Source organism: Miniopterus schreibersii (assembly GCF_964146895.1).
Source record: "Miniopterus schreibersii genome assembly, chromosome: 16".
NCBI lineage: Eukaryota > Metazoa > Chordata > Mammalia > Chiroptera > Miniopteridae > Miniopterus > Miniopterus schreibersii.
In genome coordinates this window covers 28035942-28105846 of record NC_138116.1, presented here as the reverse complement: position 1 = coordinate 28105846, position 69905 = coordinate 28035942, and the positions used below count along the sequence as shown (strand labels likewise).

At 53.5% G+C, this 69905-nt stretch overlaps 1 protein-coding gene across 1 annotated transcript; it reads left to right on the top strand.

Moving 5' to 3' along the window:
• The first annotated feature begins 12571 nt into the window (after positions 1–12571).
• Positions 12572–50636, top strand: RAB11FIP4 (RAB11 family interacting protein 4). The gene is made up of 13 exons (XM_081162463.1): positions 12572–12864; positions 34237–34466; positions 36621–36815; positions 37374–37508; positions 37842–37877; positions 39060–39159; positions 39418–39521; positions 40682–40822; positions 42900–42981; positions 43443–43580; positions 43656–43814; positions 44931–45074; positions 46178–50636. The coding sequence occupies exons 1-13, from the start codon at positions 12835–12837 to the stop codon at positions 46292–46294; spliced, it is 1611 nt and encodes a 536-aa protein (XP_081018589.1). The 5' UTR covers positions 12572–12834; the 3' UTR covers positions 46295–50636.
• The last annotated feature ends 19269 nt before the right edge of the window (positions 50637–69905 follow it).

The following is a 69905-nucleotide window of genomic DNA, read 5'->3' as shown; positions in this document are numbered from 1 at the left end:
ACCACGTGGCTGCCACAGAGGCAGAGGGGCCCTTCCAGGCTCATGTGACTTCCTGACCTTCTCAGAGGTCACACTACCACTACTACTGCCAAAGTGGTTGTAACCTCCCTGGGGCATCAGAGACCAAAAGCAGTTTCCCAAACCTGGAAAGCCCTCCTGGCATCCTCCAGCACCTGCCTCGTGAGTGCAGGGCACAGACCCAGCACCCAAGGCCAGACACCAGCCTCTTCCAGCCGGTCTACCCTCTTGGCTCACTCATTTCTGGAAGGGCGATTGGTGCTCTGCTACTCGATACCTCAGAGGCCTGGAGGTACTCACAGTGAGAGGCACAGGGTGCCCTCACACCATTAAGACAAAGGCCAGAGTTCAAAAAACAAATAGGGAAGCAGAAGGAGCCCAACTATCGGGCCCAGAAAACCACAGTTGGGGAATAAGCTTATCTTTGGGCTTCTACAGGCCTGGCAGAGGGGAAGGGGTGATCCAGAGCTTTCATGATCCAACGGAGGGAAGCAGGTACATAGCTGATGGGCTGGGGTGGGGTTGGATAGGGGCTAACACTTCTTCAGCTCCTACTATGCACCACCCACTCTGCTAGATGTTTGCAATGTGTTTTTGGGTGGTCTTTATAACAGTCTTGTGTGGTAGGTACTCTTATCTCCATTTCACAGATGTGAACATTGAGGTTCAGAGAGGTAAATGAACTTTTAGGATTCTTACCCCTGAACCTGACAGGAGTTTATGGGGAGGGTCATTATAGAGGAGACAGTCGGCCACATAGTAGATGAGTTTTCTATATAATTTTTATTTCTTAAAATCAATTTTATTGTGTTTAAATATAGACACTCTCCATATTTCTTTTAACCCATGATAAAAGCTGAAGCAAATGTTTTAAAATCATGTGTGAAAAAAGTATGTCTGTGGGAGATGGGAGTTTTTAAAAAGGGCCCAGTATTGTAATATTTGCACAATAACTCATTGCCAGAGTAGTAATAACAGCATATATATATTGAGGTCCTGGGAGCCAAGCCCTTTAGAGACCTTACCCCATTCGGCCCCCACCCCGAATGAGAGATACTCATGAGATAGATACTATTATTACCTCCACTTTACAGTTAATGGAGCTGAGGCTCAGCTGTTAAACAGGTTGCCCAGGGTCACCAGCTAAGTGGTGGAGCCCAGCCTCAAAAGTCAGGTCTTCAGAGGGGAGAGAGGTAGCCGTGTCCTCAGTACTGCCACATGCAGGTCTTGACAGGAGCCAATGAGCCAGGCTGGAGGTGCTGGGTGACAGTCTGATGTTGACAGAAGCAGTTACCCAAGCTCTCGGTGCCAGGTGCGACGATGAGAGCCACCACTCTGTTACTGTCCAGTTGGCAGGCCCTTTGCCTGGTGCCTAAGTTGGCAGTGAGCGCTGCAGGCTAGGTGTGGCCTTGTATCCAGAAGTAGGCAGCCTGGTCCGGTGGTGAAGTGCCTGGGCTTAAGCCCTCAAATGCTGAGTCACGAAGCAGGAGAGTCAGTTCCCCAGACCGTCCTTGGCTGAGTGTGCCACCCTGGGGCCAGGACAAGGAGGGTGGAGGTATGTCCACCTGGAGGAGCTCAGCCTGTGGAGGGGACAGACACATAAGGAACCACTGTGCAGCCCTGGCCAGTGTGGCTCAGTGGTAGAGCAGTGGCCCACACACCGAAGGGTCTCGGGTTCGATTCCTGGTCAAGGGCTCGTACCTGGGTTGCAGGTTCATTCCCAGGTGCATGCAGGAGGCAACCAATCGATTTGTCTCTCTCACAGGGATGTTTCCCTACCCCTCTCCCTCCCTTCCTTGCACTCTCTCTAAAATAATCAATGGAAAAAATATCCTCGGGTGAGAATTAATAAAACATTTTTTTTTAAATAAAGAACAACTGTGCAGCCAAGTGGCTCAGTGGGTTGGAGCACCGTCCCATACACCAAAAGGCGGTGGATTCAATTCCCAGTCAGGGCACAGACCTAGGTTACGGGTTCGATCTACGTATGGTCGGGGCGCATACAGGGCGCAACTGATGGATGTTTCTCACATCACTGTTTCTCTATCTCTCTCCCTTCCTCTCTAAAAATCAATAAACATATCCCCAGGTGAGGATTTAAAAAAGGAAGAAAGAAAGAACCACTGTAGTGCTGTGTTGAATGTTCCAGCTGCCCTGGCTCCGGGGAACCTGGGGAGGGAGCAGCTGATTGTGCCCCGGGTGGGGCCAGCACTGGGAGCTGGCCATGCACGCGGAGTCGTGATAATCACCAAAAAAGTGCCCTTCGCTGCTCATCTCGTCCTCACACCTACCTCAGGGTGAGTCCCAGTCCCCTGAGGAGGCTCAGCTGTGCCCTCACCCAGCACTGTGTGTGGAGCACCGCAGCCCCTCCTGCCCCAGAAGACAAGGTCCTTTCCCTCAGGGATCTGTTCTGAAGGGAGAAGGTGCACTGTAAACAGGAAAATCAGCAGCGATGTAAATACGGAGGAGAGAAGGGCTCTGAAGGAAGAAAGGCGAGTGGATCTGGGAGCGTGATGGGGGAGGGATGGAGCCCCGGGAAGGTGGGGACCGGGCAAAAAGCAAGAAAGTGGAAAGGCTCTGAGGTGGGAAAGTGCCTGGCTGGCTTGAGAGGTGGCAAGAAGGCCACGGCGGCTGGTGAGTGATGGAGAGCGGGGACTGGCAGGAGGATGGGGCAGAGGTGCCTGAGAGCCGGGGGAGGAGTCTGGGGCTCACCCAGGGGGTCATGAGGCCGCCTGAAGGTGATCAGTTGGAAAGTGACAAGACCCGCTGGGTGTTTTGAAGCGATCCCTCGGGTGTGCGCCTGTGTGAATCAAGGTGATCGGTTAGGCGGCTGGCTGTGTGTTCGCCTCGGGAAGGGATGGTGGCAGCTTGGTCAAGGACGGTGACAGGCAGGATGGTGACAGGCAGGTGGGGAGAGGAAGTGGGTTGGAGCTGACAGGACTTGCCTATGGGTAGAGGCAAGAGAGTCATAGAGGATAGTCCAGGTTCTCACCTGAGGGCCTGGGTGAATGTTGGGGCCATCTGCTGAGCTGGGGGGTGGGGACCAGGGGAGGTAGCGGGTTTGGAGAGGTATTTGGCAGTTCTGTTATGGATATGCTGCCCGAGAGGCCTGCTGGAGGCTGAGGTGAAGACACCCACATGCTGTGGTGTGCCAGGTCCAGACGGGCCGTAGTCGGAGGCCCTCATCCTCCTGTCCGCAGAAAGTGCCCCTGCAGCTAACCCTCCCCAGGGGACAGGAGCTGCCTGGCCCAAGGTCACAGACCTTCCTTGGGGCAGCCTTATCCCACGACTGGTCCATGTGGTGGTACAGAGTTTTGCCCCCTTGCCTCTTTTTGGGGCAACTCTGAAAGGCCATCCTGTCTCCAGAGGGCCTGTGGGATCAGCTAAGGCCTCCGACACTGCCTCAGTTTCTCTCTCTCTCTCTGCACCATCCTGCCTGCCTCATGCTGTCTTGGGGTTGATCCCTAAGACACTCCCCAATAAACTTCCTCCACCAGAGACTGGAGACGATAGTCTGGGGGTCAGGGGAGAGGTCCAGGTTGGGAGGCATCGGCGTGTGATGGGATTTAAAGCTATGAGCTTGCCCTGGCTGGTTTGGCTCAGTGGTTAGAGCGTCGGCCCGGGGACTGAAGGGGCCCAGGTTCGATTCGGGCCAGGGGCACGTACCTGGGTTGCAGGCTCGATCCCCGGCTCCGGAGGCGTGTGCAGGAGGCAGCCAGTCAATGTGCTCCTCTCACATCAATGCCGCTTACGTCTGGCAACACTGCGAGCTGAGGGAGGGCGCCGGAGGCAGCACCAGCCTGAGAAATCGCTCTTGGGGAGGTGGAAGGAAAACAGGAGGGTGACGTCCCAGGAGCCCAGCTAAGCAAGTGTCTCAAGGAGAGACTCACTGGGTGGAGGGCCAGGATGGGGGTTCAGGTGGGATGAGGACCCATGATGCTCTAGTTTACTCTTTTCCACCCCGTGGGATTTGGGGAGCGATTTCAAAGCTAGGGTATGATCTGGTAAGGAGATGAGCTAATGGAGGAGAAATTGAGGAACCTGATGGGGGCAGGGGGGCAGAAGGAAGGCAGTTAAGGCACCTACACAGCAGGGCCTGCAGACCTGGGGGAGGGGACAGGAGGCAGGTCTCTTCTGGTCACTTCTATTAAACACAGCCTTCAGCTGCTGGTGAGCAGGGGGGGAAAGCAAAGCTGGAGATGAGATGGGGAGAAAGGAGAAGGAACTGAGCCTGAGGGCTCCCAGCTGGCAAAGGAAGCGCCGTGATTAAAACCCAGCCCCAGGCGAACTGGAAACCCTCGGCTCTGAGCCTCTGAGCGTCACTGGGTGGGTGGGGGGGGGGCACAAGGAAGAGGCATTTCAACAGAGGGAATGGCAAAGGTGTCCAGTCCGCTATGTTCAGCAAGTAATAGAAATATGACTGAGCTATTGCTATGCTACCTACTCTTCATGCATTATTTCATTTAACCCCCCTCCCCAATAACCCTAGAACACAGTCAGTCCTCATTTTTGGCAGATTCTGTATCTGCAAATTTGCCTACTTGTGAAAATGTATCATCTCACCCACCCACACCCACCCCCCATCAATACTGACAGCGGTTTCACGATCATTTGCGGACACCGAGTGTTGACAATGTGGGTTGGCCCCTGAGGTTGAACAAGATGTCCCTCCCCCTCGTTTCCGCTCATACTGTAAATGTGTCTTTTTAGTTTTTCACATTCAGGGGGGTTTGTGGGTGATTCTGCTGTTTTAAGTGACCCTCAAGCGTGGTGCTGAAGTGCTGCCTAGTGTTGCTAAGGTAAGACGGCTGTGCTGTGCCTTATGGAGAAAATGCGTGTTAGATAAACTTCGTTCAGGCATCAGTGACAGGGCTGTCGGCTGAGTTCAATGTCAATGAATCAACAACATGCATTAAATGAGGTGTCTTTAAACAAACAGACCTAAAGCAAGGCTGCGTATTGATTGGCTGATGAAAATGTTGTAATCAGAGGCTTGTAGGAACCTAACCCCTAGGAGCACTTGTTCCATTTTCACTGATTCAGTGTTCACGTAGCTGCTGCAAATAACAAGAGTTGACTATGTGCAGGCTCCGGGAGGTAATGGCAGAGCTGTGCTTGAACCTGGGCTGGCTGGGCACGGGAGCACTTCACTCCCATGAATGTGGCCTTGTGGTCTAGCGGGGCGGCTGGGGCCTGGCCTGGCCTGGCCTGGAAGAAAGGTTTCTTTTTTAGGGCACCCTGAGAGCAGCCCTGCCTCCCCCTGCACCGGCCTCCTCTGGGCCTGGGGCCTCTCGGTGTCTACCTGAACACAGCAGCTCCTTCAGTCCGCCTGGGCTGCGGCCTTAGATCCCCGCTGGTCTGTGGTTTTCCCTAAGTGGGAGGAACACTGGCTCAGTGTTCTGGGGCCAGGCGCCTTTGGTTTCCCTTTGCCGAGCCCTGCCCTGGAAGCGGAGCCACAAAGGAGGTGTGTGTGTGTGTCTGAGACTGGAGCCCAGCTCCAGTCTCCAAATGAGCCCATCCCATCTGCTGGTGTGGCTGCCTATTTATTCATGGACAGCCTGGCCCACCCTGGGTGGGTCCAAGCGAGCTGCTGGCCCTGGGCCCTGCGAGAACCTCCTTCAGGACCAGGCTGCTGTCTCCCCAAGCCCCCCCGCACTGCCTTCTCACAGTGCAGAGCTCGCAGCCCTGCTTCAGTCTTTATGGGGTGGCTTGTTTGTTGTGGGTTTAGGGTGTTTTTAAATTCCAGTGTCACTAAGATAATTTAGGACACAATTGCGGGGGGACTGTGTTTGTTTTCAAAGTGGAATTACAAGCCCTTCAGGACATGTCCTTCTGACCTGACATATGATGTAAAGTTGTCTTTATCCACTACCATCCTTGTCTAAAAGTTATTCTCCTCTCAGGAGGGAGATAGATTCCTGAGATTAATGACCCTCACCCTGGTGTGACCCTGGGTAGGTCGTAATTATAGTCTGGGAACCAGGATATGGGGAGACCTCACAGGACGTGAGGGGGGGCATGACCATAGGGAGTGGGCTCAGAGGGCCTCATGGGCCACATCCATTTGGAGAGCCCCTAGGGCAGGCGGTGGGCAGGCTGCATTCCAGAGCAGCTCTGCAGAGGGCTTGGGGTGACCCAGCAGAGAGTACAGCCCAACTGCCAAGCTGTGGGGTTGAAGAGCCTGGGCTTGGAGTTGGAAGAGCTGGGTACAGGACCCTACAACCCTCCCTGACCCATTGTATATAGAAACCACAGCTTGAGTGTACAGCTGTTAGGGCAACTGAGACAGGATTTGGACCCCAGCATCTCAAGGGTAGGGTCTCGCTGATTAGTTTACATATCTAGCACACACATGTGTACACATGTGCTAATGACTAGAAGAGCATCAGTTTACTGCATAGCCCTAAGTGTCCAGTGGTGCTGTGGGGAGAAAGCTTTACATGGTAGGTCACATCTGAGTGGGATTTTGAAGGATGAATAGGAGTTTGCTTAGTGGACAGAGAGGGTAAAATGTTTGATACTAAAATAGCATCCCCAGTCTACTCCCAACCCCTCCCCCTTTCTGGGGTCTGTGTGGATCCTTTGCCATTAACAAGCTTTGTGACTATGGGTAAGTCATCTCCTCTCTCCAGGCCTCAGTTTCCCAATTGTAAAATAGGATCTTTTCCAGCTTTAATGCACTGATATTATGTCTATATAGGCCTAGATGATAATAATTTCTAAAAAGTTCTCATATTTGCAAAATACTTTCCAAAAGCCTTTGGTATTTTCTTTTCTTTTTTCTTTTGCCCTGAGTGGGAACTGAACCTTTTTGGTATACAGGACGATACTCCAACCAACCGAGCCACCCAGCCAGGGCTAACATTATCTCTTTGAATGCTGACCCCAGTCTTACAGAGTTGGTCAGACTCTCCATTTGACTGAAGAGAAAACTGAGGCTTGACAAGGCGAAGTGACTGGCCCTTTGCCAGTAAGTGGCAGAGTCAGACCTCAAGTCCAGGACCCTGAGTTTGGGGTTCTCTTCACTGTTCCCCATGACCTCTCACACATCTCACAGCCTAAAGTCCCTCTGTGGGTTTCACATAAATGGTCCTTGACGATCATGCACCTTGCCCACACCCTGGGTCACATGTTATTGCTGAGAGAGGGAAGGAGGAGAGTGCTGAGTTGTCAGGCCCCTGCCTCTCTAAGGGAAAGAGGAAAACAGGAGGGCTGGGCCCTGTGATGGGCAGGAGGCAGGACCTTGAGGACCACTGCTTTACCATCCACTCCTAAAAATCCGAGACAGGGGCTGCCTGGTCTGGGAGGAGGTGGGAGGGTGGGGAAGGTGTTTGCAGGAGAGGAGAGTTGTTTGTGCTCTCTCGGTTTTGCAGTCACCTCATTTTATGGAGAGTAAAGGAAAGAGGAGAGTTTCCTTCTTGCCCTCACCCAGTTCAAGTCAAAAGACTGGTCTGACTTCCCCCTTCCCTGCCACCTCCTCCTTTTCGATGATTGAATGAGTCAGAGGAAACACAGGTTTTCTCACCATTTTCCCTCTGGTTGGGTTTGCATGAGTAAGAAAATCCATTGTTCATGTGTGCACAGGTTGACAAAAATAGAGCCTGGCCTCTCTGAACACCCAGTCTGGGGCCAGAGTCAGTAAGACCTGGTCCTACCCTATCTGCACAGCATCCAGCCAGACACTACGAGGGAACCCAGCCCCGGGGCAGCCGGCAGAAGGCATCCTGGCCAAAGGACAGTCACCAACACCAAGGTGTTTGCCAATGCAAAGAGGCTCCAATTTTTAAGGTGTGTACCTGGGTCCAAGATCTGCTCCTGGACTATCCTGGGGTTGTAGAATGGGAAGGGATCTTAGCAATACGCTGTCTATCCCACAGCTTTCCAGAGGAAGGAATGGTCCCAGGTACCCTCCTCTTGACAGGCCCAGTGCAGGCCCCTGGACAAGCTCCTGCTGGAGTGGAAGGTTCTGGGATCCAGGCGTTCTCCTGGTGTTTCTAAGTGGAAGATTGGGAACAATTTCCCTCAGGGTCGAGAGGCCTCTGCGATCCCAGGGTCCTGCCTATTGCCTTAGTACCTGCTTCCCTTTTTGAAGCCACAGCTTAAGTCATCAAAGGTTGAATCTGTCATCTGCAGTGGAAAGCAGACACTTAACGTTCAGGGCTGATCCTTTCTGACTGTGGAGTCAAGGGTCCACTAAAAGGGAGGTGCGAAGACAGTTTTTGTGGCCAACTCTGAGCCAGCTACCTGAAGGGCTTTCCCACACAAAGAGCAGCAGCTGGGGAAACTGTGGCTGGGCAACAGTAATGTCCAGTGTGTGACAGGGTCAAACTGATGTTGATAGTCCTGGTTGATGACTGATGTCCGTCTTGGAGGTCACCAGGCAGAGAGTCGTGAGGCTCAGCCCTAATCCTGGCCCTGCCACTAACTGTGCAACTATGAGGAGAGAAACCATTTCCCACCTCTGAGGCTCATTTCCCTGTATGGGAAAGGATGGTTATACCAGCCCAGTGATTTGAAACACCTTTAAAGCCACAGAACCCTTTGTTTACATGAAATCTTATGTAAATACTTTGTTCACATGCAGTCTACATGCAAAGCAGACAGAAGTGGGAGCTATTACTCATCTGGAGCATCTCCCCCCTTTTACAGGCTCCCCACGGAACCCTGAGGAACCCAGCTTGAGAACCACTGGACTTAATGCTTTTTTTTTTCAGTGCTGGTATTACTTATGCAGTTGTTTTCTGTTTGTTCAGTTGGCTAATGTTGGTTGGCATCAGTTGCTTGGCTAATACTTTAGTAACGATCAGAGAACTCTTTCTGTTATAACGATGCCATATATACTTAGCCCATCCTTCCATAAGGCCCCAAACATGTACAGATCACTGCTTCCTTACACCACCTGATGTTGAGCTAACTCCTGCACGAGATAGCAGAAGGAAAATAGACATAGGTAGCTGTGGTACAGAGAGAACTTACTATTCTCTTCCCTCACCTGGATCACCCAAGTGACCACATGTTTTCCGCCCCATGAGTTTCTAGAGGATAGTAACTCCTGCTTGTCAACATTCTCTCTGCTTCTCTCTGGCTCCGGCGCAATGGGAGTATTCCCATATGGACAATGGCAGGCGTCAGTTTTATGACATAAAAAGAATTAATCAAAGTGACTTGCCCTCTGAAAATTATTCTTGGATATGTTCCCTGGGAGAGGGTTTCTATTTTGAATGGGATGGTTCTTTCTCTTGAAAAGGCAAGGCAGACCCCTTAGAGGACTCACAGTGCTGGGCAAGCACTGTGAAGGAGTCCACTCCCGGCCACTCCCCAGCCCCTGCCTGTCTCACCCTATCAGTAAAGCATCCCAGTCAGGGTGGAAAAGAGAGGAACCTGCACTGGTAGTCAGGAGCCTGAGTTTCAGTTCTTGCTGGTCTGATATCTCATTGTGTAACTTGGGACAAATTCCCAGCCCTCTCTGATCCTCTGTTTTTCCATCCATAAAATGGGTGAAGAGTTCATTAGATATTTATCCAGAGAGTCTGAATAGGTTAAAATGGTTTGATTCTATGACATCTAGAACACATCTATGCTAAGGGACCAGGGTAGCTAATTCGAGAGCCTGCTTGCCCCTAGCCTCATGGGTGGGGCTGTGCTTGGGAGGCAGGACTATATTTCCTAATAACTCTCTCCTAGCCCCCATTTGAACAGAGGACACGGAGTCCTTTGGGAGCCCTGGCCTGGAGCCCTCAGATCCCACATTTTATTTCAGGCACAGTCAGCCTCCCCCACTCCCCGAAAACAACAACAACAATAAAAAAAGATCATTGTTTCCCTGAATCCTGTGAAAGATGTCAGGGCTTCTCCGGAAAGCCAGTGTCCTAAATTCTCCCACAAGCTGCTTCAGGTGCTAATCCTCACCTCAGTTCTTCCCAGCCTCTTGCCATATGGTAATTGATAATGGCTACTGTTTATTGAGCATCTATTATGTGCCAGGTCCTGTTCTAAGTATTTTATGGGTTCTGATTCTTTTGATCCTCACAATAATCCTAAAATATATACTACTACTATCCCCAGTTTACAGATGACAAAATTGAGACACTGGGAATTAAACTTGCCTGGGGTTCATCCAGCTACAAGGGGGTGAAGCCAACATATGATCTTTGGCTTTTGGCTCCAAAATTCATATAAGTAATCACTGAGCCAGACTGGGATTCATTCATGCTGCTGGTAATAACAAGGAGCTACTAGTCATTGAGTGCCTGCAGCACAAGAGGCATTGCACTAGACACTTATTCTATCATTTCATGTAAGCCTCACAACTGCAAGAGGAAAGATCTTATTTCCATTTTATAGAAACTGAGGCTCTGAAACTTTAAATGACTTCCCCACTGTAAATTGCAGAACTGGGCAGACTTCAAACTCAGAAGTGTTCAATGCTAGCATCTGTGCCCTTCCTCTCTGTCATGCCAATTTTCACAACAAATACCTGGAGATGCTCCCCACCCCATTGCTTTTGGGAAAAATAAAGAGGGACCACTAGCACCTCCCCCTCCATAGGGCTCTTGAAAGTGTAAATCAGGCTTTCCCTGGTGGGAGCAGTGAGGGGGCAGGGACAAGTCTGACTTTCTCCATTAACCTTCGTTAGGACAATGCCAGGACCCAAAGAAACAATGGTCATCTTAGGTTTCTCTACTCTCCTCCAGTTCTGGGTGATTCTGTCATGGGACCTGCTTTCTGGAGCCCTGTAGTCCTTAGCGGCAACTTGAGACTCAAAAGGGAAGAGGGGAAACTGAGACAGAACCCCTGGACTCAGCCACCCCCTTAAACCTCACCGAGGCCACTGAGCTAAGGTCTCAGGATGGAGCCGGGAAGGCATATAGAGCAGGCCCAGGGTGCATGGGCCCATTCTTGTACCACACCTTTGATGAGTGCCTAAAATTAAGTGTACACAACTCATGAGGTGGACTGTGCCATTTCCATTTTGCAGATGAAGACACTGAGTCTGAGACAGATTATATAACTTGTCCCAGGACACACAGCTGGCAAATAGGACTCAAAGCCAGTGCTCTTTATGAAACACCACAGCGCTCCTGTGTGTTAGGGACTCTGGGGCTGGACACAGTCTGTGGCCTCCGTACAGAGATCTCTGAACTGCAAAGCAGAAGCAGTGGCTATGGAGTTTCCACCTCACCCCTACCGCTCCTGCTCCCCTCACACACAGCCCTTGCCAGGAGGCCCGCCTCTGGCTAATGCTGTTCTTTTTGGAGAGCCCCCAGCAAGTCTGGGAGCCCCCATGGGATGCTCTACCTTAGAGACAGACCCTGGTTAACAAAGGGGCAACTGGGAATTTATTTGCAGGAGAAATGTTGGGGAGAAGGAAGTTGAGAGCCAGGAGCCAGAGTGAAAGGGACAGAAAGCTGGAAAGCTGTGTGTGTGTGTGTGTGTGTGTGTGTGTGTGTGTGTGTGTGCTGGTGCTGCTGACAGCACCCAGCTGGTGACTCCTTGACCATAACAAAGTGCTACCTTGTTGGTCAATGAGAAGCCAGGGAAGGCAAAGGTGGCTTCGCGTCAGCCTGGGCCAGACAAATAGGAAGGGAACTCTGTTCTCCCCGGCGCCGGTCCACAATGCAGCATCAAGTCAGAAGGAAACCACCTTTGCGGTATTTGCTGCTTTGCATCTTTGCCTTCTTTTAATTCAGAGCACAATGAGGAGTTATGAGGGGGGCACATTTTTGATGTCAGTTATACTTACTAGGATTCAACAGAAAGGGTCCTTCCCTTTTTGTGTTTTAGCTCTTTTAAAAAAAAATTGTTATTTATTGATCTTAGGGAGGGAGACAGACAGAGAGAGAGAAGCGTGGGTTTGCCGTTCCACTTATTTATGCATCACTGGCTGCTGCCTGTATGTGCTCTGACCAGGACGACCCGCAACCTCGGTGCCTGGGGAGGACGCTGTAACCGACTGAGCTACCCGGCCAGGGCTCCAGTTCTTGCTGCCACTTGGTTCTTTGTATTCCTGGGCTGTTCATAAAGACAGCTTGGACTTTAACACGAAAAAAAAATGGGAAGGCTGTGGAATTTCCACCTCACCGCTACTGACTTAGAATGAGAGAACTTAGGAGCCAGCAGACGCAGGCGGCCGTGGCGGCAGAAGTTGCGGCTGGCAGGTCTTCGTTCGGGTTCGCAGACGTGAGCCCGGGAGCTCCGGCCGGAATCTCGCGGCGCGGCGACCTCGAGCAGGGCGAGCCAAGCGGACGGCGGCGGCCACGGGGCCCGCCCGGTGGGCGCGCTGGCGAGCCCCGGCCTCGAGCAAACCCCCGGCCGCGGGCGGCGGTAACCTGGCCGAGCAGGTTCCGGGGGCCCAGGCGAGCTCCGCCCACCGAGCGCCCCCTGGGCGGGGCGTCGCCGGGGCCCGCCGCGCGGCCATTGGTCGGCACCGCCCAGCCACCTGCCCCTACCTTGGGGGGCGTGGCTACCTGGGCCCGCCCCCGGAGGCGCGGGTCCTCGAGCGGCGCTTCCTCTTCTTCAGGCCCCGCCCCCGGCTCCAGGCCCCGCCCCGTCGATCCCGGGTCGCGGGCGCCTCGTGATGTCACGGCAGCTTTGATACAAAGAACCCTCGGGCCCACGCGGGTCTCCCGGCAACCGGCGCGGGTGGGGGCGGGGCCGGCGTCTTCAACCGGTGCGGAACCGAGCGCAGTGCCGCGGCGCGGCGGGGGCTGCTCCCGCTCTCCGCGCGCTGCCCGCCACGTCCCTGCCCGCCCCGCCGCCCCGCCGTCCGCCCGCTCCTGCTCCTCCGCAGCGCACCGACCCGCGGCCAGATCGGGGATGCGCACCCCGCCGGCCGCCGGGGGCCAGGTAAGCGGCGGCCGAAGGGCTCGGGCTCGTGGGGCTCCGGCGACGCGCACCTGGCCCTGCCCGCGCGCGGCCCCTGGGCCGGGGAAGTTGCCCGAGCGCGGAACTTCGCCCGCTGCCCTGGCGCCAGCTCGCGCCCCGGGAGTGCCCGCCCTCGCGGCCTTGGCCGGGGGGGTCGGGTTACCTGCACCCGGGCTCGCTCGGCCGCGGCGGAGAAGCCGGAGCGGCTGCCGCCCGCTCGGGCCCTGTGCCTGCAGCCAGGTGCGAGGGTGGGCAGGACGAGCTCCGGGGCGCGGGCAGAGGTGGCCGCTGCATTCTTAGGCGCAGTTTCGCAAAGTTGTTTTAGGGGCACGTAGTTGCCTGGGAAAGGGGCTTGTTTGTCCCGACGCCTCCTTTGGGACCCTCTCCTCCCACCGCCGCTCCCAGCGCGCCTGCCCTCCCGGGACGCCGTTGCCGCAGCTCTGCGCTCGCCCCCGCCGAGCCCTGAAGCCGGCTGCGCGCGAGGGAAGTTTTCCCGCAGCTCTTGGCGGCCGCACGGAGCCTGTTCCACCGCTCCTCTCATCTCTCCGAGGGGCTCTGCCGGGCTCGAGGGAGGGCCAGCCTAGTTCGGGGTTTGGGGACAAGGGCCTTGCCCCTTCCCAGCCGAGATGCTGCCGAGGCCGAAGGTGCTCGTGACTCCCACCCTTTCGCTCCCCAAGAGTCAGCGGGTCTCTCCCAGCGGTTGTTGCCGCTTCTCTGCGTATGACAAGCGTCCTGGTGGAGCAGCCTCTTGGAGAACCGTGTCTGTGCTGTGGGAACTTGGTCCCTATTCAGCCTCGGACTTTTTTTCCCTTGTCATCCCTGCTCGCCCACCAGTGTACCTCTTTCCCCATTTCCCCTTCTCCCTAGCCTTGCTCTTCCACAGATGGCTGGATGTGACACATCACTGGGCCCCGAGGGACCTGTCAGTGTTCCTTGACGAACTTATTTCTAGGTCACCTTCCTGCACTCAGCCTCTGCGTCCTGGTGTAGCAAACCCCTGGGCTGGTGGTGTCTGGTGATCACCACATCCCTGTCCACCCTTCCTGGTGGCAGCTGCTAATTGCTTGGGCTCCTGGGAAGGGGGTGGGGCGGGCCATCCTCTGGGGCATCCCTAGGTCCTTCCTCTGGTGAAATGTGTTTACAGTGATGTCAGGTTATGGAAAAAGGAATCTCAGATGGGGGCAGGGTTACCAGTTGTGTGCCTTTCAGACCTCTGCAGTAGGGATCTCTGCCTCCCTCCCTTTCTACCTCTCTATAACCATCTAACTCAGCCTTGGTGGAGTCCTGTGAGAGACACTGCCCTTGACTAGGGTCTTGTCACTTGCCCAGCACTGGCTTACCCAAGCTACAAAGCTGGCACTCATGAAATGCTAATTATGTATCCAGGGGCTACTATACACAGCCGTTTCCCTGCCCTTAAGATGTTTGTAGGCAAGTGGGAGACTTAAAACTTGGGTCGAATTGCTTGAGCAAGTTGATCTGGGTTGTCTTCTGAGGTCCCTGTCAGGTCCCCCGGTGTGTGCCCTGGAGGAATGAGGGAAGCCCGTGAAGAACTTGGAACTTGAGTAGCTTGGGCAAATGCCTACTGGGGGACAGCTTTGTAATTTTGGGGACCCAGGGCTTTGGTGGAGGGGGTGGGTTGGATGACTAAGGCCAGCATGAGAGATAAGATTGTGCCTAGGGGCGGGACTAAATTAGCCAGGCCAGGTGAGCAGGCTGGGTGGTATGACCTTTGTCCCAAGGAAGATCAGTAGAGACTCCCTGGAGTCCATTGGGGAGGCTTTGGGCTGCAGCTTGAGAACTTCCTGGTGGATATTCCTTTGCCCCCCCACTCTCCCTCCCACTTTCCCTCTCTTCAGAGCATTTGTGCCCTTCCCTAAAGCACACTGGCCCCTTCATAGTTCTCTCCCCTCCTGGTGAAACCAGCTGCCCCCACACCCAAAAAGCTCTCTCTTTGGCTGTTCACCTGGGACCCTCACAGTTCTTCGTGTAACTCCACCCCCCACCCAACCCTCCCACCAAAGTGGCTAGAAACTTCCTTTCCAATGGCTGCACTTCCTCCTCTGATGTGGCCTGTTATGCCGAGAGATATTTCACAATTGAGCCTGCTTTGAAGGGGCTTCACAATTTCACTTCACTTTATATTAATTTTAGGTGTGAGTCAGAGGAGGTGGAGGGGGTGTAAGAGGCTCCCAATAAAGTAGCAGGTGAGCAATTCCTGGAAGGCAGGCATCTCAGGGACTTGGACAGGGGAGGCATAGCCTGAACTAGCCCTCTGTCCCACGGGACAGGGCTCATTGGGTTTTGAAAAGGAAGCACGTTTATCTAGTCTGCCTGCTGCCTGGTATTGAGAGTGGGGCATGGTGCCTTGGCCTGGCCAGGTGTGCGGATTCTGGGGTTGGGCTCTGTTTTCCTCCAGGTCTACTCCGCTGGCCCTGGACTCAGTAACTGGGCATTAAGTCACCGGCCTCTCAAATGAGGAGGACCGCTCAGGTCTTCCTACTGCCTGGTCTCCAAGCTGGATTAAAGGGTGGTTCTGCCCCACCAGCTGGGCACCACGAGACAGGCATGTTGGTTTAGCCAGCCCACCTTGTATCCTGCTGGACACTGTGTGATCCTCTGTCCTGGGTGTGGTATGGCAGTCTCCTCCATCAGACGGCAGGGGAGCAGGTAGAGTAGAAATCAGGGGGCACCTGATACGGCCAAGCCACAACCTAGATTCCCAGGAGGAGAGCGGGAGGACAGTACAGTTGGTTCTAGCACCTCATTAGCACAAAGTGTATTTCCTTGCTCTGCCCACTTCAGATCATTGCTGTTGAAGGTTTGGGCATTAAGGCATTTCTTGGGAGAGCTGTCTGTGTGTGGTCATTGCTGCGTGGACTTTCCTGACCTCAGCCTGGGTCAGAGCAGATAAGCCTGTCCATGTGAGTGTGGAAACAGTTCTTGCCAGAGTGTTATTTCCACCACATAAGTGGATACCAGCAAAAACCACCCAGGCGATGGGCACTAAGCTGGCAGAGCGCCGTTGGGGTGATCTCCCTGTTCCCACTGGTCAGTCCTGTCGGGTGCCGCAAGTTCAGCACTTGAGACCCACAGAGCAGCCGGCAGCCGGCAGCCTGTGCTTGTCAGGCTCTGGCTGGCCTCCCCTCAGGTCCCGTGTCCTTGTCTCCTTCTTGAGCTCCTGACCCTCCTGAGCCCCAGGGTGCCCAGGCCTCTCTTTACTTCCTCCACTCATGGGCAGTTGGCACAGTTCTGTGCCTTGGTCTCCTAAGGAGTCTCTGTCCAGCCCAGGTCCCGTGTGCGCGTGCATGTGTGTGTGTGTGTGTACAGGAAGGAGAAAGTAGGCACCCAGACCGTGCGCACTCTCAGAGTGTCACAGGAGGTCTGAAGCAGCAGTGTGCTGGTCCAGAGCTGTGGCGTCGGGTGACCTCTGGCCCCAGCTCCACCTAGTAGACCGGTACTGGTGACGCCGACGTTTCTAACCCCCCTTCTTGACTTCCTTCAAGAAATGGGAAGTCTTCTGACTGTGGGGCATATTTTTAATTGACCCAGCCCGCTTCATCTTCCCAGTGAAGTGGATTCTTTCCTGCAGTGTAAACATGGTTCAAATGAAAACAAAAGCTCTGTAGCTGCTCTTAGGACCATCTAGGGCTCTGCTCCGGGGAGCTTTTCTTTTTTAAGGGGTCAAGAAGAGGAAGACCTAAGCAGAAGGCGAGTGTAGAGCGTGGGTGGGGGTTCTCTGATCCTTGAGTTGTTTTGTCACCCTCAATTCTGCAAGCCTATTACCATAGAAACGGAAGCCACCTTTCAGATGGCCTGTGCTGTCTGCAGTGGACACAGAGGTCTGCTCCTCACTGCAGACTTCCTTTCCACTCCCTCTTGGGATAGGAGAGAAAGGAGGAGCAGGTTTGTCCTTCCTGATCACTGGTTTCCCTGGGAGAAATACCTACCTTAAAACACAGGTGCCTTCACCTCATGTTCAGTGCCTGTTAAAGTAGGAAGAAAAAAAAAATTGGAGTCAGAAAATACATGGATCTAGATCCTGGCTCTGCTGCTTGCTAGTCGTGGGCCTTTGGGCAAGCTGCCTCGCCTTTCTGAACCTCAGTTTCCCCATCTGTAGAATGGGATTGATAATGGTATCTACCTCAAAGGGTGATAATGAAGATAAAATGAGCCACTGTGACCTAAACGGCCCAGAGTGGGTTTGGCACTTGCTCAGTTGGCAGCCGATGGGTGGTTAGGTAGCTGGAGAGGCAGGATAGTGTAGTGCTCAAGAGCTTAGACTCGGGTCAGGCGTCGGGGTTCAGATGCTGGCTCAGCCAGGTGCTATTTTTGGAATCTTTGGCAAATTATTTAACCTCTCTGTGCCTCGATTTCCTCATCTGTGAAGTGAGGATGACACTAGTATGTCCCTCAAGGTTGTTATGTGAATCAAGTATGTAAATGTATGAAAAGCACTTAAAACATATGAGTGAGCTGTGCAGGTGCAGGTGCAGGTTTAGTTCCTGCAAGCTTCTGCTGGTTTGATTCTTAGCACCTAACAGAATTTCTTGCAGGGACGATGTCAACACTGAAACAGGAGGGTGGCATGGCAAAAACTTCATTACCTGGGGGCGAGTACAGGAGGAATAAAACTCCACTTCTCAGCGTCTGTGTTTTTAAATCAACTCAGCCTCTACAGGTGCCGACTGGGGGGCCAGAGTGAAGTGACTGGTACCCGTGTGGCAATGTGTGACTGAGATGCAAAGCAAGTCTGAGGTGACAGCCATCTCCCCGGAGCTTGGTGTGGGGCTACACCTGGTCCTTCCTCCCAGAGGCTGCCTGCTCTGCCAGGCCATGGCTTGTCCACCAAGGAGAGGGGCCTGCACCTCTGCCCACCTGCCCTTCACCTCTAGCCAGGGCCTGCCTACCTGTCCACCTATGCCCAGCTGGAAAGCCAGCTTGAAGCAGTGCTGCCCACCTGCCCGCCTGCCAGCCCACAGTACCTGCCTTATTAAAGCACTGCGGCTCTGGCTGGCTGCACGCCCCAGGAGACATGGAGGGGAGCCAGACAGAAAGGTGCAGACTGTGCAGCCACCCGCCACATTGGGTGACTGCCCCTGGTAGTTTTCCAAGGAGCAAACCTACCTGTTCATCTAGCTTGGCTGCTCAGAGGTCTGCAGCTCAGCTAGCTTCACCTCAGTGGTGGGTAGTGGTCAGGACAACCTCTACCTAAGTCACCTTGAATTGATGGTCTCTTGGCAAAATGAGGGCTCTTGTTGACAAGGCAGGCCTGGCTAGCACATTGTTGTGTGATTATCTGCAAGACTGCATCAGTTACTAGCAAAGAAGGGTCTTGCAGCAGCAGGGCTGTGTGTATGTGTGTGTACATGTGCATGCGTGGAGTTGTCATCCACCCTTCAGTACACACACACCATCTAGGGAACTGTGACTGAATCCCCATCCCCCACTTATACTCACATTGTATTTTATAGATTCTAAGACACTTTTTTTTTCACATTTTAACATCTTAAATTGGAATGTGTTGTGCATTCACTGGTGTGTTATAATTTAATTGACAGTGCCTGTTCTTTCTTGGTGTACTCGAAATAACAGTGCATCTTAAAATCAAAGGCATCTTGGATTTAATGAAACTCAAAAACTAGGTAACCTCTAGAGAACTTACATAATTTGCCCAGTTTTTTCAAGGAAGGGAGTAGAGCCACCTTGTAGTGGTGGTAGGATTTATGAAAGGACACTATGGTGTGGTTCAAGGGAATGAGCTTGAACACCAAGCAGACCAGGGCTCAGATTCCGGCTTTACAACTCACCAGCTGTGTGACCTTGGGAAAGTAGAGCAACCACTCTGAGTCTCAGGTTTCTTCTTCCACTGAACATGAATCATGGCTCCATAGTCAGCATGATTGTGTACAAGGAACCTTTCCCTGTTTCTCTCTTCCTGGGTATCAGCTAAAGTCACATTGCTCCATTTGCTGGGTTAAAGGGAAAGTGAAGGCAGGGAGTGGCTCACTGGCCTTCCCAAGGTAGCAGAAACTGTGGTGTTATGTACCGGGGCTTTCTGACTCAGTTTACAATCCTTGAACATATCTTTCCTTCCTTCCATCCTCCTACCATTTTGCCTGAGTTTTCATTTTCACATGTGTTTCCTTTTAGCAATTTTCTTTCAAATCTCTCCCCTCTTCCTTTCTGTAAAATCTTCCCACATGTAGCCTGTTTGAAGCTCCTTGTGGTGGGAAAGGGGAGGGGGCTGTGCCCGTGGCCAGGGTGGCACAGGCCCCAGCAGCCTCAGCTGACAGTAGTCAGTGGTCACGTGTGCTGTGGTCCCTGCGACTTTCAGTTCAGGTGTAAGTCCTGCTCCCATGGCCTGCAGGGCTCAACCTAAGAGACTGCTCCAGTGCCAATAGTGTTTGGTATTCCCTGTACCCCCTTTGTGTTAAAATCGGACCTTGTTTAGATCCCAGCTCCGCTTTGGCTCTGTGACCTTATGCAAGTTACTTAACCTCTCTGAATCCCAGTTTTCTCATCTGAATGGTGACTGATGCACAGAAACATCTGGCACATGATAGCTGCTTAACAGATGTGTTTTTCACTGGTCTTCCCCAAATGTTTAAGACTCCTGTGTTTCTTTAGCTAGGCACCAAGGACTCTGGGAGTGCCAGTTGACAATGTTGCTCCAAATAGATGGAGGAGTTCTGAGCAGGAAACAGCTCAGGTGAAAACAGGGACCTGTGTGAGCATGAAGTGTCGGGCAGGATGGCTGGGCTGCAGGGGGAGGGAATGGGGTGAGCAGTCAGTACCTGGGGACCTGTGAGGATGAGACTGATGAGGTGGCTGCTCACTAAGGTAGGAGCAGGACTGGGGGACCTGTGGGCTGAGTTGGAGGTCCAGGAGACAGCCACATGGGGATGTCTAGCTGAAAGATGCTGCCTGAAGGGAGACTTTCAGGCAGGCTGTGGTCTTAAACCTTGTTTTCATCAGAGGTCCCTCTCTGCGTCACTCCCTCTTGAGATCCTGATGTAAGCCAGTAGCCCACCTTCCTCAGGTTTGTGCACGGTGTCGGGTCTGCAGCCCCCTCCTTGATGAGGTGGTGTTTGGTTTCTGGCATGAGGATGCACCTCAGTCCTTCCCAAGTACCAAGGTGTGTAATGAATGAATCCAGCACTAAGAAACGGGCGGCGGGTGGGACAGGCTTTGCTTACAAAGAGCCGTGGGTCCTCTGGGACCCCGAGGAGGCAAGGCTGCCACACAGCCCCTGGCTGGGGACAGAGAACCATGGGTTAGCTGTGCCAAGGCTGGGTGGAAGGTTCCTTCTCTCCTTAAAATGATACATGAGGGGAGGGGGAGGCCCCAACCTGGCCTGTGCCACCTCCCCCAGTGTCCCAGGAAGAATCACAGGAGCAGAGAAAGGACATACTGGGGAGAGTGTGCCCAGAGATGGTTGCAGGGCTCAAGAAGCTCAGTTCTGGGCTGCGGGGCCGGGGGTGGGAGGTGGAGTATCCATTTGGGGCTTGTTTAGGGTCAGGCATTTGTGGCAAAGGGAGGAATTGTTTCAGACATAGGAACAGCATGTGCCAAGGCGTGGGGGTGGCGATAAGTCAGACAGGACCTTGGGGTGTGAGGGAGGGGGTGGCAGTATCGTGGCCTGAGGGCTGTGTGCTGGCTGAGCCGCCAGGGCCTGGTTCTGTGGCCCGTGGGAGCCCATAGGCTCCCGGAAGGGGTTTGATAGACTTTCACTAGCCTCAGGCTCTCCAGGGGCCTCCTACCTTCTGAGCCCCAAGCTGTGGCTCATGGTCAGACCTTGTGCTCTCTCACCTGTCCCCACTGCGGGAGAGCCTGGGAAGGGACCTGAGCTGGTTCAGCCTGCCCTGGCCTGTGGCCCCAAAGCTGAGCTCTGGCCAGCTAGGCTCTGGCCAGCCCCGGTGCAAGGCAGCAGCCCCTGGGACGCACAGCCTGGGTAGCTGGACCTGGCCAAGGCTGAAGGACAAAAAGGGACACCTGGACTGAGCCTGCAGGAGCACTGCTGGGGCTCTGGGCTGATGGGTGGTGCTGGGAGATTGTAAAAACAGGGCTCCGGGAGCGGGGGGGGGGGGGGGGCGAGGAGGAGGAGAGGTGCCCTGCCCTGTCATTGGCCCTCCTGATCCTGATCTGTCTGCTCCCTGAGGGCAGGTCACGGGGAGCTTGGCCATTAGATGCAGGTGAACATTGGCACTCTGCTTGGTCTGCAATGCCGGAGGGTTTCTGTGGCAAAGGGTGGGGCGGGTACCTGCCCTGGCTTTAGACTATTGGGCAGGGGCAGCACTGCCCGGGTGTGCCCTGAAGCAGGCAGTGGCCTCTCCCTGGAAAGTCCATGTCCCCTTGTTGGAGGGTGCCCCGCTGAAGGAATGCTGCTCGGTTCACCTGGTGGACGGCTGAGAGCAGTGAGCGGGCCCGAGCCACTGCTTTCCCGGCCGGGCCTTCCCTTGAAGCTCCTCTTATCACCGTGATAAACCACGGAGCCCCCAAAGCAAGCCCCGCAGGCTCTTACTGTGGGAGTAATTAAGCACTCACTTCAAAAGCCACATCTTTAAAAGCTATAATTTGTAACCCAAAATAGCTGCCAGGAGATGTTCAGAGAGCCAGGGAACCCTTGATGTGCTCCTTTCAACTGGAGCCTGTTAATTGGCTTTTGACATTGGAGTTGCCCCACCTGGCTGGGTGGGAACCGGAGCTTCCCGCGGGTCCTTGGGAGATCTTTTTCCAGAATTGAGATGGGGTGATTGACGTTAGGGGTTCACGACTCGGGTTCACATGGTCCTACCTTTTTGTATGATGACAAAGGGGCATAGAGAGAAAAGCCACAGCGTAACTTCAGGGGAAAGCGGATTAAACTCCGGACACCATGCCCTTGTCTGTCAGGAGGAGACAGCATGTACTTGCTGGGACTTGGGGGAAGAAAACCAGACCCCCCAGTAAAGCACACAGCAGATGCTGGCCCCGCGGCCTGTGCTCCGAGTGCTACCTTCCTTTCCTTTCTCAGGTGCGGCTCCACCGCCACCGATGTAGACAGAAGGTCTGTGTATGCATCTGGTAGGTGGATGCGGGGAACTCAGCTAACAGGAAGCACCTCCCGACCTGCAGCGTCTGTTGGCTGACATGCCTGGAATTCTTGGGGCTGGCTGCTAGGTTTGGTTTCCAGATGTGGAAGCAATTTAAGTTCTGTTTTCATAATCCCCAACAGTTTGTCTCAAAGTCCACGTTCTCATTTGAAAATCAGGACTGTTGGCTCTGTTTGGGGGGAAGGGCATAGACGGCTTCAGGGGACCTCTCTGAATCCTTTTTGTTCAGGAGGTAGGTTCAGTGGGGCACTCAGATCTGGGACCCAAGGCTTTGTTGGGACAGTCACCCCCACCAAAGGCTTGGTCCCTATGGGAGCAGAAGTTGACCCTGGGGCTGCCTCCCCTGTGGGTTTTCCTTGGAGATGGGTCACTTAAGCCAAACTCAGCTACAGTATCCACCTGGCCGCTCCGTCACCATCACTGACTCTGGAAGGACAGCCTGGGGGGAGGGGACTTCAGTTCTGGATGTGTCAGAGGGAGGCTAGTGTCACAGCTGAGCAAGGTGCCCACGTGTCCCAGGAGTGGGAAGGGCCCTCCTTCCCAAAGTGACCACAACAGAGGGAAGACATCTGCTCTGTATTTCAAGTAGCCAGAAATACTGCCTGGCATGGAGCAACTGGTAATATCTTGCTCAATTACTGAGCGCTGCTGGTCACAGAGGTGGCCTGACCCAGGACCGGAGGCTCTGTGGTTCGAGCTTGTGGTTCCAGGGCTAACTGCTGGTCTCCTCTCTTGTAAACCAATCACCGTTTAGGTAAAATAACTTTGACATTTGTATTATAACTACACTAAATACAGTTCTGGGCAAATAAAAATTGTCTTTGCAGCTTTAAATGGCTCTGGCTGAACTGCACATACACTTATTTAAAAGGAAAACATACCTATATACAGAGAGAACACAAGAAATGGGAATAATTTCCTGAGATTCATATATAAGTAGTGTTTACGAACATCATCCTGAAAATCATAGATTCAGCAAGCTTCAGTTTCAGCAAACTATAGTCTCTTTAGAAGCAGCAGTACCTCCAAATGACCATGAAAGAGAAGTCAGTATTTCTTTCTTTCTTTCTTTTTTAAATATATCTTGATTGATTTCAGAGAGAGGAAGGGAGAGAGAGAGAGAGAAACATCATTGATGAGAGTCATTGATCGGCTGCCTCCTGCACGCCCCCCTGCTGGGGATCAAGCTGCAACCTGGTGCCCTGACCAGGAATCGAACCACGATCTCCTGGATCCTAGGCCAATGCTTAGCTGCTGAGCCACACCAGCCAGGCCGTCAGTATTTCTTTTGAGAAGGGACCAAACCAAACAGGAACCCCAAGTCTCTTACTGAGGTTCTGGGGATCCAGTAGTTCTCTGGAGGTTTAGTTGAATTGACCTAAAGGAATTTTCTTAATTATCGGGGGGAGGGGGGAAGGGGCTGAAAACTCCAGCCCGAGCTGAGGGGTTTCATGCAGGCTTCTTGGAAGGAGAAGGGAAGTGTATTTGTTCTCTAGGTCACTGCAGCAAAGGACCGCAGACTGGGTGGCTTGAACTACTGAAATTATGATGATGATGATGATGATTATTATTCACAAGTCTGGAGTCTACCATCCAAGATCAAGGTGTCGGCAGGGTTGGTTTCTTCTGAGGCCTCTCTTCTTGGCTTGCAAATGGTTGTCCTCTCCCTGTCTTTAGATGGTCTTTTGCGTGTGCGTGTCCGTGTGTGTCCGTGTCCCCTAATCTTGCTGGTCATATTGGATTAGGGCCCATCCTAATGTCTTCATTTTAATTTAATTCTTTCTTTAAAGACCTTCTCTGCAAATATGGTCACATTTAAGGCGCTGGGGGTTGGGACTTCAACCTATAAATTTGTGAGAAGCAGAGAGCTGCTCTGGAACTGTCGTCCTCGGGGAGAAGGAAGAGGGGGTTGAGCAGAGCCTGGACCCCAGGAAACCTGAGGGGTGCGGCTCTACCTTTGGGCAAAGGTTCACCATTGGTGGGGGGCCCCCTGGGGATCTCTCTGCTCCAAATGCTGTATTTGCAAAAGTTTCTAAGGAATGTTATGACTTGTGTGTAGTTCACTTTCTGGAGACGCTCACTCTTACAGCTTGAGCCACATGTCCCCCGCATCCGGGTGAACTTGAGCTGATCATTTGGGACCTAGACCTTCCCATGGCCTTATTTACCCACCCTCGGAGGTCATGGTGGTTCCCCAGCCTCCCTGCTGCTGTTGAGTCTCCGTCTAGGATGGGGGTAAGGACGGCTTCGCTTCTTCATGTTCCTTTTAAAGAGAGCTAAACTTGTCAGGGATTTTACACTTTTCCTTAACGAGTTCAGCAAGTTTGGGGCAAGTATCTTTCCTGTTTTATGTACATAAGATTTATTTCTAACATACTGAAAAAATAAGACCTGTAAGAATTGCTTATGGGAAGCCATTGGGGATGGGGCCTGGCCACTTACAAAGTTTTGTGGAAAGCAGTGCTCTGCAGTGGTTCACAGCGTCCCTCCCCAGATGCCTTGGCTCCAGAGCCCACTATAGCCCTTCCGATGGCCATGACTCCATCAGCCACCCAAACCAGCCCCTGCAACCAAGTCAGGCCGTCACGGAGCTGGTCGAGGAGGAAACCACACCATTCATTAAGGATTTACAGGTCCCTGGTGCTCTCCAGTGCTGTAACCATATTTGCTTTATTTCTGCATATAACTTTTTTTCCGGAGCCATTTGAAAGAAAATTAGGCAAAAAAAAAAAAAGAAAGAAAGAAAATTAGGCAAGATATTATCAAAACTAAGGATGTTTCTCCTTTGTAACTACATACCATTAATAATACATGTAACAAACTCAAGCATAATTCCCTAATATCACCTAATCCATCTCTCGGCTTCCCTATTTGTCCCCAAAAGGTCTTGAACCAAGGATGACATGCAGTTTTTATGTCTCTTGATTAATCTAGAACAGTGGTTTTCACAGTGTAGTCCCGGGACGAGCAACATCCGAGAACTTTTGAGAAATGCTCTTAAAAAAAAGTATTTCAACCTATAGAAATGCACATTTTCAGACCTTACCCCAGACCTACTGAATCAGAAACTGATTCAACCTGAGTTTTAACAATTCCCCTGATTCCCATATGATTCTGGTGAAAAATTCCCCCTTTCTTTTTTATGACACTCTCCTCTTTAAAAGACCAGGCCAGTTGTCGTGTGAGGGTCCCACAAACTTTGACTATTTTCCCTGTGATGTGTGACTTGTTCCTCCATCTCCTGTTTTCCCGTTCAGTGGAAGTTAGATCCTAAGGCCTGATGAGAATCGAGTGTTGTTAAAACTACACTATACTGTGATGTTGTGTTTTTCGTATTGTATCTGTCAGTAGGCTAGTGTCTGGTTGTTTCCAGGCAGTGGTGTTAGGTTTCATAACTGCATTAAAGTGATGGTAGCCTTTTCTCCATGGTAGAGGTATGGCAGGGTGATTGGTTGGTATTTTGCAGTAATCTGTAGGGCGATTCTTTGGTATAGTACCCAATTCCTCATCAACCATTGATCTGTTTTATTCTATATTTATTGGATGTAATGTTTTGTGTCAGGTCAAGTTGGTGTTGTTCAGATCTCTGTCTCCCTCCTAATTCTCTTGTTGGCCTGTGCCATTGATTACTGAGAGAGGTGAATTAAAATCTCCAACTTCTAGTTCTAATTTTTGCTTTATATTTTTTGAAATGATGTTACTAGGTGCCTAAATGTTTATGAGTATTACATCTTGTTAAATTAATTTTTATCATTTCTTAATGCTCCTCTAGCTCTTACCCTGAAGTGTACTTTGTCTGATATTAATATAGCCCCTCCAGCTTTTGGTTGGGCTTTACATGCTGTATCTTTTTTCGTTCTTTCACTTTCCACCTGTCTGTGTACTTATGCTTAAATTATGTCTCTTGTAAGTGGCATGTAGTTGTTTTTGTAATCTAATCTGACAACATATGTCTATTAATAGGATGGTTTATTCCGTTTTCATTTAATGCAGTACTGATATGGCCGTGTTTGTTGTTTTTTATTTGTCCCAATTGAATCTTTTTTCCTCTTTTTTTTTTTCCTTTTATCCTGGATCCTTTTGGATGATTTAAGTATTTTTTATTCTGTTTTTTTTCTCCATTAGATTTTTAGTAAGACATTTTGTTTTCTTAACCACTAAGTTTTTAAGTACTCAACTGCGTTATTGGAATGGAAATGGTGTGGTGGGAATACAGGGCGCGGGTGTCTCCTGGTGGGACAGATGGCAGCACTGTGAGGTCCAGGGTCTGAGCCATAACCTAATGGGCTTGAAAAGCAGATCTCGTTGGCTCTTCCCACACCCCTGGGACTCCTGCCGCTCCTGCCTGCAGATTGTCCCTAGATGGATGCACACAGCCAGAATGCCAGCTGATTCATTTACAGTGAGAACTGCGCTCTGGCAGCGAGCTTGGACAGCCCTTCTCTCCCTGTTGTCAGGAGACTCTTGGGAATTTTGCCCTGATTGGAAGGGTGGTAGGTGAACTTGGACACAAGGGAGCTGGGTGGACATTGAGTGGTCTCATACTCTGGTGCCAGCTGAGCCAGGCCCCAGACTTTGGGGCAGGCTGTAGGTGCGGGTCAGCCAGACAGAACACCTCTGGTCTGGGCCTGCTTCAGACCCTCCCAGCCCCTTACTGGGGACACATTAGTCCCTGAATACTTCCCGTCCTTCTGCTCTGCTGCCCTTCAGGAAATTCGCCCACCTCTGTTCTTAGGTTAGCTGCCCAGGGCTACCTGACATCCCTCGTTTCGGAGTTTTCTGGGAGCTGCATCATGCCCCCCCCCCTTCCCTGTACTCCTGTGACTTTACCTTATCAGCAGCGTGTGTGTTTGGGGGACGGTGTGAGATCGGGAGAGAGACAGCTCAAGAGTTGCCATTAAAACCCTGAAAAAAGGCAGTGTGGGCTCCCACACCCCTTCCGCTGTGGTGTGTGCATAGCGGACGTGTTATCTCGCCGCCTGTGCTTGTGTCAGTGGCGTGGGAGTTCTTGAGAAACACCAGCGTGGCTCTCTCCTCCTTCATTCAGTCCCAGCCGGGGGCGCTGCCTCCAGTGGGGGCCAGGCCCAGGGCCGAACCAGGTCTGCCTAAGAGCTCAGTCTCCCCTCTGTAAAAACAGGCTGATGTGAGAATCAAACCCTCTTAGTATTTCCCTCTTGAGACTAATGAGCTCCTGAGAAAACGCTAGTTGTCACTGTTGTCCCCATCCTGGGACCTGCAGTCCACTTTGTGATGAAAGTAGAGTAGCAGTTGAGCATCCACACTGCGATCAGCTCCTGGAGGCTGTTGGGGCAGGAGCACAAGCCCAGTTGAGCGTGGTCTTGAGCCATCGGTGGTATACTCCCCCTTGTGAGGGTTCAGGAGGTGATCTGGGGGGCCCTGGCTGGAGGAGAGAGCTGAAAGTGGCCTTGACTGCCACCCCCACCAGGAGGGAGGTTGGCTAGAGGGGGTGGCTCCTGGCCACGCTCTGATCTGGCCATGGGGATGGGACCATGGCAGTCTCTCCTGTCTTGCTGACCTTAACCTCCCCCCACACCCCTACCCCAAAGCACCAGGAAGCTTGGGTTCAAGAGTTTTGCTTTCAGTGTGAGGTCAGTCCCCATGGCTGGCCTAGACAGGCGATTAACTCTAAAGTCTTGGTACCCTGGCACTCCCAGGTTTGTCCTTGCCCTTGTGTCTGAGCCAAGCCTGAGGCACCAGTCTGCCTGTGTGGATGCTCAAGTGCCCCTTTTCCCCCACCCTCACCCCTTGACTGGCACCTGGGCAGCCCTCTCTTGAATCAGGATCTTTTATCAGCCACTGATGAGAAGCACCCCCCACCTGCAGAGCATGGCCTTCAGGGCGGGACTTGGCAGCCACAAACAGGAGCTGGGTACAGCCTGGTTTGCTTACTAATCTCTGCCACTACCATCTTTGCATGACGGGAATGGCCAAGCCACAGTGGTGTATAGAGCATCCCAGCCCCGGTATCCCCATCTCCTCCCTGTGGACCTGTGGGCATCGGCATCCGCAAGTTAGTTCCTTAAACTGGACCTCTGCTACCCATGGGAGAGACCCAGCAAGACCCTGACCAGCCTGTCACTGTTCCTGGCTGGGAGTGTGATGAGGGGTTTTGTCCCCAGCCCGGCCCCCAAGCCTGCTCTTCCTCACCCCGCAGGCTGGTTGATCACCCCCATACCTTCCCTGCAGTGCGGTTCCACACGTGCGCACTGGTGCCTGGCTGCGAGGGAAGCTGGGATGTGCCGCCCAAGCTATTTTTACCCAGCCTTGTCCCCACAGAGCTGTTCTTTGGCTCTGAGTTATTGCTTGAGAGCCAGGGCTGGGGGTGGATGAGCCAGAGCCTTGGAGCCTCCCAACTCCCTTGCCCAAGCAGCATCTCATCCTGACACTCATGAACATCAGAGACACCTTCCTAGTGGGCAGAAGACCCTAGTGGGGAGAAAAGAGGCACCTGGCATGTTTGGAGGGCAGGCTTTGCAGCTTGTGAAAGTCTGGCTTTCGGAGGCTGAACCCAGCCTATCTTCTCCCAGTGTGCCAGCAGGTTAGAGGGACAGGGTCCCGGGGACTAGGTGGTGGCCATTAGGTGAGGAGGCACCCTGGGGTGTTTTCTCCTCAATGCAGTGAAGACAATAATAGCTCAGATTTATTGAGTACTTCGTGTGTGTGTGTGTGTGTGTGTGTGTGCCTGCGCGCGCTCGTGCTTAAAACATGTACCAACTCATTTAGTCCTAATAATAGCTAACTCCATTCTATAGATGGGAAAACTGAGGCATTGGGAAGTTCAGTAAAACTAAGATCATAGAGCTTATAAGTGGTGGAACTGGGATTTGAACCCAGCCAGTCCACCTCCAGAGCTTGCTCCTAACACCACCCCTGCCCCTCTCTTCTTTGCCGTGTTCCAGCATCTGTGAGGTGTGAGGCATCGTTCTAGATTCTCTATGGCAATCCTGCCAGGTGGGTACCTCTATCCCTGTTTTGAGATGAGGCTCAGAAATGAACAACTTCTCCAGGGTCACACAGCTAACCAGTGACCAGGTGAGGATAGGCACCCAGACCTCAGGGTGGCCGTGTTGGGCTCTTCCCTGTTCGCTATGCTGCAGCACAGTTTAGTTCCACAAATCCTGGCTGATCGCCGACTGTGTGCTTTCTGCAGTGCTCACCACTGGCACTCAGATTTGGAGATCCCCATGGTTACCCCTTTAGGGTCTCCCTTCCCCCAGGGAATGTGGAAATGGGATCATCTGGCACCGGTGCCCTCTGTACATTAGCTTCCAGGAAAATTCCGAATAATTGTGTGTGGCCTGGAGGTGGGATTCCACTGGGTCCAGGTGGGTGAGGGAAGGAGCAAATGAGTCATTGAGTCTGGGCCCAGAGCCAAGAGCATGGATAGTGGAGCATTGTTGCCGCTCTGAGGGTTGGATGGTCCCCCCCGGGTACTGGTACTTGGCCTTCACTAGCCATTGAATTTAGCCCATGCCAGCTTCCTATAGAGGCAGGGGTGACTCTGGGGCCTACTAGCTGCTGAACACTGCTCTTGAGACTGGAGAGGGGACCCAGTGTGCCTCCAGGGTCCTACTTCCAGCTGGGGCCAGCTCCATCCAGCCCCAGCTGGAGACAGGGTGGGGATGTGGAGGGGACGCTGGTGGTGCAGACCTCCCCTGCCAGAGCAGCCTGTTTCCCCAACCTTGGGCCTCAGAACTCCAAAAACTGCTGGTCTTGGATGATTTCCCAGGCCCAGCCTGTCGAGGAGGGTGTACCTCCCAGCCCCATCTGAACAGGACCTCATTGACTGACCAGCCAGGACAGCTTGGTTTCTGCAGCACACAGCCCCTGACAAGGCCAGATCCAGATTTAACGTTCCCCCAGCTGCTGACTCTGAGGGGCTTGTGAAAATTATCAAGTGTGTGGCCCTGACAGTAGCCTCTGAGGTTTAGGTGACTGTCCTCATTCTCTAGGTAAGGAGGCAGGGGTTCACAGGTCACTTGCCCAAGGTCACACAGCTTGTGAACGGCCGGGCCACTCAAACCCAGTGTGCCAGGCTCCAGAGCCATGCGTGCTCTCAGCCACATTCACAAGGGTGCCCTGGGCTGCATCTGTTTTGCCTCCTTTACTTCTGGGATCCCTCCGCAGAGTGGGAGGAAGTGACCTGGACATATGTCGACCACACCTGTGTGGCCCACAGTGACTGGCCCTGTGCCCTCGGGAACAGGGAGCTCTGTGCCCAGGGTTGGCTGTGGGTCCCAAGGGAGAGCGCTAGGAAAAGAGGCCACACACAGATGTTGCCTGGTGCTACCCCCTGAGGATAGTATCCCTTCCCTAAAGCTCCCACTCCTAAAAAGACATACCCTTTCTGTGAAAAACCTGCTCCCCAGTCCCCTGGTCCTGCCACCCCTCCAGAGCAGGCCTCAGGTCCAGACCCTGCCCTGGGTGCCCTCTCGCACCTGAGGAGCACACCGCTGTAGAGGCAGATCTGGACATAGACCATGTGGCCTGGATGAGTGGGCAACTCTCTGGGCCTCGAGGTTCTCAGTATGGGAAGGCCATGAGCATGAGGTGCCCTGTGGAGTGGCATTGTCCTTTTCCCCCCACTGTCCCCACTCTCGTGGGAATGACCCCCACCCCCATCCCAGGGGCTGCCGCAGCCCAGGTTCCCTCTGCCTTGGGTTTCTCCAGGAACTCTCTGGAATCTTGCAGCTTCAGTAGAATTTGTGTCACCACCCCCGGGCGGATCAGTCTTTAGCTCCTGCACATTCCCCAGAGATCTCCCTCTTCCTGGAAGCACACCCAACCTGGCCCCACCTGCCCAGGCGGCCTGGCTGGAGGGTAGTCGCTCTCGGGCAGCCTGAGCATCTTCCCAGTCCTCCTAGAAACCCTGTGAGGACAGTATTTTCATTATGGGCGCGTTCTTCCTTTCCTTCTGTAACTTTATCTAAAAAACATAAAAGAAAGAAACAGGCTTCGAAGGGTTTCTGTGTGACTCTGGGTTCTCCCGGCCAATGAGGGGTGGCTCAGGGTGGGGCTGAGAGGCTGCCTTCCAGCACCTTCCAGCAGCTGCCTCCCTGCCTGAGGTGTGGGCATTGGAGCAGGCTGCCCCCAACCCCAGCAGCACCCCTAGCAGGCCCAGTGCTGCACTCACGCCCTTCCCCAGAGGGCCCAGGGGAGTGGGAGCTGGGCCAGGACTGAACCCCTCAGGGAGGAGCACGAGCAACAGGGACACTTTTGTCCAGGACAGATGCCAACGTGCTACGCTCCAGACTAAGTGAAGTGCTGTTAGTTAATTTTCTTATAGCTGTCTTTATGTTATTTGAATTGAGGGGAAACTACTAGAAATGGTTTTGAAGTTATAATTAAAATTTCCACTTGCCTTGGGCAAACAATTGTGGGGTGAATGAAAAGGTATTAATATAGGGAGCAGCTGACTTTAAGAGAAAAGGCTGGCATGAAAGGGAGACAGAGAAGACAGGAGGGGTGGGTGGGGGGCCTGGCCCTGGCAAGGGAAGCCTGGGTCTCTGTGCTGCCCACTGGAGCCTCATCTTCTGTGTGTCAGATGGAGACAGTGAATCCTTAATCTCTGCTCTGTGCACCTTCCAGAGCTCTCCAGGGTTGTAGTGAGAAATGAGTGGCGAGTGTGTGAGAGACAGGCGGACAGGGCTCCTTGTCAAGTGTGCAGGTCCGGGCAGATGTGGACTCTGCTCAGTCACAGCGTAAAAATACACCTCAGGAGGTGGCGGTCTCATTGGGAGGGAGGGACCCCTGTGGGGCATCTGATCCTTTTGATCCTTCTTGCTGCCCCAACTGTAGTTGAGACAAGCCACTTGAGGCCACTCTGGTTGGGACCTTGGGCAAGCTGCCAGGAGTTGGGTGGGTGCTGTGGGATGTCCGGTGAGAGGGGTCTTTTGGCCCCCACCTGCCTACCATGAGTTGGATGTCTCTGGGCAGTGTGCTGGCAGAAACTTGGCCTCTGGGTCTTGGTGTCCAGTGAGGCAAATACGGCCAGAGGCCAAGCCAGACACTCAAGCATGGAGGCTGGTCTTAATTGGCACCCTGCCTACCTTCTGGAGCAGTGTGGGCGGCACTCTCCTCGAGACCCCTGCTAATGGGTACTGTGGGGAGAGAGTGGGTATTGGTGACTCACAGTCCAGTCCCATTCCTGCCACTACTTCCCACAAGGCCCCAGGCAAGCCGCTTCACCTGTGCAGAGGGGGAGAGGAGACCCAATTCACAGGGCTGTGAAGACCGGAAAAAACGCCCATTTGCAAAGTGGCTGAGGGCTCCTGTGAGCCACACAGAGCTGGGGTTTCTAGCAGTGCCAGCTTCCCCTGCCGTGGGCCTGGGAAGGTGAAAAGCTTGCAGGCAAAGAAACAGCATGCACGTTGCCCCTCCAGGGGCCCCAGCTCCCCTCGGAGGGCTCCCTCCCCCTGCCTGCTTTCCCTTCGGGTATCCACCCTTGGCCAAGAGAGTTTCCTGGCGGGGGCAGAATTGAGCAGCACATGGAAGTTGCAGCATTAGGTGGGGTGCCTGGGCTTCATAATTAGCAATCTGTTTCTGTTATATGTGCTCTCCTCATTGTCACCAGGAGGTTTGAAAATCCATGAGGAGTGGGTTGCATCAGCGATAAGGGGAACCAAGCATGTGGCCAGAGGCAGGTGGGGACTCCAGAGGAAGGCCAGAGGACTTTTGTCTGAGCCTTAATGTCCTCATTAGTAAAATGGAGATAAGAGTCACTGTCCTGAAGAGTTGTCACGAAGCCCAAGTGGGATAATATGTCAACTCTCAGCATGTCTCCGGAAACTGGTGGCTGCTCAGTAAATGTTCGTTTCCCTGTTTGTCCTGGGATGCAGCTTCAGGCTTGCAGACGAAGAGCTTGCTGAGGGTACAGGATCTGATAAAGCTGGGAGCCACGTGGGATTGAATTGGTGACATCTAGGTGGAAAGAGTTATGTGAGCACTAGGGGTGATTTTAATTACACAGCCCCTCAGCCTCCAGTCAGGGGGCCTGGCTGCCTGATGCCCACTTGACTGGTCCATCTGGTGCTCAGCTGGAGTCATGGCACTGGCATGAGCCAAGCTCATTAATTATCATCTCTTCTTAGCCCAGGATCTCTTGGTAAGGAGAGAACCCCAGGAGGGCTGCCTGCTCACCACTGGCTGCACACATCTGGGCGGGCACAGCCAAGCCTGTCATTGTCCTCTTTCCTCAGATGTCCCTGATCCTGATCTTGTCTGAGACGCTTGGAGGCTTTCCACTGTTACCCTTCTTGCAGTTCCAGGGCTGGAGGGAGCACCTTTAATGAGGGGCCCTGCCAGCCCCAGCTGAGGAGCCCACACTAGAACCTTGGGAACAGGCTGACATCTTGGATGGGAGCAGGTAGAAGCAGTGCCACCTGGGAGGTACCTACCTCCTCAGAGACAAAGCGATCCCAAGAAATGGCTTGCAGAGAGCTGTCCCCCAGACCAGGGTAAACTCTGAATAAAGCCAGACCTCTTCTCCTAGAAGAAGATTTGAACAGAAGTTTCAGGCAAATCTTCACTGTACACCAACATTGTGCCAGGCAGCGTGCTAGGCACTGGGGAGCAGCCCAGAGCTCAGAATTGAAAGATCTGCTGCTCCCCTGCATGGCTGTGGCAGGGCCAAGGAGACCGTGCCTCCCAGGCTGGCATCACATCCTGGGGCTGGAGTTTACTCATCGAAGTCCACTGTGACACTGTGGCCCTGTAAGATTTCACTGCCGTTCCCAATTTACAGAGAGGACTGAGGTTCTGAGAGGTTATGGGAAGTGCCCAGAGTCTGGAGGGTGGATCCGTGTCTTGCTGCACACACGTCCCTACTGTGCTGCAGCAAACTGCTAGGTCAGGGCCGTGTGGCTGTGCTCCGAACTCCATCACTAAGAAGCCTTCTCCCAAGTCATTGGCTTCCTGTGCAGACTTGGTGATGGGGATCCTGATGAGCTACCCGGTGCCCTGAACCATATGGCTGGCCTGGCTGTGGGCCTCGAAGGGTGGCTGTCCCTGGGGGTTCTGACCCCTCACTGGGCTCTCGTGAGACGGGCAGTGTGAGAGGCCCCGAGACGAATCACCTGGCAGGCATTCTCACACTTGGGGTCTCAGGGTCCCTGCACTCTGTTCCCCACCTGGGCTTCATAATTAGTAACATGTCCTTGCCAGTCCTTGCCATCTGATGACCAGAGCTGAGCCCTGGGGAGCCAGCCTCACTCATTCTGCGTGTCTCTGTCTTTCCCAGGGCAGCGAGGTGCCAGGCTCCACCTTTGCTGATGGCGAGCTGCTCCCCAGGGAGCCTGGCTTCTTTCCTGAGGATGAGGAGGAGGCTATGACACTGGCCCCGCCCGAGGGTCCCCCAGAGTCCGACATGGACAGCCCCATGGAGAGCACCCAGAGCCTGGAGGGGTCGGTTGGAAGCCCTGCCGAGGAGAAGGACGGGGGTCTCGGGGGCCTGTTCCTGCCAGAGGACAAGTGAGTTAAAACTGTCTGCGACCCCATGTGTGACCCCTGGGCCCAGAGGTGTGGTTCTCAGGAGGGGTCTCCTGGAAGTAAACACGAGGTGCACTCAGGATTCGCATCACAGGCCTAAGTTTCATGGGTGTTCTAAACAGCAAAAATTCTAAGCAGCCTAAATGCTCAACAGTAGGGCTAGTTCTAGAATTTTAGGCAACCTTGCAAAGTCAAGCTGAATTGACTGTTTAATGATATGGGATATCTGATCTCAATTATTTTTTAAAAGGCAGGTTACAAAGATATCAGTGAGGTATGATCTTAGTTTTGTTAAAAAATTATATATATATAAAAAATAGTTATATATATATAAATGCCTAGGAAAAATTATTCCAGAAAATCAGCAGTTCTTTCAGGATGGTGAGATTATTGATTGTTTTAATTACCTCCCATATTTGCTATATATTCTGTATTTTCTTTATTGCTCGTGTGTTCTCATAATCAGAAATGTTATTTTAAAGTGATATTAAGACCTAGTGACTTCACAGTGGTCCCTGGCATTCTTTTAGTTGGTGTCACCTTTTAGTTGGTGTCAGCAGAGGGAGGCCCTCTCCTCCCAGCCCTCTCTCTGTCCCTGGAGGGATGATGCAGCTGAGGGGGCTGTGACAGTTGGGAGTTGGCATCCTATATATCAGGAGAAGGTAAGGTCACAGCTGACCTTGAGATTTGGAGAGGCAGGGGAGGGGTTCCCATATCAATCAAACCATAGGAAACTGTCGATTTTTAATAATTTTTAACCTTTAAAAAAAGGCAGTTTCATACGGTTCAACCTAATACAGTTCCACAGTGCAGGAGTTCTCAAACTCGGGGCTCTGGGAGCTCTTGAGACGGGCCTGTGGAGTTTATCCACGTGCTGCCTGGGAGAAGCGCGCAGCTGTACCTGTGACCAGCCACCCAAGGACAGACACCTGGTCACCACCTGGTCACCTGTTGGCCTTTTGGCTAATCATTTGCCACTTGATGGTTCCCATTGATTCCTGGGGCCACCAGTCACCAGGAGGCAGCCAGCAGCAGGTGCCAAGTTTAGTAAAATCTATAGATGCAGCAAGGAGTGTGATTAACTCAACCCGAGGTGCTACGGAACCTGACGGCAGATAAGCAGATGCAACTGAGTGGAGGTACTGGGAGACTTCATCTTCAGCACCTTGTCATCAACACTGCGATTCTTAGATAGAGCCTGGGGTTCCTCTGGGGCACAGCTTGGGAACCATTGCCTTAACCCATTACACACTCGTTTCAGGTCTGTGAGTGTGGAGGCTCAGGAGGTTGGAGAAACCCTAACTTATGCGTAATACCCAAGGATTACTGCAGAATGACTCACGGGCAGATATATCTTGGCAGGTGATGAGCTGGACTTCCCTGTGTTCTTAGGTTATAGACAGGGCACCACCAGCTCTGATACTGTCACCGGCCACACCATGGGTCACCTATGGGAGGCGCAGGATCTCTGACCCGTGTTCCTTGGAGTTAGGCTTCTTTGGACTAGAAATCCCCTCTGTAAACTGGGAGAAGCATCTCATCTGGTAGCTCACTGTTATTTGTTTTAAAACTTTGTTTCATTATTAAAGAAGTACAAGCCAATTAAATAGAACTTGGGAAAGTGAGAGTGGAGGGAATTTCCTCACCCCAAGCCAAGCTCCGTTACCACTTCAATTGTTTTATTTCCAACTTTTCCTTATGCTGTGTAGACCTTTATCATGCTCAATCTTACTGTATCTAGAATTTTATGTCCAACTTTAACATCTAGTATTTTTCCACATTGCCAATATTTTTATAAACCTTTCAACAATGATCAGATAGTCCATAGTTTAATATTTTAATGTATTATAATTTAATAAGTATAACTTAAGGTAGCTGGAGGTGAGCCATTAGGCTATAAGCAAGGTTTGCTGCCCTAGAGGAGCAGGGGTTTGAATATCTCTCGGACAGAAACAGTTTCTGTGGTGAGATACTTCCCTTAAGATAAGGTCCCAAAAGTGTTCTTACCAGGTCACAAGGTACACACTTAATCAGGCCCCCGGCCTCTGTAGGACCAGTGGACCTCCTGGTAGGACTGGTAGCTTTCCCCACCCCAGGCTGTGGCCCCATTAATGGGCAGCCCTTCTCTAACACCAGGTCCCAGGGCCACACGCCATCCATGACGACGTCAGACCTCTCCACACACTCCACCACCTCGCTCATCAGCAACGAGGAGCAGTTTGAAGACTACGGAGAGGGGGATGACGTGGACTGTGCCCCCAGCAGCCCCTGCCCTGACGACGAGACCAGGACCAACGTCTACTCGGACCTGGGGTCTTCAGTGTCTTCCAGGTGGGCCCCTTGGTCTGGAATGGTGTTTGGGGTTCAGGAAAAGTGGCAGAACCATCCTAGCCTCATCCCCGAAGGGTTCAGTGGGCAGAGTCCTGAGCTACATGGGTTCTGCTCCTGGGGTTTGGGGGTGCTGCATTTGTCCCTGATTGGGGGTCTGGAATTTCTCCTCCCTCCTCCCATCTTAGGGAAGAAATAGAATTAACCATCCTGGGAGGCTGCAGGCCCGGGGGTCTTTGTTGTCTTGTTTTCTAGAACCTCGGTATTGAAAGATTCTTCCAGGTGGCATACCTTATACCTTCCCACACCCGAGTCATTACTTCCTCAGACATTAGCTCTCAGTTGCCTTATCTGTGAAGTAGGTACAACTCATTGGCTTCTTCTCTTTGAGAGTTTTGGAGGAGGGGAGATCCGGTGCTGTCCTCCCACTCCCCACCCTCAAGCACACACACACAAGGTCCCCAGGTATTGGGGAACGCAGTAAAATAAGCTCAGCAGGATGGGGTGGGCACCAGACTGGATGGCCATTAAGAAGAAATCACCTTCTCTCTCACGAATCAGTGCTGGGCAGACACCTAGGAAAATGCGGCACGCGTACAACAGCGAATTGCTGGATGTCTACTGCTCTCAGTGCTGCAAGAAAATCAACCTGCTGAATGACTTGGAAGCCCGACTAAAAAACCTGAAGGCCAACAGGTGAGGCCCCCACCCAGCATGGGGGTGGGTGACCAGGTGGGGGCAGGTCACCAGGTGGGGGCAGGACGCCAGGGTGAGGGCCAGGAGGGGAAGCAGCAGGGAGGTGAGAGCACTCAGAATGGGGTTGATCCTTGGGGTCTGTGTTTTTTGCAACAGGAAAATCAGGGTGCTGCTTCTCAGGACCAAGCTGATTAGTAAAATCCCACCGGTGGGCTAGAAAAAGGCTTGGCCCGCACTGTGGTATCTTGTAGCCAGGACAGAGGAAGGGGAGACCAGAGCCCCGCCGTTAAATGACCGTCTCTCCCCCCTCTCTCTTTCTTTCTTTCTCTGTAGCCCCAACCGAAAGATTTCTAGCACAGCCTTTGGACGGTAAGGTCCCCCTCAGGGGAGGACAGGTTGAAGCTGTCCCTGCTGCCAGGGTGGCCAGCTCCATGCCAGCAGTCTAGACCCAGGCGGTGCCCTGCGCCCTGTATGTGGCTGAATGAGCAGAGGGGAAAGCCGCGTGCCAGGCAGTGCAGGCAGAGCCACCAGAAAAAGAAAGGCCAGCCTCCTGTCCGTCCCCATGATGACTGCCTTGTCCCTTCTGGCAGTCATCAGCATCTGCAAACCCTCAGCTGCCTCAGCCTCAGACGGGCACACGAGGGGGGCCCTGGAGACACAGCCCACTTCTCAGCTTTCAGTGCCCTGCCCTGTGCTCTGGAGCTGGCAGCTGTACCAACAGAGACCCTGGGCTTCCTGCCAGGAGAGGTAGGCGTGGTAGCTGCTCAGAGTTAAATCCCACATAGCTGACTTCCTGGGACTACCAGGATCCCACTCTGGTTCTCCTGCAAACTGGCCTCAGGTCCACTCTTAGGGCTCTGGGAGTTGCCGGTGAACACCCAGGCTGTGGCCCAGGAGCTGGGCTGAGACAGCCTCTTAGTGGGACCCTGGCTGCTGCCTATCAGGGAGTGGGAAGTGGGAGCCCCTGGGGAATGGCAGCTTGGTTTTGCCTCAGGCAAGAGCTACAGCATCTTCCTGTTTCCATGTTTCCCATCTCACGCCCCAACCCACTGCCCAGCACAATCTGGGTGGGTCTTCCTCCTTTTGCCTTTCCCCAGGGTCCCCAGAGATATAGCAGGAGCTGGCCTGGTGGAGGGCACTGAATTCTGCTTACTGGGTGGCCTCCAGGGCCCAGACCTTCTGCTGGGACCATGGAGCCAGGCTGCCTTCACTGGGCGGTTTTCCAGCTGGAAGGGGTGGGGGGCTCTGGTCACTTGGTAGCTACACCTGTGTGAAAAGGGTTCTGAAGCATCAGGAAAGAGCCATGATGGGTTGGCCATGTCTTCCAGGGCTCAGGGGTGTAGCAGCCCATCTGCCATCCTCTGTGCTGGATGATCTTGTGAGTTCAGAGGTCAGGCAGCTCTTCTCCCCTGGGTGGGTAAGGACAGCCTCCTTAGAGGGGGTTCTCCCCCTCACCGGGGATACTGGGTGCTCACACAGCCCATGACCTGAGTCTGAGCCCCAATCCCCAGAGGGCCTCTGCAGCCAGACACACCTCCCTCCACCCCGCAGGCAGCTCATGCACAGCAGCAACTTCAGCAGCAGCAATGGCAGCACTGAGGATCTGTTCCGGGACAGCATTGACTCCTGTGACAATGACATCACGGAAAAGGTGGGCCCTGCGTGGAGGAGTGACTTAGTGTGTACATGCTCCCTGGGGGTGGCAGGGATGCCTTCTGGGGGCTTGGGAGACCTGTCCCTTCCCAGGATCCCATGGGCACATCCATCCCCACCCCTCTCCCCACTCCCACAAAGCATGACTATGCTCTTCACACACAGTTGGAGGGCCTAGCCATCAGTCCCATGGTTCTAGGTTCTCAGTCCTGGGGACTCAATGGTCTTATCCATTCACCTCTGCCCCCTATTGTAGGTGAGCTTCCTGGAGAAAAAGGTGACAGAACTGGAGAATGACAGCCTGACCAATGGGGACCTGAAGAGCAAGCTGAAGCAGGAGAACACCCAGCTGGTGCACAGGTCAGGGGCTGTGGCCTAACTTTGGGGGCGTTGGCTGTGACTCTGGGGAACGGAGGGCTCTCCCTGTTGCTAAGGTCTATAAGAGGAGCTAGAGGAGGTAACCTGCATGCCAGCTCTGAGGGTCCATGACACATCATGGCTCTACCCTTGCTACATGGGTCTGCCCATGCAGGGTGCCCAGGAGGACAGGTCTTTGGGGACAGGAAGATAGGTAGGAACCTGACCTTGACCCTCCAGTTCTGCAGCCCCAGAGCATGTCTAAGGCAGAAGTTTGGGGATCCACTCCCCTGTCTCTGTCCTACAATGATAAGAGCCTGACCTGCCTTCCTGGGGACCAGCCTTGCACAGGGAGAGGCCTGCACTGAGTTAGTATGCTGCCTGTGGGAAAAGTCCCGGCGTTGCTGTTCCCTCCTCCCCATGGAGGTCCACTGAACACGATGTTCCCCAACACTGACTGTAATACGTTAGTGCACATAGCGTTTAGTCGTCCTCACAGGATAGGTTAAACTTGTTAAACTGATCCCCGCCCAGGTACTGATCCTCAACCTGTAGGGCCCAAAGATGGGCCATTTGAACCACCCCCAGAAGGCCAGCCTCATGGAGGGACTCTTGCCAGTGAAATGTGCCCCAGATTGATGTACCACCTAGGCCACCAGTAGTGGGGTTATAACATCCATAATAGGGCCTGGCCCTTTCCCAGGTCTGGCATGCTCAGGGCCACTAGCCAGGAGTCAGGATGCCCAAAAGCTGGATTATTGACTAAAGGGGCACTGGCCAGGAAGGGAGAGAGCAAAAAGAGGAGGTGAGACCTGAGAGCTGTTTCATTCAGCTGTGGCGAGGCCTGTCATCCCTCCCGCCCTCCCTCTGCCTGCCCCTGGAGTCCCACCTTCTCAGGCACAGCCTCGCCCCACTCTGGGGCCTGCCTCTCCGTGGCATGCATGGCTGACACACCTCTCCTTGGGTGCCATAGTTTCCCTGACTCACCTGTCAGCAAAGTTGCTGGCCCTCAGGCCTGACAAACAGGCCACTACCTCCCACAGTAGAGGAGTTAGTGACTTGGCATCCAGGGCTCCCCATGGCTACAGCCTGGGTTGGGGTCAGAAGACACCGGCTATGGGACCTGGCCCTGGACTGGATGGGTTCTGCTCCCCTCTCCCCAGGGTGCACGAGCTGGAGGAGATGGTGAAGGATCAGGAGACAACGGCCGAGCAGGCCCTGGAGGAGGAGGCACGGCGACACCGCGAGGCCTACAGCAAGCTGGAGAGGGAGAAGAGCACCGAGATCGAGCTGTTGCACACCAGGTGGGCCCCGTAGGGTCGCCCGCCCTGGGGGACTGCGCCTTCCCACAGAGCCTTCTGCCTTCTGCCACTCTCTCATACTTCTGGGACAGACTGTGGGGCAGGCGCTGCTGTCCCCATTTTATAGATGGGAGAACTGAGCCAGAGGGAAAGCCTTGTGTCCTGATAATTCTACTTTTGATACCTGAACATGTGGACATGTTCTCTAGCAGGTGTGTAAAAGAATGTTCACATCAGGTAAAACTGGAAACTACATCATGTTTATCAACCAGAGAATGGATAAAAACCCCAAAACCAACAGTGTTGCCCTGATTCCTGGGCTGGGACTAATGCCCAGGCTTGGAGCTCCCCCTGCTGTCAGATCCCTCACTCACCCTGGGCCCCATGGGCCAAGGGAAGTGGAAAAGTTGGGCCATTGTAAGGGCCCCTGGGCCTCTGGTATAGGCATTAGAACCCGAGGCAGGCAGGGAGAGGAGTATTGACCTGGGATTCTGGGTTGGTGACCCATCAGTTCCATGAGCTTGGAACATACTGTGTCACTTCCCTGAGCCTCAGTTTCCCCAGCTGTCATCCCTCCCTGCCTGCCCCACAGAGTGCCTGTGAGCCTGTGCACATCAGAACACTGCTAACTGAGGGCTATGATGATGCCCCAGGGCTGCCTTCACCACTGACCCAGGCCGGGGAGGCCACCTGGGCCCCTGGCAGAGAGGACAGCTACCCCCGCACCCCTCAGTCCCCCTCAGGCCTCAGCGCCTGAGCTGAGCCTTCTCAGTGTCTGCTAGGCCCCTGGGGTGGAAGGTGGGTTGGGAGGTAGGCTCTCACCTTGCACTCGTGGCCAGCAGCAGGTGCTTCCCTGCCTGCGGAGGTCAGGCAGGACCAAAAGGAACTTGTGCACTTGGGGTCCCTCTACACTTTGGCAAGGAGACCTCCTGACTCCCCTGTGCCTGAGACCGGTTTATTAACTTTATCGACCTGGGGTTCATCTAAGTTTTCACTCATGTTCTAGAAGCTGTTGTTTGCATGTTTCTGAAGGCTGATCCCTCGTTAAGCGTCACTGTTCTGTCTGCTTCTGACAGCTGGCCAGGTGGGCTGGCCTGAGAGGTGTCTGGGAGCAGGTGGTGGAAGAAGACAGTGAGTGTGGGCTAAAGGCCAAAGCGCAGAAAGATGACCCTCTTGGGAACTGTCTTCTAACCCATGCCCCTTGCACAACTCCAGGGGGTGCTGTTCACATAGAATATGCAGACCGTGCTCCCAGAGTCATTCGGTGTGCTTTGTTCCTCACATCCACCATCTCAAGTTCCCCATGAGGTGGCCTCAACAGAGTGCATGTCTGAATTCCTGTCTAGCCTGGCCTGGGAGCCTCTCCTGGGGACCCTGGAGGGACATGGAGGCCAGGAGGCAATTTCTGCAGGAACAAGGAGGTGAAGTGGGAAGGAGAAGGAAGGCTCTGCCAGAATCCGTGTCAGAAATGACCCTGCACAGTTCTGGTGCCACTGACATCCCAACTCACCTGCTCCTGTTCTTCGGACATTTAAAACCTACCTGGTCACCTGGGCTGTCTTTTCATGGGGTCACAGTAGGACAGTCCCTGGTGAATGCTAACGTAGAGGATTATGACTATTGGAGCCAATCCCTGTGGGTGTCAGAGGCAGCTGTAGTGAGCTCTCAGAGGGAAGAGCCCTGGGTGAGCCCTGGGGGGAGAAAGGAAAACATACGGCCAGTGCCTTCAAATTGCAGATCCCAACAGCAGGGCCCTGTCACGGCCGCCACTGGATGACTTCTCTCCCTTGGGAGAAAACATGCCCCCTCCTTTGTTTCAGGCCTAAGGATGCCTGTAAAGAGAATCTTATGTTCTTACAAATGGAGTGTCTCCTTTTATCAAGAAAAATAAGAATAATTCGGTGTCCTTACCATTCTGCCGTGGATGGGAAGCTCAAGGCTGTCATCATCTGGAATAATTATTTTTATTCTCTCTCTCACTTTCTGGTATCTTTCCTCCTCCAGGGAGTGGAGGATCGCTGCAGATTGTCAAACCGTCAGGTGACCTCCATTTCTGACATTTTTGTCCCCCTTTCCCCAGGGTGCAGCAACTAGAGGAAGAAAATACAGAGCTTAGAACAACAGTGACTCGGCTCAAGTCGCAGACAGAGAAACTGGATGAGGTGAGCAGCCGGCCCGGGCCTCTCTCAGGCTCGGGTCTGAGACAGATCCACAGAGCGGCAGTGTTGGCCATCAGAGGTTTTTAGTTTCTAGTTTCTGAAATTCTAATAAAATTGCCCTAGGAAAAAAGGCAATAAAATATAAATAATAATTCATCTTTCTATATTTCTGATTTTCCAAATTTTCTATAGTGAATATATTTCCTTATAGAATAGGGGAAAATAATAAAAAAGAGAAAAGGTTAGCTTCTAGACGTTCGGGCTGCCACCTTCTAGCCAAGGTTCATCTGGCATCAATGAAGGACTTCAGAGGCCGGAGGTTTTCCCAGCCTTGTTTCTAGAATCCTAGGGGATCCGGACATTTCTCTAAGCTGTGACTCGGAAGGCTCCGCCTGGGGGGCTGGCCTGGCCGCCCAGTGGGCCCCTCCGGGGACTTCCCACCGACCTGGTCTCCCTGGCCCCAGGAGCGGCAGCGCATGTCCGACCGGCTGGAGGACACCAGCCTGCGGCTTAAGGATGAGACGGACCTGTACAAGCGCGTGATGGACAAGCTGCGGCAGAACCGCCTTGAGTTCCAGAAGGAGCGGGAGGCGACGCAGGAGGTGGGTCCCAGGCCAGAGGGCTCCGGGGTTCCCCCCGGGCCCCTGCTCCCGCCAACCGGCCTCTCCCCCACGCAGCTCATCGAGGACCTGCGGAAGGAGCTGGAGCACCTGCAGATGTACAAGCTGGACTGCGAGCGGCCGGGCAGGGGCCGCAGCTCGTCCTCCGGCCTGGGCGAGTTCAACGCCAGGGCCCGCGAGGTGGAGCTGGAGCACGAGATCAAGCGGCTTAAGCAGGTGGGATCCAGTGTCCAAGGCCCCACGGGTGGGCTTCCTGTGAGGGGACCGAGAGCTGTAGCACCACCCTTCCACACACGCTGTCTGCTCCACGCAACAACCTGGCTGTCAGGGCTGCTCGCCCTCTTCTCACAGCTCAGGCAAGGTGGCTTATGTCTAGGCTATGGCTGATGGAAATTTCTGGGTCTTTCCTTGGCATCCATAGAAAGAAATAGACACCACTCTTCTGTCCTGGGCATGTGGGGTGGAGAATGAGACTCTCCCCAGCTGAAAATTAGTGCCTCCCTGTGTGGGGTCTCCTAGCAGACCCCTAGCCCAACGTTCCATTTCATATGGCTTCTGGGAACACTCCTATAATTGAGACCAATGAGGAGTGGGGGACATGGTATCATGAGGGGCAGTGACCTAGCTTATCCTGGCCCTGGGGGCAGGAGAGCGATATATAAATTACACCCCTGAGTTGGCTCCACCAAGGCAGCGATGCTGGTGTTCACTCTCCCACAGCAATCCTAAAACCCACTCTTCTCATCCACAAGGGGGCGCCCAAGGTACCAGGTGTGAGCTGTTAGGAGCCTTTAGGCAAAAGCTAGAGCATGGGGCAGGTGAACAGAGTCGGCAGGGCACTGTGGGTGGCGTGCTGGGGAGTGAGGACGCACCTGGAAAGAGCTCCCATGAGCAGGATTCCTGACCCGGCTACAGGAGGAGCCAAGGAGATGAGCCACCCTGCCAGCCCAGAGACACTAGAACATCGCTTTTCCTCACCAAGGGCCAGTGTTGGAGGAGCCACCGGGTGGGCAGTGTCCCCACACAAGGCCTCAGGGGCTCCATTCTGGCTCACCCACCCCCAGGGAGGAAGGGGTGGCCAGAAACAATGCTCCTGCCTGGAGACTTGGCTCCACTGAGCAGGGCTGTGACTTCTAAGAACCCTATGACCCCCAGGACCCAGTCCCCGTCCCCCAACCTGGCAGAGGCCACATCATCTATTAGTGTCCTGACATGACGCACGCCTGACGAGAGGGCACTGATGGGAGCCAGGAGATAGTGGATGCAGACAAGTGGGTTTTGGTGGGTTCTGGATGCTTCCAGGAGCTGATATGGCCTGTGTCCCACTCACAGGAGAATCATAAGCTGCGGGATCAAAATGATGACTTGAATGGACAGATCTTGAGCCTCAGCCTCTACGAAGCAAAGAACCTCTTTGCCACCCAGACCAAAGCCCAGTCTCTGGCTGCGGAAATAGACACAGCCTCGCGTGATGAGGTAACATGCCCATTGGCTCTTGCTCTCACTTTGGGGCCTGGTCCTCCTCTGAGTCCTGCCCCATCCCCACCTGCCACGATGTCAAGCCCCAGGCTGCCCAGAGCAGGAAAAGCAGACCATGGCCTGGCCCCCAAGAGTCCCCGTCTGCAACTACCCTAAGCGACAGGGTGGAGCTGTAGGAAGTTAAGTCCGCTCTGATTTCCTGCATGTGGTGGGAGGAGCTCCGGTTTGGGATCTGGGTGGAATTTGAGCCTTAGCCAGAAGTGTGCCAAAATGGCCAGTTGATTTCATTAATGTGTAGCCTAGGGGAGTCTGTAACTCCCCTCCTTTAAGCCAGGAGGGGGGGACATAGCATTTCTTGAGTACCTGCTGGCAGTATGTCTTCACTTAACCTTCAGGGGCTGTCTGAACAGATTGGGGGCCAGGACACACAATCACCAAGTCTGTGGCGGGAGAGGGACCCAGGCCTCTAGCACCAGAGCCTGCTCTCTGCCCCACTGGGGCATGGTTATAAAAGTTCATGTCTCCAAAATACTCCCATTACATTTTAACATGAATCTAAGACAGTCACTAAACCCCTTACCTTGTGTTTGGGACACAGAATTTAGCTGACCCCTAACCTCTGGAGCACCCAGGTGAACCGGAGAGATGCAGCATTTCAGTGACATCCTAAAGAACTGTCAGGAGTTGACCTGGAGAGGGGCAGTGGCAGGGCCAGGGGTGGCAAGGGGGCCATTCCAGGCAGAGGAGACAGCCTTACAAGTCTTAGGGCCATGAGACTTTGGATGTCTGTCTTGATTTTAAATGCCTGTGGCCAGTGTTCTCAACTGTTACCAAAAGCTTAACCCACACCTGGCTCTCTCCACATACCAGTTAAATCAGAATCTCTGGGTGTGGGGCCTGGGCATCTGCATAATTCACACTCCTCGAGTGTGAGCCGAGCCAGGCTTTAGGCTCATGTCCTGACATCCGAGTGCTGAGGTTGGCATTGGGGCCACCTTACCTGGAGTCTCCCGAGCTCTGTCTTTGGGCACTGGCTCATTGTGAGCCCAGGCACCTGGCTCCGGCCAGGCCAGCCTCTGACCATCTCTCATTACCATCAGCTCATGGAAGCCCTCAAGGAGCAGGAGGAAATCAACTTCCGGCTACGGCAGTACATGGACAAGATCATCCTCGCCATCCTGGACCACAACCCCTCCATCCTTGAGATCAAACACTGAGACAAGGGAACTGGCTGCAGAACGGCCTTGGGACCCCATGACCCCAGGACGAAAGGGCAGACCCTGCCTGAGGATGCAACCCCGGCCAGGCCTCAGACACACACTGTAAATGTATCTCTGGCCACCATGTAATGTGTACTGGTGTGGATGTGGGGACGCCGTGTGCACAGCAGCGGGTGAGCGTGGGGCCATGTGTGGGGTGAGCGCCGTTAGCTTTTCGTGCACTTTGTGGTCCCTTTGCAGGGGCAGGGGGTCCTGGAGGTTGTGGGGGGCAAGGTCTGCAATCAGGAGTTACTGTAATAACAAGAACTGGAAGCTTGTGTTTCAAATACTGGATAAAGTGATTCTACCTCTGGGGATGAAGTTTAAGAAACACTCTAGGGAGACCGGCTCCCTCTCCCCACCCCGTTCGTTCTGGAAGCAGGAGCAAAATTGTGACCTTTTCCAGGAGTTCAAATGCCCAACAGCTGTGGCCACCCTTTGAAGTCCAGGTGCTCGAGCTCAGAGAGAAGGAAGGGACATTTAGGGGGAACGTGAGGCGGGACCCCCACCAGTCCCCTCCCCGGCCGGCAGCCCCCAGGATGCTTTTGCGCCATGTGTCCAAAGGACTTGGGCTCACCGCGGAGCCACCTTCACTCTGAGTTCTTGGCATTTTTGGAGTCCTCTGTGCACTTCCCCTTCCCTGCTTACCTACCTCTCCCTTCCTGTTTTTGCTTTGTTTTTAAGGCCATGAAAAATTAGCAGTATTCACTTGTCTGTAAAGTGAAGGGATTAAAAGGGAGGAAGAGGCTGAGGGACGGGGGTGGTGGTGGTGCTGAAGGTAAGTGTGGGCATCGGGCAACCAAAGACCTGGTTTTCAGGGAGGAGCAAGCTCACCTCTCCTCAGTTACCTTCTGCTGGGTGCACTTTAAAAGAGAAGCCAGGATGGGCCGTCCAGCTCTTCTGCGGGCTGGGAGGGCGCCTTGGTCACCACCCTGTTCGCACAGCCTGGTGACAGCAGGCCTCAGGTTTGGGTGTTCAGAGCCAGGGTCCTGGGTTTGCTCAGCTAGTAGGGAGACCCCTGCGTTCCAGCTTTTAGAAACACACCTGCGTTTGGGCCTCAGCCAGTGGGAAACTAATGCTGTCCAGGTGGGAGACACATTTGGGGAAGTTTCAGGGAAGCCTTAGTCTTCCATCCCCGTGACACGTGTTGGAGTTCACACTCTGGGTTTTTAATGGGGTCTTTTGTTTTGGCAGCTGGGAATAGATATGGTACTTTCCTTTGAGTTTTTTCAGTGGTTCTCAATTTTGTGTGGCTGATTCATGCCCTTAATCCAAATATATATAAACACGTATGGTCTTTATTATTTTCCCCTGCAGTTTGCTTTCGTTAGCACTTCTAGTATAAAAGGGAAGGTTTGGGCACGTTGAGGAGGGAGCGGAGGGGAGTGTGCAGAGAAGACAGGAGTAGAGAGTGAAGAGGGCTCCTGGGGGCTTGGGTGTGTTCCCTGCTCACAAAGGCAGGGCTGTGGCCAAGACCGGCCTTCGTTCCAGTCCAGTCAGCTTTTGTTTTTGTTGGATTTTGTGATTTCTTCTTAAGCATATGTTCGGGATTTGTTTCATGCCGCAAATCATGGGGCTGCATTGGATTGATCCAGGAGTTCAGGGCCACCCACACCAGGAAGACCAGGGCAGGGGTCCGTCTTCTGGGAATTTCTCAACCCCTTAGGACACTGGTCTCCTTGGGCTCCCCTGAGGATGTGAGAAGTGGCAGTGGAAAGAAGGCATAAGGAGTGGGTCTCTTGAGAATTTGCTAATAGGAAGGAGTGGCGACGAATTGAAGGAAAGGAAAGAGGAATCATGGGTTTGGTGTGGGTTTTACATGGGAAAGAGTCCCGCAGAGAGGCCAGCCAGATCCTGACCTGGTCTGTTGGGGGCCCCGGGGATGTTGGATACTAAGAGGTTAGCAGATCCCTTGCCCCTAGGATGGGAGGCCAGATGCCCTCAGGAGCTGGTGAATCCAGCTGTTCTCACTAGCCTGGGGGTTAGCAAACTTGAGTGGGCGCGTGTGCCTGATGCTCACAGTCAGCAGGTGGCATGAGTTGGGATGTGGGAGTGGGATTAGAACAGAGTAGGGGAGGAAGCTGATGGGCGGCCTCAGAAACAGCAGTCACCTGCTCTCACAGCTGAGCAGGAGGGAACACTGGCTCTGTGAGGTTTGCCTCTGGTCTGTTTTCACCTGGGCGGATGAGGGTTGCCCAGCTCCTCCCCTGTTAGTAGCCAAACCGACACCCGGCCCACAGCCAGGAGGCTCCAGGCGCTACTACACCGGCGAGTCTGACTCCTGGCCCAGCCGCGTCCTGGTAGTCAGGAAGACACCGCGTGGGCCCTTCTGTTACAATGAGGGACTAAGTAACCGACAGAGGCCTCCAGGGACATGTGGGGGCTGTGGATCAGGGAGAAATTAGCCCCCTTCTTGTGCTCTGGGTAGAGGGTGTTTAATGCATTAGCAAATTTAAACCTAAAAGCTAATTTTAGATGTGATTGTAACAGTTTTTGGATGGTCACCATGCCAAGGAAATGACTGTGTTGTCCTGACAGATCTACAGTGACTCTTAGAAGGCTGAGTGGGTTTTAGATTGAGGAGAAGGGCCATTCAGTGCTGTCATCCTCCCAACCTTTCTTCCTCTGGGACTAGGACAGCCCCTCTAGGGCTGTGATTCAGGCTGGGGAGACTGAGGCATGCCTGCTGAGGAGCCTCAAGCTAGGGTGCCATGCCCTCCCCGGTCACTTCGAGCAAGCCCTTCCCTTCACTGACCCTGGGGACCTCCAGGTCCTGGCCTCCTGCTCTGTGTGTGTATGAAAAGGCAAAGAGCAGGAGAGGCGGGACCATGGACCGGCCCACCTGCATGGCAGGGCAGCTCGGAGGCCCTTCTGCCACACTCTGCTCTCCACCTGGAAAAATAGGCTACTTTCTAGAAAGGTGTGTTTCTGAAAGCGTAAACCCTGGCGAAGCATGATGCCACATGACTTTGATGCTCCGACCCTGTGCTGTTATTACCATTGCAACTGTAACGGAGGGATGTCTGCTCCGAGCCACCAGGACGGGCTGCCTGGGAATGGCATCCCAGGGCCACCCCTGCAGGATCCAAGTGTTGTCATCCCAGGAGCCCGAGCCTCCTGCTGGACCCTCTGCTCTGCTGTGCTGCACAGCTGTGTTTTGTGTGCATGGTTTGGGGTCATTGTCCTTGTGCCTTTTTCTTCCCCGTCTCCACTGTACAGGACTTTCCACGTTGCCACTGCCCCTTTTCTACACCCTCTCGTTTGCCCGGCCCTTCCCGAGCCCTGTAAATGTGTACATAGTGTTCCTCCCACTTTGTGTCCAGGTGCCTCCCCCACGTAGGGCCTGCTCCCACCAGGCCTCCCGGCGCGCTCCCCACGAGGATCAGGCTCTGCTGCCCCTCCCCTCCCTCAGTCATGCAAACGCGGTCACTTTGTACAGAACTTTCCATTGTGGTCTTAAGCTTAGGGGGCTTGGGCCCACTTGGTCCCTCATCTAGCCTGCTGCTAGTTTAGACGCCGTGCCCACCAGGAAAGGGTGACTGTGTAAAGCAGCCTCCCACAAACCTCTCCCTGTGTTGGTGTCGATATTTATAGAAAGCAGAGTGTACCTCCCGCACCTGGGCTTCAGCCCCGCAGGGGTGTCCCGGGTCTGCCAGCTCCGTGGGCCCGTTGGAGATGCACCTCCAGCCCCAGAGGAAGCTCCGGCTGTGTGGCGCCCGGCACTTGGCATCGGGCCTGGGTTCAAGCTGCTGCCATCTGGTGTCTAGAACAGCTTCGGACAGGTGGGCAGAAGGTGCGGAGGCTTCTTGCTGCCGCCTGTGTCTGCCGTTAACAACTGCCAAGCTCTTCCTCGCCTGCTGAAGGTGCTCACACCGGGTGCCATTAAATACCCGACAGACGCCGGGACCACCATCAGACCGTGCGCTGCTGCGGACTCGCTCGCAGCCCGCTGGCTCCCTTCATCCCGCTTCCCTGGCTGGGTCTCCGGGGAGCCCAAATGGAGTAAGCTGTGCTTGTGGCCTCAGGCCCCAGGGTTGGTTAGCTGGTTTTGACTCTCCGTGGAGTTCCACCTGAGCCTTTTGCCCCAGGAGCCTCCATCTGGAAGCAGGCTTAGCTTTCGGGCTCAGGTGAGACCTCTGCCTCCAGGCCCCAGGGTGGGGGGAGGCCCCAAGGCTGTGTCCCAGGGTCCCGAGCTCTCCACCTCCCGCCTGCTTCCAGCCAAAAAGGGGCAGGCTCTCAGGGGAGGGCTCCTTTGGGAACCACTGTACAGACTGAGGTGTAAATAAACAGTTTGCTTTTCTTGCCTGACTTGATGGTGAGTTTCTGTGGTGGGGGAGGGAGGGTGGAAGAGGTGAGGCCTGGTTTTGGGGCTCCTGGGATAGAGCAGGCCTCACCCTGTGTGCAGGGTGGCTGGTGCTGTCCTCTGGGGGCTGCGGGTCACCTGCAGACTCTGGTTTTAGCCTGCTGTCCTAGGAGATGCGGTGTGGACCCCAGGGCTCCTGTAACACCACCATTCCAACCCCGGGGCTGTGAGTTTGAAAAGTTTGTCCTCACTGCAGCCATGTTCCCTCTCCCAGCAGGGGCCTCCCAGGGGTCTCAGCTCACTCCGGTCATTCTAATGAGGTCCCAGGGCCATCTCCCTCCATGCCAACCACTGTGACTCCCCTGGGTCACAGGCCAAGTCCTCCGCTCAGCCTGGTTTCACACTGACCTGCCAAGCCCCAAAGTATCAAGGTGGCCCGAGGTTAAGTGACCCAGGCCCCCAGATTTCTACTCTCGCCTTACCCCTCCCTCTAGTTCTTACAGGGTTCCAGGTGTCAAAGGGGTTCATAGATCACCCAGGCCCAGCTTCTGGAGATGAATCTGCCCTCCTGCTGGCCAGACCTTTAGGACAGGCAGGACCAGAGTCCCGCACTTCTCCAGCAAGGCCTCGTGCCATGGGTCTGGCAGGGCAGCAGACGGCTCGCTGCTCATTGGACTTACATGGCCTGCTGGGCTCTAGGACAGTCGTCTCCCAACACTGGGGGTTGTGTGTTCTCCCAGACCTTACTCCCTCCATCCTAATGTGCCTTCTTTCCTTTCCAGCTAGGGTTGCCAGATTTTGCAAATAAAAATACAGGGGTCCCAATTAAATTTGAATCTCAGAAATCATTTTTTTAGTTTAAGTATGTCCCTTGCAATACTAAAACATTGCTCACTGTATATCTGAAATTCAGATTTAACTGGGCACTTTTTTTTTTCCAATCAGGCAACCCTGTTCCCAACCCTTTCTAGGGCCCCCCTACTACCAGTGAGGTGCCTCCAGTTCCTGGGTGCTTGCCTTGCACCCCAGCTTCAGAAACAGGTTCTTTCTTACTTGGACATTACTTTCTCTGAGATTGTCTGCCGTTACTACCCCAGCCATCCAGAAGCAACTGCTTGCATTTCCAAGAGCTGTAGCCCCCTGCAGCCTGCCTTGGGATGTGTGTAAGAAATATTGAGCCCCAAAAAGGATTTGACATGGAGGTGAACTCGGTATAGTCAAAGAAGTGGAGGGGGAGCACAGTGGTGTCCTGGGGACCAGGGTGGGGACAGGGGCATTGCTAAAGTACCCCAGTATTAACTTCTGATGAGCCATTAACCATTTTCTAAGCACTGACTGTTCACTGAAAGCTTCCTGGACTTGAAACCAGAGGCCTAGGTTTGGGCCCCCACTCCCTGCCTTCCTACTATAGACAGAGCAAGCTATTCATCTCTGGGTCAGTTGCCTCGACTATAAAGCAAAGGAAATGATGGTTCCTTCAGTGAAGCTGTGACTAGGAGAACTGAGTAGCATGTGCCCAGGCCCCAGATGGGGATCTAGTAAGTGCCCACAGAATCAAAATCTGGATTTTACTTAAAAAATATTTTTATTGATTTTTAGAGAGAGGAAGAGAGAGAGAAATACACTGACTGGCTGCCTCCTGCATGGGATCAAGCCCACAACCCAGGCACGTGTCCTGACTGGGAATCGAACCAGCAACCTTTCTGTGCACAGGTTGACACCCAACCAACTGAGCCACACCAGCCAGGACACAAAATTTGGATTTTAGGAGGTAAGACTCATCTTTCCCAAAAGACTCTTATCAAAGTGTCTCCTCTATTGTATTAGTTTTTTAGCACTGTCATAAAAACAAACTGGATAGCTTAAAACAAATTTATTCTCTCACAGTTCTGGAGGCCAGAAGTCCGAAATCAAGGTATCAGCAGGGTTGGTTCTTTCTGGAGGCTTTAGGGAGCATTGGTTCCGGGCCCCTCTCAGCTTCTAGTATTTGCCAGCAGCCCTTGGTGTCCTTAGCTTGTGGCCACACCTTCACATGGCCATCTTCCCTCTGTGTATCTCTGTGTCCAAATTCTGATTTCTTATAAGGACAGCAGACATTGGATTAGGACTCACCCTAATTCAGTATGACCTCAACTGGATCACATCTGCAAACACCCTATTTTTAAATAAGGCTACATTCACAGGCACCGGGGCTTAGGACTTCAACATATCTTAATGGGGGACACAACTCAACTAAGTTTACTATTCTGGAGAGAGGTGGGCGCACTCACTGCTGTGTGCACAGGCCGTGCCTTCTGCACAGACACATTCCCACTCACCAGCCTAGGAGAACGTGTCCTGACCACTATGACAGGTGATGTCATCCCCACGGCTCCTAGAGGTCACAGTTCCGGCAAAGTGTTTCATTGTCAGGTCCTGACAACTCACTGGGCCCTCAAATTTAGGTGCTTTTAGGGTCCTCCATGACCAGGTCAGCCTCCTGAATTGATCAAAAATGTCTGGGCCCCATATCACTCCACCAACCAACTTAATCTGCTGAGCGGCACTGTGTGTGCTAAGCTCTGCCCAGCCCTGGGAACTGGTACAAAAAGACAGCAGAGGCTTCTGTCCTCAGGGAGGGGCAGAGGCACCAAGTGAAAAGCCCGGAGGGCTGTGGGAGCTGGGCGCAAGGGGATGAGGCTGGTTGGGGGTCAGGGCCACCTTCCCCAAGGAAGGGGTGTTTCAGCAAACCCTGGAGGATTGGAGCATTCAGGAGCTACACCTGCAGGAGGCTTGTAGAAAGCACAGCCTTTTCGAGATACTGTGTCTGGGGGATGGGACCGGTGAGGCAGCACAGAGCCCAGGCTGGGGCTACGGGTGGCTCTCACTCATCCATTAAGCAAATGTTTTATCTGCACCTAATAGACGCCCCGTGTAGGGCTAGGTGCTGAGCTTGTGCCGCTGAGCAAAGCAGACCCACTCCCACACTCGTGACACTGGGAGCTTCTGGAATGCTGGATGGGAGACTCTCAATCCTGGCTGCACATGCAAATCACCTGGGGGAGTTTTAAAGCACGTGGATAGAGGCAGACCTCGGAGCCATTGCAGGTTTGGGTCCAGGCCGTGGCAATCAAGCCAGCGTCGCAGTCAAGTGCACTGTAATCTTTTTGATGGTGGCAGGTCCTGCCTTCCTTTGTAAAAACACATCTGGGAAGCACAAAAGGAGGTGCGCCCGTGTGTATGGGGGCCCAGCCCAGCGATGTGGATTGGGGCAGTAGGGTGGGGCTGGACACCGGTTTTTATTGTTTTCTGTTTCTTTTCAAAGTCCCCAGGTGATTGCAGGGGTGAGAATACCGATGCATCCTCACTCCTGAAACCATTTGAGGAGTCGGAGACCAGCTGAGGACGGCAGGAGGCGGAGATTGCCAGGTGAGGGGGTTGGGGAGGGCGCCGGAGCAGGAGCAGAGGTGGAAAGGTAAGAGCATTAGCAGAAGAGCAGGACCCCGCGACAGAAGGGCCTTACGCCTGGAGCCACCAGCTCAGAGCAGCAGGGGCACTGGGCAGGCTGCTGAGGGACAAGCGAGAGACGAAGGCAGCCTGGACTCAGGTAAGACCCGGTTTTATTGTTGTTTTTTGCTGTGTGACACGGGGAGTTGGAATCACTAGGTTTTGGGGGTCACTTGAGCAGGGGAGCCAGACTTCTCAGAGCCCTCCTGAGAGGGTCTACCCCAGCCAGCCGGTCTCCAGAAAATGACTCAACTACAGCCAAGAGTAGAAAAAGCCCTTCCTGCAGCTCCTCACTTTCAGGTCTCAGGGGCAGCCTTTGTCGGGTCCAGAGGCCCGTGGTCAGCAAGGGGGTGCTCGCTGAGGGTCAAGGCAGGTTCCCTTCCAGCCATTCCGTCTGAAGGTCTGCACTCTGATTTTCGAGCCCTGGGCCAGTGGGAAGTGTCCTGATGCCCCCCCCCCCTCAGCCCCTCTTCCCTGCGTGGCCCGCAGGAGGCTGCACTGAGGTAGGTGGTTCAGGTTAGCTTACCTGCTTAGGACTTGCTGTGTGCCAGGCAGGGTTCTAAGTGCCCGCCATGTTTTGCGTCACTTAATCCTCACAACAACCATGAGGTGGGTGGTAGGAATATCCCCATTTTATAGAATAGGAAACTCAGCCACCACAGGTGACTTAACAAGCCGCAAGTCACCCAGGACTCACAGGTGGCTGGTGTGGGGAAGCATCATCCCAGAGCAGGACCTGCCCAAGAAGCGGGCTGCTCAGGCTGCGGGGAGGTGCCTGCAGGCTGGGAAGGCTTCAGGGAGGAGGCACCACGTGCAGAGGGGCTGTACAGAGGACCTGGCCGGGGCACAGTGGGAGCAGTAGTGCAGATGTGGGAACTCGCACACCCTGTTTGCTCTGCTGAGGGGCAGGAGCAGAGGCCCAGGAAGGACGGTGGTTCCACTGTGCGTCAGCCTCGCTGGCTGGGCTGCACTTTAAGGTGGGCTAAGGGGCCAATAGAGCTCCAAGCCCATGGGGCAAGGGTGTGGGCTCTAGGCCCCAGGAAGTCCAGAGCCAGCCTCAAGCCAGCCCTGCCTAGAACTGACCAGGTGGTCAGGAAGTTTCCCTCTGTCTCCTGCTAGCCCTGGCTGGGCCCTGGCTTTCCCTCCAAGCTCTGACTGTATTCTTGGGTTCTGATTGGGGCTACATGACATTGGTGTGGCCTCTGGGTTTGAAAAGAATGCTGGTGCTCCTGAAAGGCCCAAACCCAGAGAGCAAAGGTGCTGAGGTCTGAAACCACTTTACAGCCTGTTTGATGGATGGCACTAAACCCTGGGTCCCCTGAGACCCTCCTCCCCTGCGTTCTAGCCCAGCTGGCCCCGTCTGCTCCCACTTGGTGTTCCCAGCTTGTCTAGCCTGGCGGGCTACCCCAGACCAGAAGCTGGGCTCTGCTGGGCCCTGGCAGTGTCTGGGCCAGACCCCCAGTGCTTTGGCCTGCAACTGTGGGATGGGGGTGTGGTGAATATCAACTCTGGAGGCTGTCAGGGCTGGAAGGAGACCTGTCCCACTAGAGAGCCCTCGAGATGAGTCACTGTTTTTTGAGGTAGAGATGAAGACAAAGGAGACCCACCTTATCCTCTGTAGGACCCAGCCCCAGGGCTGAGTATCAGTCAGTGTCCACACTCAAAGTCACAGTCAACAAATGACAGCTCTGGGAGAGTCTCCAGCCACCATCAACTTATTCTCTCCCTATATGCAGGCCACTGCCTATTGAGAGGAGGTGTTACTTCCCCTCCCCTTGAATTTGGCCCCGTGATTATTTGATCAATAGATAGAAAAATGTATCAGAGTGGCAGACACAACGTTCTGGGATTTCTCAGCTCTGGCCTTAAGTATCCTGAAGGAAGCTTCTACTTCCTTCGTCTTGAAATCCACCTTTTTGGAGGCCAGCTGCCATGCTGAGGAAGCCCCAACAGTCACATAGGGAACTGAGGTCCGGAGCCAACAGCCCCAGCTAAGCTCCCAGCTAGTGAGTGGGGCCATGTTGGGCCTTCCAGCCATTGCAGTGCCCCAGCCAACACCAGATGGAGCAGAACTACCTGGTCAACCCAGAGAACCATGAAAAATACTGAGTTCTTGTTTTAAGCCTCTATTTTTTGAGATAGTTGGTTACATAGCAATAGATGCATGAAACAGTAGGTCTTCAGCAGTCTCTTCTCTTCCAGGCTTCCTTTCAGAAGGCCCATCTTTCCCAAAAGGAATCTACTCAAGCAGAACACATCTTGGGGGATAAGTTGGTCCATAAGTCCTCTGACCTCAACCAGGTAGACCTCTCACTGTCCAGGAGCCCCATGGAGAACCCTGACTGTCCACGCAAGCAGGATCACATTTGGGGAAAGAGTCCCAGGGGCTGCAGCTGCTCAGGGGAGATGCTTACTGAGGCTCCTGCCTTGTTTGGGGGTTTCTGAGGAGCCTGATTTTATTCAGCCCGTGATCCACCTGTGAGCTCTCTCCAGCCCCTTTAAACTACACAGCCACCTGTAAGCATTTTGTTAAGAGTGAATACAAACAGGTGGAGGGGTCAGGAAAAGGTAACTGAGCTAAACAACGAGGAGGGAAAGAAAGAAAACCCAAATTGCACTAACCCTGAGTATGAAAATCAGGTTTAATTTAAATGTCAACACACATGGCCACATGCTGTCCCAAAAAGGTGTCAAGCTGCATTTAGTTTTTTCTCCTATTAACAGCAGCCTTAACTTAGAGCTTCTGTGCTGGCAAAGGGACTGTGAAACTTGACCAAAGGGACATATGTCATGTTGCTACTGTACCCAAGGAAAAAGGGTCAAGCCAGCATTTCACTCCCCTGCTCACTTTAGCAGGATAATAGAGAAGGCTGTTCCATGTTTAATTAATGCAGGGTGGCAGCTAACAGCGAACGCGCTCTCCCATTGCGTGGGTGAGGAAACACACTGAACAGCCACTGGGGGGCACCAGGCACAGCCCCTGCCACATCCAGCACCTCCAAAGTTTTAACTATTGCACGCAAATAATACCAGCCTACAAACCTAGAACCAAAAAGTGTGTTAGTTGTATATAACTAACAAACTGCTATTATTGTGTAGCAAAGCACCCTCCCCATGTAGCGGCTTGCAACGGAACAGTTTATTATTGTCAGGATTTTGTGGGTCAGCTGGTGAGTTCTCTGCTGGCCATGCTTGTAGCTGCATTCAGCTGAAGTGTCAGCTGGAGGGTCCACGGTGGCTACACTCGCAGGGCTGGCAGGTGGTGTGCTGGCTTTCAGCTGGGAAACTGTAGCTAGACTGTCCAGTAGCTCGACTGTCTTCCTTACACAGTGATCTCGGGACAGGGTGCTAAGGCGGTGAGTCTGGCAGAAGCTGTAAGATCGCCTGAGACCTAAGCTTCAGAATTTACACAGTATCACTTTTACCATATTCTGTTGGTCAAGGCCAGCCAGCTGGCCAGCCCACGTCCAAAGGGGAGAAATAGACTCCACCTTTAGGTGGGAAAAGCAGCAAAGAATTTGTGACTGCATTTAATCTGCACCTCCAGAACTTCCTATCCTTCTTTCCTGCTTAATTTTTCTCCCTGGTACTTACCACTCTCTGATATACTATATGTTTTGAGTATTTATTTTAAAATGAAAGTGCCAGCTTCCAAAGATCTGTTGCACAACAATGGAAATGTAGTTAACACTACTGTGCTGTACATTTAAAAATAGTGAAGATGGTAAACTTTGTTATGTGTTTTTTTTACCACACAAAAATAGCTTTCCTGGGTTTTCCCAAATCACCACAATCTATACTTTTTTAAAAGTTCTACAAATAATCCAGAATGGCTGTGGCAGTGGGAGGGTGGGCAATGGCCCAATTAGTCTGGTCCATTGTGTCCCCTCCCTGGTTGTGGTGCACAGAAGGCTGGGCCCAGAGGGAGGATGGCAGTTGTCCCACCCACCCTGAGAGGAGGGCTCTTCCTCCCCCACCCATCCCCACGACTGTGGCCATAGGCCAAACACGCACAGAGGGACCTAATCTTTTTTATAAGAAAATACAAAATCTACAAAAATATACAGTATCATAATAAGTACTCATATTTTCACTACTTCAGCTCTTTCATAGAATAAAAATATTACCAATAAAGTCCCCTATCCAGTCTCCTTTATATGCTTTTGCTTATACCCTATTTTGTCTTTCCCTTTACTTTAATAAATGGTATGTATTGTCCTACATCTTGCTTTTTAAAATTATATGTGCTTTTGTGCTTGCTCTATGCTGATAATCATTCCTGTGAATCTAGATCATCTCCACTTAATAGTGACCTGTGGTATGGATAGGCTCAGATGCTTCCATTCAGGTGCCTCCAGCACTGTGGCCAGGCACATCACTGAGGCCTGTCCTTGTGCACCCACATGGGTTCCTCCTGGGCAAGGCCATCTTGTCAAAAATATTTATTCAGAGTCTCGTGCACAAGGCTAGTGCCAGGGGTTGAAGGGCAAGGCGGGAGCTAAAGCAAGCCAGGGAAGATTGTTTACCCGGAGGGCCACTCCCGCGTGGGTCAGTGGGGGAAGGTCACATGCCCTGACCCCTGCAGCCCGGCCCCATCCCTCCCGGCTCCCTGCATCTTACTCCCAGGGCCAGTCCCGGGCATGCTTGCCCATTCTGGACGGAAATGACCCGGCCAAGGTCGCATGGCGGCTCACGGAGCGGGGAGAGCCGCCAGTGCAGCCGCTGGGCTGGCTCCCTGGGGGCGGCGGCCTGCGCTCCCGCTCCGGTGGTAACTGGCATCGGTCGTGGTTTCTCTGCACCAGGGCTCCGGCCTCCTCCGAGGCTCTCTGTGGCGCCCTGCCCCTGGGGGCGCTGGCGGGGCGGCGGGCTGGGCTCTCTAGCACCACGGGTTCGAGCCCCGCCGCCAGCAGGGTGCAGGCGCCCCGTTGGCCCTAGTGGGCAGGAGAGTGGGCGCGGCTGGCAGCGCGGAGGGGCGGGGCCGGGGGCGGGGCCTCGCCCCTCGCGCCTGCGCCGCCTCCCCTTCCACTGAGAGCTTCCAGCGCCCGCTCGGCTGTCAGGCGCGGTGGCCAAGTGGTAAGGCGTCGGTCTCGTAAACCGAAGATCGCGGGTTCGAACCCCGTCCGTGCCTCGGCTTTGAGGTTGGGGTTTGGCAGTAAGGTTACTACCTCCTCTGCGCTGTCCCCCTCCTTCTGCTACTTGGCGTTTTTTTCCTCTTCGGATTTTGTTCAGGCGTCCTCTAGTCCCTACTGAGGCTCTGCAGTCACCAGCGCTCTGCTGACCAGACTCCCCGCCCTCATCTTCTCCCCCCAGCTCCACTCCCCCACCCGCACTGCACAGGGCAGACTGGTCTGGGGTCCCCGTGTTACTGGAGAGGACACTGGCTCCAGATGTGAACAGCTCACACTAGGCATTGGAGTAGCCAGCAGGGGTGGTCTCATTATGATGGTTTTTACATGTCTTGAGGGTGGGAGGACTTCCCAGAAAGGGCATTTGGGTTCCTAGAGATGTGTTTTGTGGTTTCCATTTGTTTCTTAAAAAGTGAATTATCCACACCATGCTTGCCCCCTGCCTTTTCGTCTAGGTGAGGAAATCAACCATATTGTTCAGGTGGTGGGCGTTTATTTCTTTCCCAGCCCTTGTGAACTGAGACTTTGAGTCTGGCCGTAGCCAGCTATGGCACTCCCCAAGTCACCTCTAGGATTAAGCCACCCGATTTAATATGACATTATGTTGAGTGCCTCCCATTCTGATACATGCCAGCCTGTCTGTCCCCTTCTTCAATTGTGACACTCAGCACCGAAAATAGTACTCCAGTTATAGTCTCATTAATGGAACTTAACCTCCCTCATTCTACATTCCATACTTCTGTTAATGTGACCAAAAGTCACATTATCTTTCTGGAGGCCGAAGTCTCTTTGGAATGGTATCTAGGTTATCAGAAAATAGGATGTGAGGCTCAGGCAGCAGGGAACTATACTGATCTTTTCCCTAAGATTCCAATAAATGGAAGAGATGCTCTTGGCTTTTGAAGGGAATGGCTGAGCTAGGGTGTCAGTGTCATCATGGACTTGTTACTGAATGCATATAAAGGCAGATTCAAATATCCAGGGATAGAAAGGGGAAATTTCCTGAACTATTAGATATCGCCTTAAATCCTATCCCTTAATTTGGATTACTCATCCTCGGAACTCTGAGGCTGGACATTGGGTTTCCTGCAGTAGCTGGAAGAGAGAATTCCATCCCAACAGAGGGGGATGGATGAGCCAAGCCAAAGTCAATAAAAGAGGGTCAAGGTACAGAAGAAGTGAACACACAGATGTTGGGGGAAACATGGGCCCCCAGAGGTAGGGGTCAAGTATGGATCCCAGCTCAAGGTTGGTCAGATACAAGCACCAGGGTGAACATAGGAGCAGAGAGGTCTTGTAATTACCTTGAAAGCCTTCAGGTATCTACACTCACTTCTATGGGGCTGGAGGTAGGTTATTGACTTAAAGGGTGAGCTCAGAGGCAGAAGGAGACACGTAATGAGTCAGCTTCTTGTCTAGGGACCCTCTGTGCGTCTCTCATCATGGCTGGGTAGCACTTAGGGCTGGGACAGTGTTTCACTCAAGTCTGTTTCCAGCACCTGATACAGAGACAGAGCCCTGAACAAGAGAGGTTGTCCCTACTTAAGGGGTTGAGGAAGTCTTCCCTGAGGAGGTGACATCGTGGCTGGGCTCTGGAGGCTGACCAGGAATTTGCCTGAGCACCACAGGCTCTTGTGTATTTCTGCCCTCCTTCAGTCATCTTTGCTACTCCAATATTGTGACCTAGGTTGCAGTTAAGCAGGCAAGGGTGCTGTTCTTTCTCCTGTAGACTTTCTGACCTTGCATGTAAAATGGAATTTCGAATTAAGAAACAAATACTCATCCTCTGTCAATAGTTTTATTAGTAAACACAAAAGGTCTAAACCCATGCTTCCGGACAAAGTTACCAATTAGGAATGACAGCCACCATTCAATCCTCTCATTTTACAGCCACAGAAACAGGCAAAGAAAAAGGAAGTGATTTGTTCAAGGCCATCCAGAAAGCTCTACCTCTATCACATAGATTAAGCTCTTCCGCAGGATGAGCTCAGATCTGTTTGGAAAAGTCATCTTCATTATTACTTGACACAAATCCAGGAGGCGGCCCATCTCTCTGCCAGCCTGTGAGCCAAGCAGCCATTTCACTTGTCTAATATTCACCCTGATCAATAGGAGGAGCACATAGTAACCAAAGCCACCAGGCCTGACCACAGTACTCAGGCTGTGGACGCAGGGGAGGGACACAGGTTAGATTCCCCAGGAGACAGACTCCTGGTTTTTCTGTACCAAGTGCTCTAACATTTTCCAGGCACCTACTCTGCCCATTGAGCCTTTCAGAGACTCCTGAATGAGATGGCTGGGACTATGGGCCAGTGGGGCTCCTTGTGTGACCTTGCTGCCCACCACCCTCTCAGCCGCACTGCCTAGGTCATGTTCAGAGGGTGCAGCCCAAGCAGAGAGACCCAGACCACCTGCCTCCTCCCCACCTACTATCACACAGGACAACCAAATCCAGTTCTGCCTTAGCCTTGCTGAAAAATTCTACCTGGAGAGAACTGACCTCTTCCTGGGGAATTTACCCCTCTGCTGCTGATTGCGTGCAAGGGACATGTCTTCTCAAGTGACCTAGATAGATAAAGGGCTCTTTATAAGTTGGCTGAATGCATGAAGGTCATCAACAAAGTCAGACACTTCAAAAACTTCTCTTCCTATGGTTATGAAACAGTCAAGCTGGGAGAAATCACAGAGAAAAATCACATTCCATGTTTGCCAGTGATGAAATGAAGGCCCAGAGGCAGAGATAACCTATCAAAGGTTGCACAGGAGTCAAGAACTGAAACAGGCACGGAACGCTGATAAGGCCAGCGATACCAGTGTGGCTTTTCTGCAGTGATGATTTCCTGCCCAGCCTGTCTTTCCCCTGAGCTCTGAGGGTCTCCCTCTGGGCCAGGAGAAACAAAATCCATATAAATTTGCTCTAAGCAAAATAGGCTGAGAAAATTAGGCCTATAAATTCCACATACAAAATGCTCCAGCTTATTTGCAGGCCTTTTCTCCCTCTGGTCCCCGAGATCCCTGTATCAGAGCTCTTTCTGACTGATCGCAGGAAGCCGAAAAGAACTCAGCACATCCTTGACTATAGAAGTGGCATCTGATAGGCTGGGTGGTCCTGGGGCCGAAGCTGAGTGGAAAGGGCTCAGTACCGAGTGACTTTGGGTAAATCATTTCATCTCCCCAAGCTCAGTGTCTGTATCAGTAAAGCAGGGGTTCTCCTCCCATCCACTTCACAGCACTTTGTGTTGCTAGAGATCTGGCAGGTGCTCATTATGAGCAGGGGATCAATACTGTACCCCGTGGTGTTGCTATTAAATATCTCGAACAGTTTGGGGACTGGGGGCCACTGTGAATGCTGGCGCTCCTGCCCTTGGGGGATGTGGTCGCCCTCTGAAAGGAAACTGGTGAAATCAACAGGTGTTGAAGGGAGTGCCTCTGTCTGTGTGGTTCGGGCCCACGGGGGCTGTGGGAAGGGTTTGGGGCAGCCACACCCAGTCATGGCAAAGCTGGGTTCTCAGCAAATATTTACTGAGTATGTGTTATGTGTCAAGCACAGGGATACAGTCATGTACTTTAGAGACAAAAATTCCTCTCCCTGTGGAGCTTTCATTCTGGGAGTCAGAGGCAGAGGTCAGTAGCAGGGAGACAGAATATATTCAAATGAGTAAAATATGTGGCATATTAGAGGAGACATGGGCTATAGAAGGAAAAGAAATCTGGGTTGGGGGATAAGACATGATGGGGAAGGGGGCTGCAATTTAAAACAGCAGCCAGCGAAGGCCTAGGGAAGAAGCCAGAATAAAGGGAGCCAGAGAACAAGGTCAGTGTCTCCAGCTCTCTAGGAATTTGTCCCCAAGGCAGGTTGATGATCCCTCTCGGCCACAAAGATGGGTATGCACAACAATCTGGCAGGGTGACTGGGACATTAAGATTGTCCATGTCACACCACACCCTCACCTCAGGGGCTCTGAAGTCAGCTTGTTCAGGAGCCTGACTCCTGGGGATTTTTTAGGGGGCGAAAAGGACCCACGCCACCGGGCAGATTTGGAGAGGTATATTACATTGTAGGAAGGTCAGACGTGGCATGAATGCCCTGGAAACTGGGCCTTTCTGAGATATTCACTCGGAGAGGCTGGTGGAAAGTGCCCTAGACCAGGGAGGAGCTGGGTGGAGAGGGGCCGGTCTCAGGCCTGTACTTACCAGCTAAGTGATCCTGGTAAGAAATTTCACCTGTAAAATGTGGGTTATAATAATACCTACATCCTAGGGTCATTGTGAGAGGGTAAGGAGAAGCTCTTAGCACACAGTCTTGGTGGCACCTAGACATTTTTCATTGACTGAGAGCCATCATCATCATGGCATGTTCTCTATGGCAGTATTTTTCTTCCCTTCTTCCTTTTTTGTTAATCTTCACTCAAGGATATTTTTTCCATTGATTTTTTAGAGAGAGTAGAAGGGAGGGCGGGAGGGAGAGAGAGAGAAACATCAGTGTAAGAGAGACACATCGATTGGTTGCCTCACACACTCAGCCTGAGCAGGGCCAGGGATTGAGCCTATAACTGAGGTACGTGCCCTTGACTGAAAATTGAACCCGAGACCCTTTAGTCCGTGGGGCGATGCTCTAACCACTGAGAAAACCGGATAGGGCTAGGGCAGTATTTTTTAAATTTCAGGAGATAACCCATCAGTAGATCGTGAAATAAATTTAACAGCTTGCAAGCAGCATTTTAGAAAGTGGAACAGAATAGGATGATCTAAACAGATTTGTGTGCATAAGAATTGTTTCATAAAACACTTCATATATGTATATAGATATTTCCTACCAGGGGGCATAACTGAAAGTTTGAAAGCCACTGTTCTGAGGCAGAGTTTCTCTAAAGATGGTCATAAGGAGTGTTTTTCTGACGTTAGTGATTTGCATGAGACTCACGATTTTTGCCGTATCAGAATACCACTTGTAGATTTACCAAATACTTGCCTTTGATTTTAGCCACAATGTAACAACAATAATCATGAAATTTACATTTAAAAATATATATTAATTTTTTTTTAAACCTAAAACCATCTTGCATCTGAACACCACACTTTGGGAAACACTGGCGTTAAGAAGTGTGATTGTGAGGCTCAAGGTAAAGCTGGGAGCCAACAGCACCCAAACCCTCAGAGTCCCTTTCTGCCCCTGGAGTTGGCCCAGCCCCACTGCCCAGCTTTCTGAGTTCTTGTAATTGACCTTTCCACGGTGGTCGCCTCAAGAAGCAAGGGACAGGCCCTGTCTACTTATGGACTGGCTACAGATATTTCTTGGGATGTAAACCCCAGTGGAAGAGGCCGGGGCCCTAAGTATCTATCTTTCTCTTGTGAGCTGTGTCCTGCCACTGCCCCAAGTTTGCAGAATTTCCTTTCTTGTCCAGTTTTGATTCCATTGATGGGATTAGGTGCCCCCTGTGACCATGTCCTTTGATGTGGTCAGGGGGTAGCAGTGAGATTTCAAACTCAGGAAGCAAATCTTAATCTTCCACAGGCTTCTCTAAGATCAGCGCCGGGGTAAACCCATTACATCCCTGCTCTTTCATCCCACCAGGACACCCGCTCCTCCAGGCTCCTGGAGTCTCAGAGATCCAAAGGGTTTGTCAGATTTAGAGAGGGTAATAAAAGGGGAAGAGAAAGCAGAGCTCGAACCCCAGACCCCCTCCAGCACCGGCAGCATCACCAGCAATGTCAGGGCATCTTTTTTCTTCTTTTTAATCCTGGGCTCCCACAAAATGGGGATTACAGAGGCCTGGGGCCAGCGGCCTGCTCTGTCCCAGTGCTGAGCACCTCTGCCCTCCATCCCTCCTGGAGCCGCTCTGTCCTGCGAGCACCTGATCCTGCACATCTGCCTTCCTGCCCTGAGATCTCCGTGGGAGTGTGTGGGGAGCTGGCAAATTTAGTAGAGAAGCCACTCAGCCCCCATAGCAGTGAGGTTTTAAGGCATGATTTGGATTGGTGAGGCCAGAAGCATAGCCGATATCTATGTCAGGCCACAAACAGGTATGTTTCAATGTTTTCTTTAAATTAAATCTAACTCAAGGGCTCCATCTGAAGAGAGGCCGGTGCGCTCAATCTCAGTGGTTATTCAGGCTTGCCCTCCACTCCCTCCCCCACGTCCCTGGAGTCCTGGCCGTCTTGAGGATGGAGGTGCTGGCAGAGGCCTGTGGATGCTCCAGACTGGTCTCAGATGAGGCAGCGACCACCACCTGGTCTCCAGAGAGAGGGGCAGCAGGTCCTCAGGAAAGGGGCTCCGCTTACCTCCGACCCCTCTCTAATCTTGGGAAAGCTCCCCTCCACCTCCCAGCTCTTCTGTGCCACCCTCCCTCTCCAGAGTCCCGCTGAAGGAACCCAGGTTTTCAGAAAGCACAGCCAGGAAGAGAGGTTCTCTGGGGGCAACTAGAATGGGAAATGGAAAACACAAAATTAACACCTAAAGAAAGCATGCTGCCGGGTACTGTGCTTGGCGTTTTACATTTATCTCGTTCGTTTGCCACCAAAGCCTCGCCTGAAGGGCCTGGCCAGCTCCGGGTTCGAGATGGGGAGGGTGAGCGCCAGGGCAGGAGCGCTCCCCTGGGGCAGGACGCGGCCGGGAGCGGAGCCGAGCTGCCAGCAGGGGGCTCTGGGCTCTGGCCTTCGAGGGAGGAAGCCCTGGCAGCGGCTGGGACTGGTCAGAGGAAAGGGGAAAATTACTGGAGTTCGGGGGCGGCGGGAAGGGCTGCGTGACTAAGAGGAAGGCGCTGGAGGCTGTCGAGGTGGGCCGCCTGCGTCCAGCCTCGCTCCCAGGGGCGGCTAGAGCAGCGGGGAGACGGCTCCAAGGCCGCCCCCACCCCGGGCCGGGGTGTCCTCCGGCTGGGGCTGCAGGCTGGTGCGGGCGCCGCAGGCAGCGGCGGGTGGCGCCACCGAGGGGCGGGCGGAGGGCGGGGCGGGGCGGGGCGCTGTGCGCTTGGCTCCCGGAGGTGGTGCAGGCGGGCGCTGGCCGCGTCCGCCCTCCGGGAGCCGTGGGGCGCGGAGCCTTCCTGATGTGTCACCAGCACGTGGAGCCAGCACCGGCGCTTGAGAGAGCCGAGCGGGCAGAACTCGCCCAACTTTCGAGAGGTCCTTGGACACCTCGCTCCTCTCCCTGACGCGCCGGCTGGTGCTTGGGGCAGGGGCGGCGGCGGGTCCCGGGCAGGTTGAGTGGTGAGCTCGACCCGTATGCGCGGGGGGCGCGCGCGCGCTCGCGGGACGTCGGGGCGCAGGGCCCGCTCCCGGCGACTTCCGCGGTCCCCGGCGGCTGTGCGGGCCAGCCCGGCCCCGCGCCCCGCGGATCCAAGTGCAGGTAACCCAGGCGGCGTGGAGCTGGGCCTCGAGGTCGCGGCGTGGGATCTTGGCGAAGTTTCTGGTGTGACTCTGGCGCTCGGCTGGGCGCGGGGAAGGCTAGGTCCCCGCACCTCCCCGAGCCGCTCCCCGCTCCCCGCGTCCTGCTCCGGGCGGCCTGGACGCTGCCGTGCGGAGCGTCGGGGAACCCTTCCAGGCTGGTTTCGGAGTCCGGTGGGCCGGGGCGGGGCGGGTGCCTTCTTTGGGGGACGCGGCTCGGAGGAAACCCGGAGCCTTGGGCTAGCAGCGCGCGCGCGCGCCGTGAAAAGTGGGCGGCCGGCCCCAACCCAAGGGAGACCTGTCCGGGGCGCGCCCGCACCCCAGCTCCGAACAACAAGACGGGCGGGAGCTGAGGGCTGGGTCTTTGCGGGCGAGATGAGGGTGTCGGTTCAACTGGCCTACAAAGTCCCAGTCCTCGGCTCCCGGGACCGGCGGCTCCTCCGAGCTCCCGGCCCGCGCGAGCTCAGCGCCCAGGCTGGGACGTGGCCCGTGGCCCGTGGCCCGTGGCCGGGCGGCCAGCTCCCGGGTCCACTCTGGAGAGGGGGTGGCAAGGCACGCTCGCCGCCGCCGACCCTGTGCGGAGATTGCAGGGATCCCTGCGCTTCCCAGGAGCGAAGGGACCGCGCTGGAAAATTGGAGTCGGTCACTGTGTGCGCTCCGCGTCCTCGGGGTGGAGGGGGATCCCCGCGGGGCAGAACAGGCCCTCCCTGCTGCGCGCCCCAGGCGGCAGCCTTGAGCTGGGGGCCCAGGCGGACCTCCCGGCTTCTAGAGTTGCTCCTGGGGAGGTGGGACGGGATTCCGAGGGTTAGCCCCTGTAGGCCCAGAAGCCCCCCTCCCCAGTCCCTCTTCGCCCCTTCACCATATTTTTTTTTTTAATGCATCTTTGTGGGTATGTGCCTAATGGCTGGTCTTTTGTTCCCTGGCCTGTGCCACATAATGTGACCCGCCCTGAGTCCTCCTCAAGGTTTATGTTGAGATTCTTTCCTTAAACCCTCTAGCCCTGTGATTTTTTCAACCGGTTGGCCACAAAGAATGTTTAAAACATGAAGTACCTGACTATTTGGTCAGGGGCACTGGCCTCTTTCCCTTAGGTTGTCAAATAAATTTAAAAAATGACAGGCAACACAGCCGTAGCCGTCTGGTGTGAATGAATAAAAATTATACCTATTTTTTGGTCAGACCGGCAAAAAATATATTTTATGGTGTGCCCCAGAATTTCAGTAGTTAGTTTATGTGTGTCATGAGATGCAAAAGGTTGAAAAATCACTGCTCTGTCCAATAAGTTAACTTCTCTATCCCCCGCCAAAGAAAAACCCCAGCAACCCCTGACACCTCCGGTTTGCTTGGTGTCGGAACCTTTATTTATTTTGCATTGTGTTTTGGCTGACTTGGCAGTGGGGGGCCTTGGCAAACATGTGGAAACATGCAGTGAGGTGACCTGGACTGAATGAGGGCAAGTTGACAAAACAGCTCGCCTTGGTTCCCCTTCTTCCTGGCTTTGGAAAACAGAAGTTTCTAGGTGTAGGCAGGAAGAAGAGGGAAAATCCAGCTCAGCCAGGTTGGCCCACCTCTCTCAAAGTTGTGCAGATCCGTTCTGGAAGGTTCTTCCACAGGCTTCTCTGACTTCTGTGGGCCAGTGTGGAGTACACCTTGCAGGAACCCTTTGACGCCTCTGTCCCCATTTTGGTGGCCATGTGGGGCGCTGGAACTGAGGGGTGTGGAGGGGGGCCACATGGGCTATGGGGTCACTGAAGCAGGCAGGGTTGGGCCTGTGAGCCCAGGAGAGGGCACAGCCCTATATACTGCAGTTGGCCCGCATTTTTTAAGTGTGAGTTTTGTCCTACAGGCTGTAGTCGGTGGAACGTGCCGATGCCAGGATTATGGGAGAAAAGAATTTCTTTGGCCACATACGTGCATCTTGACTCATTCTCAGATTTGAGGCAAAATCGTCTAAGAGTGGACGGGGGGTGGGGTGGGGGGCTTCAAAGTGGAGGCCTTGCCCTAATTAAGAAAAATACTCTCTTCGGAGTACTGAATCAGGCTGAGAAAACAAAGTTCTCCCTTTGAACCCAAGCCTCTCCCGCCCGGGGGATCAGTATCTTAAAGAAAATGAAGTGGAAATCTCCAGAATATCGCGTGGTCATAAAACACCCGCAGAACTGGCTGGAGCAAGGAGACGCAAGATGCCGAAAAGCAGGCAGAGGTGGCTGCTTCGCACCCACCCTGGAGGGGACAGGCCTGGGGACGAGGGACATCAATCTCAGGAATTAAGGCATAAGGAGCCTGGCTAGTGTCCCTGCCCTGGTCCAGGCAGCAGGCTGTGCCCCATGCTCTGGGGCTCACTAGGGTTTTAGGGATTTTTAGGAATTGGCTTGGTATCATTTCTTTGGGGGAAGGGAGCGATGAGGTTTTTCCTTCTTGGGATTTTTCCTTTGCAAAATGTGATTGAATCAGCTACACAGAAGGCAGGCCTGGCCTCCAGCAGCTGATTTGTGCTTTGACTTAAGTTATTGTATTTAGGAATTGTGTTTTAGTTGAGAGCTTTTTGATTTTGCGGTCCCTTTTGAAAAAAATTCTCAGTTTCCTGGAGCCGATGCCTCCTTCCTCCCCCACCCCCACCCCCACCCCAATCCATTCCTCTAAGCTGGGCACCTCTAGGCTCAGTGAAGTCAGACTTGTTTGCCCTGGAGTCAGCTTCAGGAAGCAGCTAAATGCAAGGTGGAAAGCTGGTGGGAGGGAAGGATTTTACCCGGACCCGTGGGGGGACCCACGGAGGACTCCTGAAATCCAGCTGGACTCCCGGCCCTGCCTACTTGCGTTCCCTCAACTCTTAAGTAAATTGCAACCTGGTCAATAATTAACCTCGCCCTTGTAGCTGTTTTTTATTTTTATTTTTTTAAGAAAAATGAAATCCCAACCTATGAGAGATTAGAGATCAATTTTTGTTCTGGAGAACTGGATTGACAAAGGAGGTATTGGGAGAATCTGACCCTCTCATCCCCACTCCTGTCTTAGCAACTCCAGATATTCTGATACTTAAAAATCCCTCCAGAGTTTCACTGGTGGCTCTGGGGAGTGGTGGGGAAGAGAGAGTGCTCTGAGCTGTGCCCCCAGATCTCCTTCAGTGCCTGTTTGCCCAAAGCCAAGCTGTCTGAACCCTCCGTGACGGTCAGGATTCGATTCTGTCCCTCGGCTGGTATAGTGACAGCCTGGCCTTCATTCCTGCACGGAGTGGATTCCGCTGCCAGGCCAGTTTGCTCCTCTCTGTGCGGGA

Coding starts and splice junctions, on each gene's coding strand:
- RAB11FIP4 (XM_081162463.1), top strand. CDS start 12,835: ATGCGCACCCCGCCGGCCGCCGGGGGCCAG. Junction 39,160..39,417: donor ACAATGACATCACGGAAAAG/GTGGGCCCTGCG, acceptor CCCCTATTGTAG/GTGAGCTTCCTGGAGAAAAA. Junction 45,075..46,177: donor ACACAGCCTCGCGTGATGAG/GTAACATGCCCA, acceptor CATTACCATCAG/CTCATGGAAGCCCTCAAGGA.